The sequence below is a fragment of the Chiloscyllium punctatum genome, chromosome 8 (assembly GCF_047496795.1).
Source record: "Chiloscyllium punctatum isolate Juve2018m chromosome 8, sChiPun1.3, whole genome shotgun sequence".
Lineage (NCBI taxonomy): Eukaryota > Metazoa > Chordata > Chondrichthyes > Orectolobiformes > Hemiscylliidae > Chiloscyllium > Chiloscyllium punctatum.
The window spans coordinates 6,790,645-6,862,733 of NC_092746.1; the positions used below are offsets into that span (position 1 = coordinate 6,790,645).

At 41.1% G+C, this 72,089-nt stretch overlaps 1 protein-coding gene across 3 annotated transcripts; it reads left to right on the forward strand.

Moving 5' to 3' along the window:
- The first annotated feature begins 468 nt into the window (after positions 1 to 468).
- Positions 469 to 35,983, forward strand: gsdmeb (gasdermin Eb). 3 transcript variants are annotated; one of them, XM_072575114.1, is made up of 10 exons: positions 469 to 598; positions 3,438 to 3,669; positions 7,451 to 7,643; positions 11,001 to 11,169; positions 14,919 to 15,039; positions 19,353 to 19,520; positions 24,822 to 24,949; positions 31,053 to 31,251; positions 31,824 to 31,897; positions 34,366 to 35,983. In XM_072575114.1, exons 2-10 carry the CDS (start codon positions 3,459 to 3,461, stop codon positions 34,603 to 34,605), a joined length of 1,503 nt encoding a protein of 500 aa, XP_072431215.1. In that variant the 5' UTR covers positions 469 to 598; positions 3,438 to 3,458; the 3' UTR covers positions 34,606 to 35,983. The 3 variants fall into 3 exon arrangements, with proteins under 3 accessions (XP_072431215.1, XP_072431216.1, XP_072431214.1); XM_072575115.1 differs by having other exon boundaries at positions 520 to 744; XM_072575113.1 differs by having other exon boundaries at positions 521 to 819.
- The last annotated feature ends 36,106 nt before the right edge of the window (positions 35,984 to 72,089 follow it).

Consider the following 72,089-nt stretch of genomic DNA (forward strand, 5'->3'; position numbering starts at 1 on the left):
GAGTCAGTAGAAGATAACATGGAATTTGGGGAAGAAATGGTCTCTCTTCTGGCTGTCAGTGTAACCCTGATGTCAGGACGTGTACAATGCCCTGACCCAAATCTTCACTAGCGACCGGAGGTTTGAGTAGAGCACTTATCCAATGAAGTGTAATGCAATGCTTCATGTTGTGGTTTGTTCAGTTATCATACCCTCTCAGTACCTCAAATCAATGTATATATATTAATGTACAAGTAGCAAATGCTTTTGGTTTGTTCACTGAATACAGTCAAATTTCAATGTTTGTTTGCTCATATGATACTATACAGAACCGAGCTGCTTTAGTAACTATGTATGTAAATATGCTTGATTAATTTTTAAAAAGGGCTTTATATTGTGGTGAAGCAGTTTCAAGTGAGTAGACAAAGAGAGATGTAGGACTTTGAGAAGGACAGAGTGGTCAGAACCGACTGAGCTGCTGTCTTGCACAGCCAAAGAGGACACTCCCTTCCCAATTACCATGTCATGATTCTCTCTGGTCCGCCCAGTATCTTCAGGAAGCGGGCAAGTTCACAAAGCTGAGCTCTTTGTGTGTGTGAGTGTGGCGGCCTGAGAGCAGGTGGGTGTCAGTGCGACAAGCTGCTGTTGGTGACTCAGCCCCGGGAGATCCCCCTTTGTGCTCCTTACCGCTCTTGGCTTTTGTGAGGTGCGATAACATTTTGCCGTGGTCTTGTACATTCAGCTACACCCGGGGCAGTGTATACGGTGAGAGCGACTCTGCACAAAATTAACGTCTGGGAGAAGGTCGACTCTGCACTCGGGAGATTTCACTGGCATTTGGTGAATTTCCTCTTACAGATATGTATTTCGCTGTATTGTGTATCATTCCTTTTGTATCTGCTGAATTAGGATTTTATAACTAGCGCGCGGTTTATTTCTGGCTCCAAAACAGCAAACATCTGCTTACAGTTAGTTCTGAGAGAGCCCTGTAGAAATTTGCCGGGTTTCTGCTTAGCTTCATGATTGACTGAACCGCGCCCTGATTCTGGCGGATCTTGTCCTCAAAGGCATTGAACCTATGATTATGTTGATACAACATCGCAGATCCTTTAAAAAAAAATAGAGGGTAACGTGTAAATACAACGATCTGCAAATGAAACGAAACAAATTGTAGTAATTCAGAAGTAAAATTACGCTGATGCTGAAATCTAAAGTTAAGGTCGCCGACCTGAGCCCCTAACCTCTGTCCAGAGATCTCGTATGATCCGTTAAGTATCCAAGACTTTCCGCTTGTATTGTGGCAGCGACACTTCGACAGAACCACTTCATGTTCTGTATAGCACAATTCAGACCATTACAGTCTGGAAACAGGCCCTTCGGCCCAACAAGTCCACGCCTGACCCTCTGAAGAGTAACCCACTCAGACCCATTGCCCCTACCCCATATTTACCCCTGACTAATGCACCTGGCACTCTGGGCAATTTTAGTATGGCCAATTACACCTGACCCACACATCTTTGGCTGTGAGAGGAAACTGGAGCACCTGGAGGATGCCCACGCAGACACAGGCAGTTGCCTGAGGCGGTTATTAAGCTCTGGCCCCTGGTGCTGTGAGGCAGCAGTGTTCACCAGTGATGTCCCTAAGATACTGATGTACAAGGACAATTTAATACAGTAAAACATAGCAATGTCCTTGCCTTGCCTAATACATGTAAATCTTGCCCCTCCGAATCCCCTCCAACGCCTCACCTTGCACTAATGTCAGGCTCTCCAGTCTACAATTCCATGGCTTTCCCTCACCACCTTTCTAAAATAATGGCAACACATTACTCACCCTCCAGCCTTCCAGCACCTCACCCTTGACTATTGATACATATATCTAAGGAAGGGGCCCAACAATCACTTCCCTGATTTCCCACAAAGTTCTGGGCAACATCTGATCAGGTCCCAGGTTTTATCCACCTTTTATGCATTTTGACCATAAGACATAGGAATGGAAGTAAGGCCATTCGGCCCATCGAGTCCACTTCGCCATTCAATCATGGCTGTGCATTTCAACTCCACTTACCCGCATTCTCCCCGTAGCCCTTAATTCCTCCAGACAACAAGAATCTATCAATCTCGGCCTTGAAGACATTTAGCGTCCCGGCCTCCACTGCACTCTGCGGCAATGAATTCCACAGGCCCATCACTCTCTGGCTGAAGAAATGTCTCCGTGTTTCTGTTCTGAATTTACCGCCTCTAATTCTAAGGCTGTGTCCATGGGTCCTAGTCTCCTCACCTAATGGTGAGGGATCATCCGTGTGAATCTCTGCTGGACACGTTCCAGTGCCAGTATGTCCTTTCTGAGGTGTGAGGACCAAAACTGGACACAGTACTCCAAATGGGGCCTAACCAGAGCTTTATAAAGTTTCAGCGGCACAACGGTGCTTTTATATTCCAACCCTCTTGAGATAAATGACAACATTGCATTCGCTTTCTTAATCATGGATTCAACCTGCATGTTTACCTTTAGAGAATCCTGGACTAGCACTCCCAGATCCCTTTGTACTTTGCCTTTATGAATTTTCTCACCGTTTAGAAAGTAGTCCCTTCTCCACGGTAAATATTGATGCTAAATACTTCAGAGTATCTCATTCATCTTCTGCAGTTCCACACATGGATGGCCTTGTTGATCTTTTAAGGGCCCCTATTCTCTCCCTTATTACTAGTTTGTCCTTAATATATTTGTAAGATCTCTTAGTTTTGGCAAACAGGATTAAGGAGAATACAATCTCATGTCCCCTTTTTGCCCTCCTGATTTCCCTCTTCAATAGACTCCTGCTGCCCTTATACTGCTGCAGGGATTCACTTGATCCCAGCTGTCTGTACCTGACGCATGCCTCTTACTTTTTGTTGGCCAGCACGTCAATTTCTCCAGTCATCCAGCGTTCCCTACATTTCACACTAACAGGGACATAATGCTTCTGGAGTCATTATCTCATTTTTGAGGGCCTCCCACTCTCCAACTATCCCTTTACCTGCAAATAGCCTGTTCCGATCAATCTTTGAATGTTCTTGCCTGTTCTAATACTGTCAAAATTGAAATTACTCCAACTTAGATCTTTAAGTTTTAGATCAGGTCTATGTAGGATAGGAATTATCATTTAACCTAATGTATGGCTTATAATTTCATTTTGAAAGATGATTAATTTTCTACTTTTTGTTCAAGCATACACAAATACTACAAGAACACTGCGCACAGATGTGCAAAAGTAGGACTAGGTTTTGTTATAGGGCCCTTGCATTCAAATGGCCTGGGCCTGATTCTCTCTTTCTCGAGACAGAATACACATCAGGACTGCTTCGTGGCTTTGAACCACCCCAAGGTGTAACTTTTATGGGCCTGAGCACAGGTCCTCTGCTAAATGATTAAGTCTATGGCAACAAGAGTTTTAATTGTCTTTTTTTTGTTTTAGGCTTGTGGTTAGTTCCTGAAGATGTTTGCAAAAGCGACCAGCAGTTTTGTGAAACAGATTGAGAGCAGTGGTGACCTGATCCCTGTTCACAGCCTGAATGATTCTGACAAACTGCAGCTTCTGAATCTGGTAACAAAAAGGAAGAAGGGATGGTTCTGGCAAAAACCAAAATATTATCCATCCACGTTTACCCTTCAAGACATATTGATGGGTGACAGTTCCATCAAACCTGGTATGGATTTTTGGTTGATTTTCAAGTACTCAATGTCGAGACTTAGTAAAATGTTGGGCATGAGAGAAGTGATTCCTTTCTGTGGCCGTAGATTTTCTGATATGTGCAGAACAACTTGAGGCTTTAACTTCATTCACAGCAAAAAGAAGAATACATGCTGCATGAAGTTTTATTTAAAATGAGTTTCAGGAAGTAGAAAAGGTTGAAAAATAAATTGATCGAGTTTAGAAGTGGAAATTTCTTTGTACAGTTGAGGCAGTGCTGTGGAGCTTTGAAAATGGCAGGCAGAATCAGCTTTGGACGTTTTGCCCTCCTACCTGACAGATACAGAAGGAAAGGTGGACAGGGCGTGATTCATGTCTGAGTGAAACTAGAACTCAACTGGGCTGTTGTAAAATTCTGAAGCATCTATTCTAACACTCCTTTTGTACCTTCCTCTCACTTGTGTGTTATCAAACAATTATCTCTCATTATATTCTTCACTGCCATTTTAAAACAAGTAACACTCCAAATTTTCACCTTGGCTGAATTTCAGTCAAGCCATTCATCTGAAAACAGTACAAAGTACAAATATCTTCTTTGGGGACAATACACTGCTGTCCTCTTGGGAATCCTGTTCTAAAGCCAACGCTTCCTGAATTGATGTTTAATTGGTTGGAGAGGGCTGTGACAGCTCTTGAGACTGAGCAAGTAAGGTAGTTTGTGGCTTCTGCTTATTTATTTCAAACACTGTGACCAGAAATGTTTTTATGAGCTGAACACTGCTAACAGGAGCACAAATGTCACAGGAATTAATATGAACAATAGCTTTTCATTTGTTCATGGAATGTGGGTGTCACTGGCAAGGCCAATGTTTATTGCATATTCCTAATTACCTCGGAGTAGGTGGTGAGCTGCACGTGACCTGTAGTCCTTAAGAGTGTTGGGACACAGTGCTGTTTGGAAGACACTTTAAGGATTTTGAGCCAGTAGCGCTGAAGGAACAACGGTTATGTATTCCCTGCTGTTGTGCTTCTTGGTGGTAAAAAAATCATGAGTTTGAAAGGTGCTGCCAAAAGAGCCTTGATGAAATTCTGCAGTGCGCCTTGTAGATAGTACACACTGCTGCTACTGCGTGTCCGTGATGGATGAGTTTCCACTCAAGTGGTCTGCTTTGTTTTGTTGGTATCAGGCTATTGGAGGTGCACTGGTCCAGGTAAGTGGGATTATTTTTAACATTCCATTTGTGCCTTGCAGATGATGGACAGGCTTTAGGGAGTCAGCAGGTGAGTCACTTGCAGTTTTCTTAGCCTCTGTCCTGCTGTCATACAGTCTCATCTCTCCCCGGAACAACTTGTCACGGCATACGGCTTCTTCTGGAGCACATCTTCAGTACTATTGCTACTTCTATAATACTATTGTCATCAGGGCTCAGGATCTCTGCATTCAGCTATTTCATTCCAAGTGATACCAAGAATCCAATTCGTTAAAAACTCATCTGTATTGTTGGGAATCTCAGGAGGAGGTTGAGCTGACCATTCAGTTGGCCCTTCTGGAATATGGGTGCAAATACTTAAGCCTTGTTTTTTGCCTTGATGTGTTGGATGAGGATGGAGATATTTGGGGAGTCACCACCTCATCCTCTTGATTGTCCATTACATATAATTGTCCACCAACATTCACAATTGGAATGTGATAGGGCTTCAGAGCTTTGATCTAATCCAATGCTGTGGAATTGCTTAGTTTCTTCTATCATTTCCTGCAAATGCTATGGGGTATACAAGTATTCCTGTGTTGTAGCTTCACCAGGTTTTTAAGTATGCCTTGTGCTGCTCCTGGCATTCTTCATTGAAATAGCATTGATTTCCTGGTTTGATGGTAGAGTGGGGAATGTGCGAGACCAAGAGATTAGAGATTGCTGAATACAATTCTGCTCTTGCTGGCCCGAAGTGTATAGCGGAGCTGGTAGATCTGATTGAAGTCTTTCTCATTTAGCATGATGGTAGTGCCACATGAATTGAATTGAATTTATTGTCATGTGTACCAGGATACAGTGAAAAACTTTGTCTTGTGAGCAATACAAGCAGATCAGAGTTAAGTAGCATAGATAAGTAAATAATAGGTAAACAGTGGCAAAATCAAAAACCCAGGTAGAGGCGAATGTTAAGATTTTGTGAGTCTATTCAATATTCTAACACAGCAGGGTAGAAACTGGTTCGAAACTGGCTGGTGTTCAGGCTTCTGTACCTTCTCCCCGATGGTAGAGATTGTAGAAAAACATTGCCAGCGTGGAATGGATCTTTGAGAACGCTGGTGGCCTTTCCTTGACAGTGGGCCTGGTAGATGGATTCTTTAGATGGGAGGTTGGCCTTTGTGATTGTCCAGGCTGAGTTCACCACTCTCTGTAACAGTCTCTGATCGTGAATGGTATAGTTGCAATACCAGGTACTGATACATCCAGACAGAATGCTCTCGATGGCACACCTATAAAAGTTGACAAGGGTATTCGCCCTCATGTCAAATTTCCTCAGCTGCCTGAGGAAGAAGAGATGTTGTTGGTAACAAAATGAAGAATGTAACCAAATTCTTTATACTATAATAGGGTGATGTGAAGTTAAAAGAAAAAGTAAGATGGATCAAAAGGCTTGATTTAAAACAATTTATTATTAGGTTGTAAAGAATTTAAGATTGTATATTGCATACTTGATTAGGAATAAAGTACTGGGCCAAACCCCTTTTTAAAAATTGTATTGATCGTTACCTTTTTCAAAAATGTACTTCAACCAATCTTTGAACATTTTCTACGATCAAACTCAGAGTGTGAGGATTTCCTGACTATTTTTGCTCACCATCAAGTGGTAAGCTAGAAGATGACGTTTGAAGATAAGATGAGGATGTTTCCAGTAATGAGGGACTTTTTGTCAATAGAGGTGAGGAAGTTGGTATTGTTTACTTTGAAAAAGAGAAGTGTGAAAGCAGATTTGATAGCGGTATTCAAAATCATGGGGATCTGGGCAAAGTTAGTGGAAGGATTGAAAATGAGAAGACATTGATTTTGTGTAATTGGAAAAAGGAGCAATGGTAATTGGATTAAAGCTATTTTTAGTGCAGGGTGTGGTTACAATTTGGAATGCACTACCCAAGGTTGAGAGGAGTGCACATTAAATGAATAGTGGCATTCTAGATATTAGAGGATCATTATCTGAATAAAGAAGAAAGTGAAGGATCATGGGAGTGATTTTTATTGTTCATTCATGGTTTGTGGGTGTTTGTTTTACAAAGAAAGCATTTTTTTTTGTCAATTCCTAATTGCCCTTGAGAGGATGGTGGTGAGCCTCCTTCTTGAATTGTTGCAATGTTTCAGGTATAATTCAGTGTTATTAGCAAGAAAGCTTTTGATGGATGGATTTTGACACAATGACTATGAAGGAGCTAGGTACTGGTTGAATTGCTCCGGGAGGGCATGACAGACTAAATAGCCTCATTCTGTGCTGTGACTATTCTGTGATTCTATTATAAGGCCTAACAATTCTTATTTACTTTAACCTAAGATAGCAGACTCCCATTATGTCCCCTCTCCCTATAACAAAATGGATTTATTGAATTGATTTTTGTTTTGTATTTAATTGTCATATACTTTCATAAGCAAATAATGTCACCATAAATTCATGAGGCTTCACCAGAACAATTGGCTTATGTACGATTAATTGAAAGCATGCTGGGGACCAGTCATGTGTTAGCAACTGCTACAATGCTCACTTGTCCTTTCAGTAATTGAGCTGAAAAGGTCCTTGTTTTGCAGCTGTCACTGAATCAGACTTTCTCAAGTATGAAGGAAAATTTGGAGACAATGTGGAGGCAGGTACGGAAGCTGAGATTGCCAATTTAAGCTTCAGCCTGGACGGTCAGGACTCGGTGGCACTGGAATCTTCTTTTGGAAACCTGAAAAAGCAAGAAATTGACCTGAGTCAGCTTTTAAAAATTGCTGAGAAAAGGTAAATGACAACAGGTACATATATTGTTTTGTGGCAACACAAATAAGCTAAGACAAAACCAAGTCAATTTAACAGTTGTTGACAGTTATTAATAACATAAAACAAGAATTGAAGTGACTAGAAATCTGAAACACACAAAAACAGAAATTGCTAGAGAATCTCAGCAGGTCTTAAAGTATCTGTAGAGAGTAAACAGAGGTATTGTTTGAGTTCAGTGACCCTACAGAACATTTTAAAAAAAATTCATTTTTACTGAAATTGATACAACAATTTGTTAAGGCATGCCCTATTCCATAATAAAGTAACAGGTGTAAATTTCCAAATTTAACTTAATAGTTTGCATGATGCTGTACAGTAGTTTACACTGACATTAATTGTTCGATGACACGCAATCTTCATCATGGTTTCTTATACTTTGGGATTCTTCTGACGATGTTATCACATGAATTTGAATGAAACAGTAAAGAAAATGTTCCTCTCCATATCTATCTCTCCAGTATTACCACAGTGGATTTGTTCCTGGATAGTCAATTCAGGATCAGGAATTATTTTAATTTCATTCTTGGGTAATATTAGACTCCAGTGTTATTTAAATGTGATTGTCTACAAGTGTAGGTTGGTCTTCCATGGGCACATTTTCCGTATCATTGGTTGTAGTCACTCCCTTATGTTGTCTATATCCATATCTCCTTGTGAATTAGCATAACCTGAACTGAAGGGAAATCAGTCCTTGAGTTCTGGAATGTATGCTGTCTCAGGGTTTCCTCTTTAATTAGTTTAAAAGAGAACTGAACACCAAGATGATATGAAGTTTGGTTTCAATAATAAAATATACTGAGCAGGGTTTAAGATCCAATTTGTTAAGTTGCACAGCTTAAGTTTCTCTAATGGTATAAACTCACCAATTTTTCATGTTATTCCCATACCAGTGGGCGACCTTACTTGATTTAAATAAATCTCCTGCCTCTTATTCAATAGACTGAATAGAGATGCTCTCCCTACATCACCATGTTGATCATGCCTTGCAACAATGTGCCTGCCTGTACAGACTCTTATCCAGAAATCCAACAGTCCTGTTTCTAAAGCCTCTCAATTGGTGTCAGGGAACCCTGTCCCTGTCTCAGACCAATTGACATTGAATGGTTTTCTCATACAATGAAGGGTGTCTTTCTGAATACCCAGATATACTAGTGAATAACTTTATTGTTTTGTTTGTGGGGGAAATGTGCTGATAAACATACTCGCCATCTTCCATCTTAATAAATTGCGAACATAATTTTTAAAATCCAGCATTTTGTCACCAGAATTTCCAAAACTGGTCAAATATTTCAGAATTATCGGGTGGAATGGACTGGTTATTATGCTATCAATGTTGTAATTCCTCTAATTTTAAAAAAGGAAATTCAAACTTCCAGTTGACCCAAGATTTCCTGTTTCAAGATACCGATTGTAAGAAGCACACCAAAAGCAACAGGGACTCAACATTATTTTGTAAGCAGTCTTAATGTTAAACTTAAGAACAGCTTTCCCCTACTTTTAATATAACCAAAAATCCCACTTCACAATTGTACTTTGCAGTGGCCCTCAGGGAGACTTTTGATTTCTCAGACCCAGTTCAAAATGATATTTAGCTGTGATGGTTTACCCCCATTCTACTTTTTTTCCACCCTTGTAATTTTTACCCTAGCATTGTAGGTTCATGTTGAGGGTTTTCCTGAATATTCTCCCTCTCGTCTAAATTTAGCAAATCATTCAGCTGCCTTTCAAATCCCCTCAATTTTTCTCTGCTTTACAATCTAAATACAATAAATCTCTATGACTCTAAGTATCTGTTTACATTTCTGTGGTCTGTAGTAGCCATTTAAAGTCCCGCTAAGTCTACTATTAAAATGAAGTACAGTTTTTTGTTTTAAACAAGTTGTAATCTCTTTCATGTCTTGGTGGACATGATACAGCCAAGCTATTGTAAATATAGATGCTACTGTCATTGTCTCCTAATGTGAACACCTTGCACCTCAGTCCAGCAGTATAACCTTTAACAGCTACATTACTGAGGTCTCCGGTAGGCAAGTTTGGAACAAGTTACATGACTCCTTCAGTTTTATCCTACATTAAAGACAGAGTAGTGAAAACAATTCCATAAACCTCATTTGTAACAATGTTAGTCTTCTGATTTAGTGCATTGTAATGTTTTTAAAGTCTTTCATTTTCAAGATAAATTATTACATGACTAAAGGCAAAACATTAAGTTTTTCTAAAGTTCCATCAATTTTTGGCTGATCTACATACATAAGTTGAGCTCAGTAACTGTGCTCGCCCATTCCAGGTACTTGACCCCCCCCCGCCCCCCAAATTAGGTGAGCAGTGTAATGCTGTACTGAAAAAGCGCCATGCTGTTTGACATTTGGATGTGACATCAAAATGTCCCTTCTGCCATCTTGTGCAGGTATAAACAATCATTTGACACTCATCTAAAAAGAAGCTGGAGAGCTCTCCCAGTATCCAGGTCAATATTTATCACTCCAGCAATATTCAAATACATATGATCCGGTTATTTTATTTAGTTGCCTTTTTTGGGATCTTGCTGGGCGCAGATAGACTGCTGATAATACTACATTACATCAGTCACAACACGCCCAAAGTACTTCATTACATTGAGACACCCTAAGACTGTATAAAGTGCTTTTTCTCACTGCTGTTTGCTAGCCTCTTCCCTAACTATTACATTGGGCATTATGTAATATAGCATAAAGTATTCGAGACAATCTTTACAGTCAACTTTCCCCTGGTTTTTGGGGATAAAAGGGTTGCTAGCAAGAACTACATTTGTCCACCCCAATTGCACTTGATAAAATGCTGCAGAGTTGCCCTCTTGAATGCTGTGGTACTTTTGGTATTTACATCCACAGTGTTGTTAGGAAGCCAAGTTTTTGGCCCGCTAATAGTCAAGGAACAGTGCATTCTAATGAGACTGAGATTTTCTGTACTTCATCTTGGAGATATTTCACGCTGTGCATTGATGGAGGAGGGATTGAATGTTTAAAGTGTTGTGTGGGTGACTGATCATGTGTACTGCATTCCACTTGGATAATTTCAAGCTTCTTATGTTGTTGAAGCTGCACTGTCCAGGCAATGGAGAATGTTGCATCACACTCCTGACTTCTGCTTTATAGCTAAGGTCAGGGGGGTTTGAAGATGCATCATCCATTGCAGAATTTCCAGTGTCCGACTTACTTTTTTTAAACAGGCCTACTTTCCAGAATACTTTTGATACTTGCTCACATCTACATGTGACTAGTATAAAGGTTAGTGGCAACGAAAGAAAAAAAAAGTAATTTCCCCTACTTGCTTTTCCAGGTCTTTAAATTTGGATCACCCTTTTGTCCAGCAAACCAGTGAAAAAAGAGAAATTTTGTGTGTGGTAAATGAAAAGATTATCACCTCCCAAAAGTGCTCCATTTCCGAACATTTGCAAATTGAAGAAAAGTGTGGTGGAGCGCTGGGACTTAAAACAAAAATATTGAAGGTGTGTATGTTCCCTGAAATACAAGCTTGTATCTCACTGTAGTTGCCATAACATTTTAGCTACATATAGCATGGATCTCTGGAGCTTGTCCAATGACATTTTTCATCTGCATTGGTTTTTAAAACTCAGGAATTGGCTGAATTGAAAATGCATTTACAAATTTATATGTGAATAACTTGTATAAGCTGGATCAACAAGATGAAATTGCAAAATAATGTGAGCCTTTGCTACTTATTGTGTTGTGACAAGGGTACATTAATCATTTTTGTGTGACATAGTCTAAACCAGGGTAGTAAACATTTTAGGAGCACTTCCCATACTTTATTGCATCAATGTACAAAATTAGGTTTAGTGGCTCGAAAGGAAATTGCTTTGTAAAATTCACAAAAGGGAGTTTACTTCACATAAGTATAATTTAAACAAAAAAAATAAGCTGAAGGGAAAGGCAGACCTATGGAATGTGTTATTAATATTAACATGAAAAATCAGTGCAGATGGAATTTTTCTTTTCCAAGCAGATGCAACTTTAAAATATTTTATTATTACCATTTAGTACATGAATAATTGTTCTGTAATTTTGCAAATATTGTGACACTCTATATTTTATTTAAAAACAGTTATCTTGGAGTGACGGTTCCTTTTTAAGAAGGGGGGAGTGCGGGACAGTTAACAAACTGATCACTAGGTGGTATATTCTGGGGATGGTGATTGTGTTGCAGCAATTTGGTTTGAATTTAGAACAAGTTGTGGTGAACTAAACTTCTCTTTCAGCACAATTTGCTTGAAATTCTGGGTGTTAGCTAATAAGGTTAAAGCTCTCTTCTTAACTTAATTATTCTGATAACAGTGATTTGAACTTCTTCTACAGCCAACTGTTGAGAGAGCGTTTTAAATGCAAACCTCCAGAATTTAAGACTCTGAGAACCTAGAGTTCTGAACTGAGGTGGCCATGCTTCAGATACTGGTGGTGTTTCAGAACTTTAGGGAGGTTGCATGAGGTTTGAAGGGACAGACTTATGAGAAAGTGGCTCAGTGGATAGCATTGCAACTTCACAGTGCCAGGGACCCAGGTTCGATTCCAGCCTCAGGCAACTGTCTGTGTGGAGTTTGCACATTCTCCCTGTGTCCGTGTGGATTTCCTCCGGGTGTCCCGGTTTCCTCCCACAATCTAAAGATGTGCATGTTAAATTGCTCAGTGCTCAGGGATGTTTAGGTTAGGTGCAGTAGTCAGGGGTCAATGTAGTGTAACAGGGGAATGAGTCTGGATGGGATATTCAGCGGGTTGATGTAGACTTGCTTGGTCAAAGGGCCTGTTTCCACACTGTAGGGATTCTGTTCTATTTTATGAAAGGCCCAGGACACTAAGCAGTGAATCTTCCAGTTTTTGATAAATAAATCATGACCCTTCAGTCCAATTTGTTCATGCCAACCAGATATCCCAATCTAATCTAGTCCCAGATGGTACACTTGGTCCATATCCCTCTAAACCCTTCTATTCATATACCCATCCAGGTGCCTTTTAAATGTTGCAGTTGTACCAGCCTCCACTTCCTCTGACAGCTCATTTCATACATGCACCACTCTTTGAATGAAAATATTGCCCCTTAGGTCCGTTTTATATTTTTCCCCTCTTACCCTAAACCTATGCCCTCTAGTTCTGGACTCCCCCAACCCAGCAAAAAGCCTTTGTCTATTTATCTTATCTATGCTCCTCATGATTTTATAAACCTCTGAGGTTACCCCTCAGCCTTTGCTCCAGGGAAAACAGCCCCAGCCTGTTCAGCCTCTCCTCATAGCTCAAGTCCAACCCTGGCAACATCCTTGTATATCTTTTCTGAACCCTTGCAAGTTTCACAACATCCTCCTGATAGGAATTAGACCAGAATTGCATGCAATATTCCGAAAGTGGCCTAACCAATGTCCTTTACAGCCACAACATGACCTCCCAACTCCTATTCTCAATGCTCTGACCAATAAAGAAAAGCATACCAAACATCATTTTCACTATCCTATCTACCTGTGACTCTACTTTCAAGAAGCTATGAACCTGCAACCCAAAGTCTTTGTTCAATAACATTCCCCAGCACCTTACCATTAAGTGTATAAGTCCTGCTCTCATATGTTTTCCCAAAATGCTGCACCTCACATTTATCTGAATTAAACTCCATCTGCCACTTCTCAGCCCACTGGCCCATCTGATCAAGATACCATTGCAATCTGAGGTAACCCTCTTTGCTGTCCACTACAATTTTGGTGTCATCTGCAAACTTACTCACTTATACCTCCTATGTTCATATCCAAATCATTTATATAAATGATAAAAAGTAGTGGACCCAACGCTGATTCTTGTGGCACTCAACTGGACACAGGCCTCCAGTCTGAAAAACAACCCTCCACCAATACCCTCTGTCTTTTATCTTTGAGCCAATTCTGTACCTAAATGGCTAGTTCCCACTGTATGCTGTGAGATCTAACCTTGCTAACCAGTCTCCCATGGGGAACCTTGTCGAATGCCTTACTGAAGTCCATATAGATCACATCTACTGCTCTCCCCTCAACAATCCTCTTTGTTACTTTCTCAAAAAACTCAATCAAGCTTGTGAGACATGATTTCCCACACACAAAGCCATGTTGACTATCCCTAATCAGTCCTTGCCTCTCCAAGTACATGTACATCCTGTCCCTAAGGATTCCCTCAACAACTTGCCCACCACTGAGGTCAGGCTCACCAGTCGATAGTTCCCTGGCTTGTTCTTATCATCTTTCTTAAATAATGGTACCACGTTAGCCAACCTCCAGTCTTCTGGCACCTCACCTGTGACTATCGATGATACAAATATCTCAGCAAGGGGCCCAGCAATCATTAGCTTATAAGTAATTGCATTTTATGTGCTTTCAATATTTTAACATAGGTAAGTAAGATTCACATTCTTTGGTTTCTGTGTAATAAAACTCTTCCTTTGTTTTAAATCAGTATAACTTGCGATTTCATACTTTTAGTAAATGCCTGCTTCTCATCTCTATTGAGATCATACCGAGTTGCAGTATACCATTTTGCCCATATCCCTATCAAGGGACCAATCATGAAAGACATGAAGCAGTGGAGATGGGAATGTATTAGGTGTTACTTCCAGCTGTTCTCCCCTTCTGACCGACACCCCTGCACCCTGAAAGTTTTCATTTTGACTGTGGTTCTGCGGATTCTCACTGCCTTCTGACCCTGCACTTTGCATCCATCCTTTATGCATCAATAATGCAAATCCATGTTTTGCTTCCACACCTGAAATGTCATCCCATTTTATATCCTTTTCTCATGTAGATTCACTAGATAGGAGGAAAGATGCTTTCTCCTCTTCTCTCCTTCTGCCAAACTCAACCTGATGCTCTAAATACAATGAGGGAAATTGTTGAGCCATATTGCTGCCCTCAGCCAAACACCTTTCCAATGTAGCACACAACAAAGTTGAAGCTGATCCCATGGAGCCATGAGGAGACCTCAGAGGGGTCTGGTTAGTTGAGATCAGAGGGTGGTACCAGCAGATGTAAAATTATATCTTTGCTCCAAACATTAATCTGTAAAAGGAGGTTTGGCATAAAAGTGAAAGCAAGGCTCCAAAACGCATTTTAAAAAAAAAAACAGTTTACAGATTTATTGGTCATGAGTAGCAATAGTGGTTTTAAATGTTATCCTGTTGAAAAATGTTTCTTTGTGAATTGGAACAGATTTCTGAGCTGCTTGTGTTTTGTAGGTTACAGCAAATGATGATGGTACTATATCCAAAGATACAGAGGTTGTGTTGGAGATCCCACCTCGAACGGTTATTGCATACAGTGTCACTGAGCTTTTTATAAACCAGCATGGGCAGTTTGGTATGCATTGATCATAACAATTAAGCCAAGTAATATAATCGTGGATCTGGTGAATATGCTGCTAGTTCAGTCAGCCAATTGAGCTTCCAATTTCTGATGTTAGAAAGTATACTTGTGATAAGGTAGAAGTGTTTGCTTTTGTCAATGAAGTAACAGAGAAAACATGAATTAGAGTCATAGTCATAGAGATGTGCAGCATGGAAACAGACCCTTCGGTCCAACCCGTCCATGCCGACCAGATATCCCAACCCAATCTAGTCCCACCTGCCAGCACCCGGCCCATATCCCTCCAAACCCTTCCTATTCATATACCCATCCAAATGTCTCTTAAATGTTGAAATTATATCAGCCTCCACCACATCCTCTGGCAGCTCATTCCATACACGTACCACCTTGTGTGTGAAAATGTTGCCCCTTAGGTCTCTTTTATATCTTCCCCCTCTCACCCTAAACCTATACCCTCTAGTTCTGAACTCCCTGACCCCAGGGAAAAGATTTGTCTATTTATCCTGTCCATGCCCCTCATAATTTTGTAAACCTCTATAAGATCACCCCTCAGCCTCCGACGCTCCAGGGAAAACAGCCCCAGCCTGTTCAGCCGCCCCCTGTAGCTCAAATCCTCCAACCCTGGCAACATCCTTGTAAATCTTTTCTGAACCCTTTCAAATTTCACAACATCTTTCTGATAGGAAGGAGACCAGAATTGCATGCAATATTCCAACAGTGGCCTAATCAATATCCTGTACAGCCGCATCATGACCTCCCAACTCCTGTACTCAATACTCTGACCAATAAAGGAAAGCATACCCAACACCACCTTCACTATCCTATCGACCTGTGACTCCACTTTCAAGGAGCTATGAACCTGCACTTCAAGGTCTCTTTGTTCAGCAACACTCCCTAGGACCTTACCATTAAGTGTATAAGTCCTGCTAAGATTTGCTTTCCCAAAATGCAGCACCTTGAATTTATCTGAATTAAACTCCATCTGCCACTTCTCAGCCCATTGGCCCATCTGGTCCAGATCCTGTTGTAATCTGAGGTAACCCTCTTCGCTGTCCACTACACCTCCAATTTTGGTGTCAACTGCAAACTTACTAACTGTACCTCTCATGCTCGCATCCAAATCATTTATGTAAATGACAAAAAGTAGAGGACCTAGCACCGATCCTTGTGGCACTCCACTGGTCACAGGCCTCCAGTCTGAAAAACAACCTTCCACCACCAACACCCTCTGTCTTCTACCTTTTGAGCCACTTCTGTATCCAAATGGCAAGTTCTCCCTGTATTCCATGAGATCTAACCTGGCTAATCAGTCTTCCATGCGGAACCTTGTCGAACGCTTTACTGAAGTCCATGTAGATCATATCTACTGCTCTGCCCTCATCAATCATCTTTGTTACTTCTTCAAAAAACTCAATCAAGTTTGTGAGACATGATTTCCCACGCACAAAGCCATGTTGACTATCCCAAATCAGTCCTTGCCTTTCCAAATACATGTACATCCTGTCCCTCAGGAATCCCTCCAACAGCTTGCCTACCACCGAGGTCAGGCTCACCGGTCTATAGTTCCCTGGCTTGTCTTTACCGCCCTTCTTAAACAGTGGCACCACGTTTGCCAACCTCCAGTCTTCCGGCACCTCACCTGTGACTATCGATGATACAAATATCTCAGCAAGAGGCCCAGCAATCACTTCTCTAGCTTCCCACCGAGTTCTTGGGTACACCTGATCAGATCCTGGGGATTTATTCACCTTTAACCGTTTCAAAACATCCAGTACATCCTCCTCTGTAATCTGGATGTTTTGCAAGATGTCACCATCTATTTTCCCTATAGTCTATATCTTCCATATCCTTTTCCACAGTAAATACTGATGCAAAATATTCATTTACTATCTCTCCCATTTTCTGTGGCTCCACACAAAGGCCGCCTTGCTGATCTTTGAGGGGCCCTATTCTCTCCCTAGTTACCCTTTTGTCCTTAATGTTTGTAAAAACCTTTTAGGATTCTCCTTAATTCTATTTGCCAAAGCTGTCTCATGTCCCCGTTTTGCTCTCCTGATTTCCCTCTTAAGTATACTCCTACTTCCTTTATACTCTTCTAAGGATTCACTTGATCTATCCAGTCTATACCTGACATAAGCTTCCTTCTTTTTCTTAACCAAACCCTCAATTTCTTTAGTCATCCAGTATTTCCTATACCTATCAGTCTCCCCTTCCACCCTGACAGGAATATATTTTCTCTGGATTCTTGTTATCTCATTTCTGAAGGCTTCCCATTTTCCAGCTGTCCCTTTTACCTGCGAACATCTGCCTCCAATCAGCTTTCAAAAGTTCTTACCTAATACCGTCAAAATTGGTCTTTCTCCAATTTAGAGCTTCAACTTTTAGATCTGGTCTATCCTTTTCCATCACTATTTTAAAACAATAGAATTATGGTCGCTGGCCCCAAAATGCTCCCTCACTGACACCTTAGTCACCTGCCCTGCCTTGTACAATTCTTCTTCTGATAAATACTCTTGGGAAGTAAGTGTTTTGATTGGAAAAGATCCAAATAAAACTGTTTGAACCAATTTCATAAGATCTTTTAAAAAGGAATTGAGTGGTTTCTTGACAAAGAGAACATTGATGAATATAAGCAGGGATCTGGAGTAGAACTAGGTGAGGTGTAAAATACTGCAAAATGTAATGGCAAATGGCTTGTTTTGGTGCTGCAAAGTTCTCCAATATTGATGTCTAAAATTAATGTAATATCCAATATTATTTTAATACCCCTTTGCATATTTAATGTTTTCAGAAGTGTCAGAATGTGAGATGTGTTTTAAGAAAAGTTAGTTATGCAGTCATACAGTACGGAAACAAACCCTTCGTTCCAACTAGTCGATGTCGACCAAGTTCCCAAACTAAATCAGTCCTACCTGCCTGTGCTTCACCCATATTCCTCAAAACCTTTCTTATTCATGCACTTAAGCAAATGTCTTTTAAACATTGTAACTATATCCGCATACACCACTTCTTCTGGAAATTCATTCCATATGTAAACCACTTTTTAAAGAAAATGTTGCCCCCATGTCCTTTTTAAATTTTTCTCCTCTCACCTTCAAAATATGCCCTCTCTTCTTAAAATTCCCTACCATAGGGAAAAGACACCTGCCATTCACCTTATCAATACCCATCATTATTTTAGAAACCTCTATAAGGTTACCCCTCAATCTTCAATGCTCCACTGAAAAAAGTCCCAGTCTATCCAGCCTTTCATTTTAACTCAGAACTTCCATACCCAGCAATATTCTGGTAAACCTCTTCTGAACTCTCTCTCCTGCTTGATAATATCCTTCCTATAACAAGGTGACCAGATCTGGACACAGTACTCCAGAAGAAGCCTCACCAACGTCCTGTATTTCCTCATCATGACTTCCCAACTCTATACTCAAAGGTCTGAGCAATGAAGACAAGTGTGCTAAGTGCCTTTTTAACCACTACATGTGATGTAAACTTCAAAGAATTATGTACCTGTACCCCTAGGTCTCTGTTCTACAACATTACCCAAGGCTCTACTTTTAATTGTATAACATCTGTCCCAATTTTTTTTGCCAAAATGCAATATGTCACTAAATATCCAAATTGAACGCCATCTGCCACTCCTCAGTCCATTCATCCAAATGATCAAGATCTCTTTGTAATCTTAAATAACCTCCACTATACCACCAATTTTAGTGTCATCTGCAAACTTACTAACCATACTTCCTATATTCTCAACTAAATCATTTATATAAATGACAAACAAAAGTGGACCCAGCAATTATCACCGTGGAACACCACTTGTAACAGGCTCCAGTCCAAGAAATATCCATCCATCACCATACTCAACATTCAGGCTTGAACTGGCAAGTTGCAAGTAACATTCAAGCCATGCAAGTGACCGGCAAAGACCATCCCCAGCCCAAGAGTTTACTGTCTCTGCTGCTCAATGGAACATAATGGTTGAGAGATTTACTTTCTTTTTCAAAATCGAAATTTTGTGAAGACTTAGTAAGGATGCAATCAAAATTTAATTGAATAGGTTATAGGATAAGGGGAGAAATTATACACGTGTTTGTCTGTCTTCAATTAATTTGAAAGATTCAACTAATCTCCAAAATCAGAATGTAATTGACAAATATTGAATATGTTCTTATTGTCTTGTCTGATTTTAAATCATTTCCATTACTTTTAGTTGACTCTTTCACCATTTATAATATAGTTTTAGCTAACATGGTTCTGACATATTGTTCTGAAAAAGTTACTGATATTTTCACTTTTTTAAATGCCAGATCTCTGCCTACTTTCTGAAAAAAGTGGAGGATTTGATAAAGTCCTACTAGGCAAAAATAAAGAATTTTCAGTCTGCACTTCTTTAACATGTGTTGATGGAGAACATAAACATCAGCAATGTATGATGAATATCCCAAGTGAAACTTCGTTAAGTGTTTTAAAACCAGGTAAGTGAACTTCACAGCAATTTGAAATATTTGTCTAACTATGTGTTTTACCCCAGAGTTTTTGGCCATTGATGTCAAATTCTGTATCCATTTTAGTATTTCTTTGGGATAGTAGTGAATCTTCTATGGTGTTGAGTTTGTAATTTTTGCACAATTTTTGTTATTTCAACTAAGCAGGATTGAATGCAATCAATATGGTTTTATTGGTTTGGAAGATGGTGGTGAAGTCACAACGTTACTGAATGAGTAATCCAGACCCCATGTTAATGTTCTGGCGACACAGGTTTGAATCCGGCCACTGTAAATGGTGAAATTTGAATTTGATAATTTTCTGGAATAAAAAGCTAGTCTAGTAACAACTGTGTCAATTGTCATAGCTATCTGTTTCACTAATGCCTTTTAAGGATGGAAATCTGCCGTTCTTCTGGTCTGGCCTACATGTGACTCCAGATCCACAGCAATGTAATTGACTCCCTCGGACCTTACCATTAAATGTATAAGTCCTGCCCTGATTTGCCTTTCCAAAATGCAGCACTTCAAACTTAACTACATTAAACTCTATCTGCCGTTCCTCAGTCCAACAGCCCATCTGATCAAGATCCTGTTGTAACCTTTGATGTCCACTATGTCACCAATTTTGGTGTTATCTGTGAATTTATTAACCTTACCTCCTATATTAACATCCAAAGCATTTATAATACTGGCAAAAAGCAGTGGAGCCAGCACCGATCCTTACGGCACATCACTGGTGACAGATCTCTAGCCTGAAAAGCACCCTTCCACCGCCACCCTCTGTCTCCTACCTTCAAGCCAGTTCTGTATCCAGATGGCTAGTTCTTCCTGTACTCCATGTAATCTAACCCTGTTAACAAGTCTGCCATCTGGGACCTTGTTGAACGCTTTACTGAAGTCCATATAGACTATGTTCACCACTCTGCCTTCATCAATCTTTTTCATCACTTCTCCCTTATCTCTTTCCTCTACTGTTTCCCATTACTGATTTCATAATTTCCCCCAAACCTTTTCATATCTGTGATTTGAAATTATTTTCAGGTTTCAGACTTCAGTGCATAAGCAACTTTCAGCTGCAGTATTTGTGATCACCTTCATATTTTCAGATTTGTTTCTGAACTTGCCATTATCAAGTCAGATGTTTTTGTTAGTGTCACATGTCCGCTCCCTCTTCTTTTGTGATTTTCATTTATACTAACCCTTATTTAATATTACTGAATGAGATTAGCCATCCAGTCTGCAGATTGGAAAACGAAGATATCAGTTTAGTTTCGGTTTTGCCAAGGATCTGAAAGTTAAGGTCGTGAGACAACGTAATCCTTACAGTCGGACATGCCACATCCTTCAGTACTTTTTAACTTGCTATCTGATGCCATTGTTACTTACTCAATCCTCTGACAATCATCAGGTTTTGTTAAGGGGGCTAGCATAATGTCCTAGGAGAAAGTGAGGACTGCAGATGCTGGAACTCACAGGCAAAAAGTGTGGTGCTGGACAATCTCAGCCAGTCAGGCAGCATCCGATGAGCAGGAGAGTCGATGTTTCGAGCATAAGCTCTTCTTCAGGAATGTCCTGACTGGGTAAACTGCAGATCAGTTGACTTCCTAAAAGTAACTGGTTTGTTTTGTTCTCTCATTTGTGTTTTTGAATAGAATAGGTATCCCACTAAAATGACAATTCCATGAAACTTTTATTTTACTTATTTTACATGAAATTACAATTCCCAATAGTGACCACAGTTTTTTTTATCTTTGCCAACTCTGAGGCAAGTAGTATATTTATATAGTTTTTAAGTTTTATCTCCCTTCGCTACTTGGTCAATCAAGATGACATTTTATCCGGGCAGTTCCACAGACTGTTGATGTACAAGCTCTACTTAGCTTCACGTAATTAAAGGAGACGCTGACAATCTCACTCTCTCATACAAATCAAAAGGAGTTTTGTTTGTATAATAATGAATCTGAACAAATTATCTTCATCTTTGGTAGTACAGAACCTTAAATCTTGCTGAAAGGAGACTTTAAGTTGAAGGTTTTCCTTTTGCAGTCATCAGAACGAGGATGTAAGAAATAGACCTGAAGAAATGGAATTATATGGAGTGAGAAGAGGTGTGTGGGCTGTGCATTCTAACAACTGGTGGGCCCTATCAAGTAATATCTTCTGTTGACCATTCACAGCTGGCAGCTCAAGTAGCTCATGCTTGTAAACCTTAAATGCACAAGTACCATTTAGATGTGATCCTGTTATCATAAATCATTTATTTAATAATCTGGATTGTGCTAACATTTACACTGGAAAACCATTTTAGATAATCATCTAGGAGAAAGTGAGGACTGCAGGTGCTGGAGATCAGAGCTTGAAAATGTGTTGCTGGAAAAGTGCAGCAGGTCAGGCAGCATCCAAGGAGCAGGAGAATCAACATTTCGGGCATGAGCCCGAGAAGGGCTCATGCCCAAGACATCGATTCTCCTGCTCCTTGGATGCTGCCTGACCTGCTGCACTTTTCCAGCAACACATTTTCAGCATTTTAGATAATCAGCCAGGATCACAGTGTGATATATTTGCATAAGCCTGAAGCTTACATATGTAAGTACTCAGAACCCCTTTTTCATGTGGGCAAGTGTAATTAGTGCATACACTGCACCTTTGAAAAAAAGGGATGTGCATGGAGACAGGCCAGTAGCAGCAGTCTCTGACTAATCCAAATCCATCTGCCTGATCGGAGAAGAAAAATTGACAGTTAACTATCCTTGCTGCATCTCCATGCCAATAATGATCCAACCAACTCTTTAGTGGTATCTTTTTATTTCAGATTTGTTTCTGCATTATTGTTCTGAGTGTAAAATGAAAAGCTTCAAACTCTCGTCTCCATTTAGCAATATGTTGAAGAGTGTGAAGCTGGAAAAGCACAGCTGATCAGGCAATATCATCTTCCGCTTTCTAGGACATTTACAAACCTTGTATCATTTCCAAAGTCTTGGTGTTTTGAGTAGATATTGGCAGAATAATACTGTACTTATAATCGTACCGAAAGCACTGATCTTTTTTTTCTTGGAAAACTCTTGGATTAATTCAAGTATTATTGGTGGTTAAATTTTGTTTTCTGTAATGGCTAGATCCACTAAAGCTGTAGATGTTATCATACATCTCTGGAGTAGTTGGAACTTTAACCCATGCCTGCTTGCTCAGAGATATGGACACTACCAGTCTAGAACAAGATCCCACTAAATAAAACCGAACATTCCACACGAAAGAAAATACCAAAAGCATCTGAGCAAGAAGATTCTAGCATAGTTAAGCCAGGGGTTGAAAGATAATTGGGATAGGTGGGAATGTGGATTTGAGCTTTCAATCAGATTAGCCATGGTCACATTAAATGGTGTGGAGCAGGCTCAAGGGGCTGAGTGGCCAACCCCTGATTCAAATACTCAAGGGTAGAATAGAAGCCATTTTCAGAGGGAGATACACCAGCATTAACCTCTCAACCAGCCACCATAGTTTCTTCCTATTGATAACTATAGGAATGTTGTAAATCCCCTATTAATACTTGTGATATGCATGCAATTAATCCACATGTGGTGTGCTACATTATTACATAACTTTCAAATCTAATCTGGAACAATAAATGATTAGTATTTTTTTTCTGGGAGGATAATGTCAGTTTATACAGAAAATGTGCTTATGACTGAAAATAATATTTACTGATGTGAGTAACCAGCTGGTTTCTGGTAGTTTCCTGGGCAACATAGATATTAATAGCACATTATCTGACTGAAAGACGAATTGGATTCCAGATGGTAAAAAAAGACTTCCATATTGTGGATTTTTATCTGTATTACAGAGACCACAAACTGTGAAAACATTCCAAACACTGATGGTGTGGTTTGGAAATAACTTCCTGGCTTCACCTTTGGCATTTAAAAATATACATTTGAACCAGGAACAGGAGTAGGTCATTTAGCTATTTTAGTATGATCATGATTGATCTAATTGTAATCTCAAATCCACATTTCCAACTACCTTTTTTATTCCCTTATTTACCAAGAATCTATACAATCTCTGCAATCAAACATTCAAGACTCTGCTTCCACTGTATTTTCAGGAATTGAGTCCCAGAAGAATCATGCCGCTATAAAAAGAAAGAAAACTCGAGCCTTCTATTTTAAATTAACAACCCCTGATTTTGATAGTGACTTCTAGATCTGGATTCCTCTAGAACAGGAGACATCTTGTCTGCATCTAACGTGTAAACTCTCCTCAGAATCTTGTGTTTAAATCAAGTTGCCTCTTACTCTTCTAAACTCATGCAGACACAAACCTAGCCTGTCCTGGCCAGGATAAGTTAGGAATTCTATCTCCATGATAGTATTGAATAGCTCTGGCATTTCCAGGATGATTGTTCTCACTGGTATGAGGTGAAGTGAAGATTATCTCAAAAATGGATCAGTAACTGTACTTTCAAGTTGAAATTGAGTTTTAAATTTTACTTGGTACACCTTAATTCAACAAACCAATCCAATTGATGGATTCTTGAACAATGGTGTAAACCCTAATTCAGGTATTAATGTTTGTTCACAAATCTCATTCAAATCAAGCCGTAAATGCAGTTTAATTTATACATTATCTCCTGCTTTAATAGTTGCTTTCCCAGGTAGCTATACAATGGGGGTCAGTTAGTTTAATTTGCTGGATGACCGGTTTGCAATTCAGTGAGGTATGGTGACCTCAGGTTAAATCACCATCAGTCCTCCCTCTCTCTGAGGGAATTGCCCTATCATCTGGTAAGGCTGTGGTTACTTTACCTTTTAGTTATAAAATAGTGAGAGCTTAGATGGAATGGAGCAGTGTGATGACCAAGAGTTGGAGTTTATCAAAGCATTTAAAATTTTAAAGGTCTTGGATAGCACTTTCCTGGTGTAATGTGAATCATGTCTATTTGCTAAACATCAAATTTGTTTCATTGAAAATAGGAATTTGTGTTCTATTGCCTGTTTATGCTTTATGCCATTTGATTGAGAAGTTAATTTGCTTCTGCTTAGAATTCCTGTGATTAACTTTCAAGTAGTCTGATTATGAAAACTGGAGATTAATGACTGATCTTTGGGAAGTCTGTGCAGTTATTCGTTTAACGATAAGTTTGGTAAATATGTTCAAAGAAATAGTGGTACTGGATTTCACTATTGATATTAAGTGTTTTCTAGACAAGTTTAGGTAATTATGAATGGAATCTAAATATTGATGCAAATTGATTTAACATTGACGATGATCGTGACACCCATATCTTCACAGCTATTGAAGAGGCTCAGCAACAGCTGCAACCATTCTGTGAACTTTCTGAGGACAAATGTCAGCAATTATTTAAATATTACTGTGAGTTCTTATACCACGAAGACGTGATTACCCTTCTTGAAAATGTTGTAAGTATAATATTTTTTGGGTGACTGGCATCCTTATCTGCAGTGAAATACAGTAATCATTTTAGTCTATAGTTTGAAGTAGTGGGACATGACCCAGAAGCATATCTAAGAAATAACTAACACTAACAATTGTTTGTCAGTGATGGAAGTAAATTTTGTTTTGTTTTTGTTCATGTATTGGTCTTGCAAATTAGACGATCCCCTCTTTTCATTTCCATACTACGAGATGCAATGCCAGAACTAGTTCATAAGACCCCAAGTATTGAAGTAGCCAGCAATGGGATAGCATTTATTGTCTCATTTTCAATTGTCAAAGACTCATCCATTCTCAGAGCTGAAGATAAACAGAATGAGCCTATGACCATTCCAAATAAATACATTGAAGGGAACTGAAAACCTATCCCCTTATTTTGTCATTCCTCCAACCCAGCATGGCTTTCATACAGTTTTGTGTTTAGACCAATGTAGTATTGAGGAATTTCAATCTTCTCAGGAAATTATCATGAAATTAGATTGACCAGCACCATTGTCACTTTTTTAATGAAATAGTGATATCCAGTGAAGCAACCTTTGGTTATAAATGGGATGAATGAATTTCATCAATGTAAGATGTTGATTATTCCCTAGAATCTGTGTTGTGAGTGGATTAATTAGTGAGGCATCTCAACACCACGGCAATATAGAGTCAGGGTCACCTAGCAGAGCTAGAATTTACTATCATTGAGGAGTTGGTGAGATGGCTGGTTTGTAATGCCAAGAATGTGAGTGCCTGTCTCTCTCTCTCTCTGTCTCTCTCTCTCTGTCTCTCTCTCTCTGTCTCTCTTTCTTTCCCCCCCCACCCCCCACCCCCCCCTTATAATGAGGTAGACTATAGCAATTTTACTGTCATTGTATACTGGTCAAGCATTAGATCAACATAATGTGCAAGACAGTGGTCTAGAGTAATGTTCATTCTTATTGTTCAATCTTAGTAACTTTGAAGAACAGACAATCTCAAACCAGGCATGAAGAAGCAGGTCCTTGGTGTCACTACATTACTGTACCACTGTAATTTATATATAAAGTTGAAAGGATGTTAGACTACTTATTGAAGGCTTGGTCTTCTCTAATCAGTGGAAGCTAATGACAATAAATAGAAAATACGGGGGAAACTAATAGCATGAAATGTGGTCAAATGCTTTGCCTGTGATGACCCACAACCAGGGTTTGTCGTGGGGTTTATCTTCCAGAAATCTTTGGATTCTGGAAACCTTCCCAAGTATGTTGGAAGGTAGCAAACATAATCCCACTACTTGGTATTAAAAGAAAAGGAGGAACTTCTGGCCATTTAGTCAAACATTAGGGGGAGATAAAATGGTAGAATCTATTTTGGGATCACTGGGCATTTAAAAAGGATGACAAAGAAAGCTTTCTTCAACATTTCTTAAAATTATAAAAAAATCATCACCTGTTTGAACAAAGTTGATCTTTTTCTGAAAGAAAAATAGTGTAGCTCATTTTCATCAACCTAGACTCATAAACATGGAATGGTTGCAGCAGATCTGGAGGCCACTCCAGCTCATTGCTGTCCACATCAGTTCTGTGTGAAAGCAAATTCCCTTACCCCAATATCCACATTCTTTCCTAAAACTCTGCAAATGTGTAATTATCCTTTTGAAAGCCACTCTCAGGTAAGTGTATTCTAGATCATAATCCATCACTATGTTAAAAAAAACACTTTCCTCTTATCACCTCTTCATTTTGCCAGTCTCTTTAAATTAGGATCCTTTAGTTTTTAACCCTTCTACCAATGTGAAGAATTCTTTCCACCTACTCTTTATAAACCCTTCATGATTTCGAGCACCTCAAATAAATTTCCTCTAAACCTTCTCTTCTCCAAAGAGAACATCTCCAGCTTTGACAAAATATCCAGTTACTGAAGCCCCTTGTGCCCAAATCGTTACTGTAAATCTTGTCTGTACCCTCTCCTATGTCTTTACATTGTTTCAAAAGTACAGCAACCAGGCTTACACACAGCACTCTAATTGAGGCTTAACTAATATTTTGTAAAGGTTGACCATAATTTGCATGCAGTTGAAATCTGTTATTAATTTCAGGTTGTTCTGCTATAATGTGTGTTTTGTTAACACAAATTCGTTACAACACAATTGACAAATTGGAGACACTGTTCTAAAGCACCAAGTTTTAAAGTGTGTATTGGTTATAATGCAATTCCGCTCTTAAATGGTGCTGCTATAACGCGATTTTCGTATAACACTAGATTGCATGAGAATGGAACTACCATGTTATAGCAGAACTGACTGTAATTTCTCAACCTGCTATGCCAGCTTTAATGATTTATGTGTAGAAAACCCAGGTGCCCCTACTCATGCAAAGGGATTGCTACTTTATTGCCTTTCTCATCTCTTTTTTTCCCCCCCCCCCGCAAAAATGTATCACTTTATGTTTCTTCGTTTTAAATTTTGAGTTTTGCATGCCCACGCTTTCCACCAGCATGTCAAAGATGCCATTACTATCCTTCCAGTTTACTTTGCTGTTTAAATTTTTTGATAATGTAACTACTAAGGTGAATAAGGGGGATCCAATGGATGCAGGGTACTTTGGATTTTCAAGAAGCATTCGCAGGTATATCCCTGCATTTCTGACATAAATGCCATAACTTGGAACAATTGTTAACTCTGAGAATTGTAGTGATAAATTTCTGAAAGAATGTAGATTGGTGGAATTGCCAACATGTGCCAGATAAAATTTAATGCACAGAAGTCTGAGGTGACTTATTGCAACAGGAATAATATGGAGAAACAATATGAAATGAAGCAAACATTTTAAAGAGCTTGCAGGAGCAGAGGAAATTTGGAATATTTCTGCATAAATCATTGAAAGAGGTAGGACATGTTGTGAGCGCGGTTATGGAAGCATAACACATTTATAATGGTGCAAAGGACTTACGTCAAATCTGTTTTTTTTTTAACAAACAAAACACTTCAGCCTCCATTGGAGTATTGTATGTAGTTCTAGGCACTACACTTTGGGAAGGATCCAAAGACATTGGAGAGAGTACAGATAAGGTTTATGGAAATGACCTCACAGATGAAGAAATTGGAGGCTTTTGAAGAAGGGACGATTAAGGAGGTTTGGCAAAAATATTCAAAATCACGAGGAATCTGACAGCATAAATAGGGAAAAAAGTCTCATTAGTAGAAAGGTCAAGAATTAGAGGTTGCAGATTTAAGGTGATGAGCAAAAGAAGCCTTGGTGGAATGAGGAAAACCTCAATTTATGACATTAAGTAGCTAGGATCAGAATTCACTGCCTGAGAGTATGGCGCAGACAGATTCTGTTGGGGCTTTCAACAGGGAATGAGATCATCAGAAGAGAGGAAAATTTGCAGGTCTGTGGGGAAAAGCAGAGGAGTGGGATTGTAGGTAAATTACTCTTCCCATGCCAGCACAGTCAGGAGTCCACAGACATCCAGGTTGAGTAGATTGGCTGTGCTAAATTGCCCATTGTGTCCAGGGATGTGCAGGCTAGGTGGATTAGCCTGCATATCCCTGGAAATGTAGGGATAGCATAGGATAGTGGGTCTGGGTGGGATACTGTTTGGAAGGTCAGTGTGGACTTGATGGGCTGAATGGTCTGCTTCCACACTACAAGATCCTTTGATTCTATGGGGGGCCAAATGGATGTCTCCTGTGCTACCATATACTTTAATATACTGTGGGCTGGATTATATGCTGAGCACTGGCTCCCCACACCACAGTAAAAACTTCTGAATAGTTCCCCCACTTCAATTAAGGAGCCAATACCCTTTATTAGTATAAAATCTGAAGCCTGTCTTTAAGCTCCCAGTCAATTGGACACCAGCAGCTTGGTGTCACACAGGATTGATGGCTGATACCAGTTTTGCAAGAGCTCCATGAGAAAGAGAACCCATGGATGCTTCCATCTCTGATAACAGATGTTGCCAGGGGGCCAAGTTGATCAACAAATTGAGAGCAATGTGCTAAGGAGGCAAAACAAGAGAGGACCCCTGGTTGGCACAAGAGACCTGGGAAGGAATCACTTACCCCCTACTCCTTTGACCAGCAGTCCCAGGATTAAACCTCCTACTAACTTCTGGTTTAAGGGCTGTCCTGGCACCCAATAAATTGGAGCAGAGGTGGCATGGCACGTTTATCTACTTGCCTGCTTACCCCCATGAATGGCTCAACTTTCTTTTGGATTTTTCTATCTTAGTGAACTGTGGTTACTCAATCCTAAAATATATTTCAGGTAAAAGTGGATTAAGTATTAATGGAAGTTTCAGAATATGGGATGGTGCAGGAAGTTGGAGTTGAGGTACAAGATCAGCCATAATTGGTTATTGGTGCAGAATGGCCTATTCAAAACTCCTCTTTCTTTTTTATGTTCTTGGGATTTGAAAGGAGCTAAAATTCCTCCCATACTTGCTGGAACTTTTCCATCATTTCTATTTAAGTGCTTACTGCCTGAGAATTTATTTAATTATATAGATTCATTGAATTGTACTCCTTGAAGATTTTGGTAAAACATGGTACCCATTTGACACTGGTGTAGTCAAAAATACAGGGCTGAAGTTTCCTTTGAACATTGGGATGTGTTAACGCATCCCAGCTTAGACTATGTCTGGGTCTTTCCTGCCTACATGATGTTGGAGGCCCCTGGTAAGGCCTGTCCCACTCAGGACATTGTGCAGGCTGAAGTATCAATTGGAGGACCAGAGACTGTGAGTGAGTGGGTATGTCACTGCATGAGATGGATGGATGATATTGATAAGGCATGGAACATCAAAGGTACTGCAAGATGTAAATGGTCTCTGATTTCTAATATGCTTAAAATAAACTGTGTATACGGCTGGCAGGCCACTGTTGCAGAAATTAAGTATGTCTACAGGATGGTTGTGGTCTATTAATTCCATGACTCGGGGAGTGCAATGGAATTAAAGAGACTATTTGAGGTCCTGACCTTTTTTCAGGTTATCCTCCTCCTTGAAATTCTGCCTGTGGGAAATTTGTTTCTAAGTCAGGATTATGTTGTGCACTGGCATGCCCACATGCTTGCCTCCAAACCCATTTTCTGTCTCACTGGTAAACTGCAACCCATAGTCACCACAGAAGGTTGGAAATGATGATGATTTTCGGATGTTGGATGTAACCTGAGTTAGGGGCAAGAATGAAGTATATTGGTTATTGCGTGAATCACATTGCGGAGAAATCTCCATTTGCAAGTGGAAGGTTAATGCTTAATCCACTTTCACCTGAAATATATTTTAGGATTGAGTAACCACATCTCACTAAAATAGAAAAATCCAAAAGAATTGATGAGCCATTCATGGGGGTGAGCAGGCAAGTGCCATGCCATTGGCTCCCTTCCACTCATAATTTGCACCCAATTAAAGGCCCATCCCATCCTTGCTCCAGTTTATTGGGTGCCAGGACAGCCCTGAAACTGGAGCCTCACACGAGGTTTATTCCTGTGGGCTGCTGATCAGTCAAAGAAGGAGCAGGGGGTAAGTGATTCCTTCCCAGGTCTCTTGTGCCAACCAGGGGTCCTCTCTTGTTTTGTCTCCTTAGCACATTCCTCTTTCTCGTGGAGCTCTTGCAAAACTGACATCAGCCATCAATCCTGTGTGACAACATCCTACTCCTCTTGAGGCTTTAGTGGCCTGCCTGAACTCTGTCAAATAACACAAGTGGCAGGAGATCACATTGACTGCAAACTAACCAAGAACCATAACTTACAACAGCAAATATCTGAAGTGTTTTTAACGTGTTTATTTCTGAAGAATGGAGCCAGTGTACATATTTTACTGACCAGCGAGAACTGCATGAACAATGCTGAGGGTTGTAGAATATAATTAAGTTAGTCATTTTCTTTGATTTCGTAAAGTCTCCTCCTGAAAGTGCTGGATGTAAAGGCAAATTCTAGTCTGCCCATTTGATACAATGCTAACCGTCATTTAGCCAGGTGAGATGGTATGAGAGTAAGCAACTTTCAAACCATGAAAGTGATTGTACCTATCACTGGTCAGAAAGTTCTTGGCTTTATACCAGAATTTTTTTCTTGTTTGTTTGGTATTCTGTAGTTGGATAAGCTTTCTTCAGAGGAACATCCAAGTCTTACAGGACTGCAAGAGCTAGAGGCAACTGAGGCTCAAAATGTCAAGGATATGCTACACATTTTGGGTTATACTTGCCCAAATGAGGATGGCTCTTCAGAAAATAAAGATGCTGCAAGATCTGAGCTATTTACAGCTGCATTCTACCTTTTTAGTGCTTTAGATGGTAAGAAAGACATTTCATGCCTCAGAATATTTCTGAAATATTGACAAGTAAATAAAAACATCGTGGATATTTTTTGTAGATTATTGGTCTGGAATTGCTCTTGGTGTTTCCTGACTGGAAATTAGAAGAATTCCTGGAGAAACAATGTAATTTCCTTTTAACTGTTTCTCATGGAGTTTGAGGGATTGGGCGAACTACAGATTTTACAGGCAAATAAATAACTTTGTAAATAACAATTCTCACTCAGTAAGTTATCATAATTTATCTATTGGTTTCTGTCAAAACTAGTCAATCTTTGATCAAAGACTATAAGCTACTGAACGTGGGATTATGTTTAGACAGAATTAGTTTAAACTTTTGGCAGAAAATTCAAAGAATTACCTCAATTTTTTAAAATTAAGTTATTTTTGTATGGTATAATTACTAAAGTGAAGCTTTTATTGATGGGAACAACATTTCCTTAAAATAATCTTCAATTTTGTCAAATTTACCAAGCTTTGTTATTGATTACAAAGCTACAGTTCAAACTGTATTTGGATTACTTTGTGTCTAACATGCCTCTATTTGTTTAGCTTTGTCTGAAGAAAGTCTTGCAGTTTTGGGTATTTGCTGCGAAATTCAAATTCTTCCAACATTGCTTTATTTGGTAAGTTCATGTAATAATCAACAGCTTACAGTGGACTGTCTAATGTTTTATAATACTTTTCCCTCTGTGGACTGGATGACGTTATTATTTGCTGGAGCATCATAAGACATTCAGTCACTCTTGCCTTGATGCCTCGATGTCCATTTGTTTCAGTGACATTATTTATTCATTTTCAACTGTCAAACGTTGAATTTCTTGAACTTTGACTTTCACAGCCCTATATCTGCTTGTACAGTTGTGTCATTCAGAGTGGAACAGCGGCATCTTCTTGATCTGAATCCTTCCTTTGGCACAATGAAAGATTTAGTTAAAAGCAAAATCCTGCAGTTACTGGAAATTGGAGCAAGTCAGGTCAGGCAGCATTTGTGGAGTAAATAAGAGACCAAAGACTATTCTTCCTTGGAACTGAAGAAGAATCACTTTTGAACTCAAAATGTTAACTATTTGCTGAGCTATTTTCACGGTTTTTCTCAATCAGCACCTGTGCCAAAACTTATACACAGTGATTTGAAACTGCTTTAGATCTTTCTTTCTCGTGCTCTCCTCCCTCTCTCACTCTCCTCCTGTCTCGCATTCAAAAGTACAGACTGGTATCCTAAATGGGAATAATTATAATTTTTGCAGATACATTTGAGAGTTATCCCTATCTAGTCATTCAGTCAAAATTGAATGTAATCAAAATTGTAGGACATTGAGTTTACAACTGGATATGACTTAGTAATTATCTGGAAAAACATATGATCTTGTCAAGTAACCTGTACCCTGGTCCAGACGAGATAGAAAGGGTGGTCACTCAACAGCGTGCTGTTCTTTCACTTCTCTTCTCAGTGCCCAAGTCCTCTCAAACCCAAGAGTGTTTACTGGAGTCCTCATTGAGTGATTTTCCACTTCTTACTGTACTGAGCTCTCTCAATGTCTCTTATTTTATATCCTTTCTTCCCCAAGGATAAATACTTTGTTGAATTGTTGATAGTTAGTGTCTGATAAATGTTCATTTCAAAACACCTTGTAAAGCATCAGTTTTTTAAATTTCAATCTTGGGTTGAAATTCCCCACCTGCCAGTATCATTTGCCTTTGTTAACTTGTTGAGCTTCGATCAGGGCCAAACTTTGCGTGCAATCATTCTTCCTTCACCTTTACCCTTGCATACCTCAAGCTTTCTCCCTGCTAGCAACTGCCCACTTTTGCTACCAGATTTAATTCTCAGAAGTTTGGTTATTTGTATTGATTTCACCATCACATCTTTATGTCTAAGCAGTTATTTTTGGGACTTGTTAACAAGTTATTCACAATATTCATTTCCTGTTTTATTCTTTATCAGCTGTTGAACCATGGTGTTATTTGATGAAACAGCATCTATTCTGATGCACACTGAACTTTCGTAATTCTGCAGGCATCCAGACTGAGGGCTTATGCTCAAAATGTCAATTCTCCTGCTCCTTGGATGCTGCCTTTCCAGCACAACACTCTTCAACTCTGATCTCCAGCATCTGCAGTCCTCACTTTCTCCTAGGCTAGCACATCTTTGTAGAACTGCTGTTTGTTTTGGATATCGGAGTTACACTCTGACCTCCTCTGTCCATTAGTTTCTTCCAAGGCTAGGCACCATTATCCCATCCAAGCATTGTCATTCCAATAGTTTTGTTTTGAGGGTATTAAAGCTTGAGTTAATTTCTAATATATCTTTATTACTTGACTATTCTAATCTTCATTTGGTCGGCTTTTGTCATTCTGTAAACTTGACCTCATCCAACCTTTCACCCATGTTCACTGATCTGCAATGGCTTGTGGTCAAGCATTGGTTACATCCTTGACTTTAAACTTCTCTGCTTGTTTTCTCTCTAGTCTTGCCATTTCATATTTCTATAATCTCCTCAAGCTCCACAAAACATATCTGTGCTTTCTGATTATGATTTCTTTAGCATCTCTGATTTAAATTGCAGTGATTGGTAGCTGTGGCTGTGCCTTCAATTGCCTTGACCCTAGAGTTTTGAATGCCTTCACTAAATTTCTCAGCCTCCCTACGTTTTCCCATCTATTAAAACCACTGTTTAAAACCAATCTCTTTCGCCAAAACTTTGGTCATGGGCCCCAATATCTATCTCCTTCGGGGGTTTACCGTTGCATTCTGGTTCGTAACACTCCAGTGAAGTAGGTTGGGTTGTTATATTACATTAAGGGACACCATATAAATACAAATTATTGTAGAAGCATTGAGAACTTGGCTTGGTACTTCCTTCAATGCCACAATGCGCATCTCTTTTCATTATTTTTTATTTATTTATTTTTCATTAATTGACCATTACTATCTGAAATGCTTTGTCCAGAGAGGTTAAAGGATTATAATTGTTGTGTTATGCAAATTGAGATGTAGAGGATCAGACTGCCAGTTGTGTTTTCAGTCTGTCCCCTGGACAAAGGCACACAGGCTTATACCACTCTTTCATTGTCTCTTTCCTGCTTTCAGATTAACAACATCCCTGATGATGGAATGCTTCCTGCTGATAATCCAGATCTGCTGCTCTTAAAAGAAGAGGATCATTTTTATGTAACTCAGCGACTATTTGCTTTATCAAATATCTGCCTGGAAAAGAAAGAATCATTCATCCATGTTGTGACTGGCAGTCAACCTGGTATGCTTCCAGTGTGCCTTTGCATAGTTCTGCAGGGATTTGCCATTCTTAGTGGGATCAGAAGAGATGCGTAAACAGTTCAAATCTTCAGGCTTGAATGTGTTTCAAAGTCTTTTTTTTTAATGACTTTAATATTTCATTACGTTCAATATAGTTGTCTTGTAAAGATTTCTGGAATGTGATTAATATTTTGCAAAGGAACAAGATGGAAAATTTAATTGTGAATTCCAGTCAATGGAAAAATGAATCACAGGATTTCAGAATTATTACAGTGCAGAAGGAGGTCATTTGGCCCATCATGCTGGCACATGATGTACATCATGTTCCATTAGCTTATTGAATATATTCCATCTTGCAGAAAATTACAATGTATGAAATTTGTAGTGTCAGAAATTATAGATTGTCAGTGGAATTGTTCCCTTGGAGAGATTGAAAGTTGTCAGCAAAACATCAGTATTATCAGTTAGTTAGTTTAATTAAGCAAAACAAAAAAGCCTTGATTGAATAAGACTAACATTATCAGGAAGAAGAAAAACATTTTAATCGTCATGACACTGTAGTTGAATTATGATAAGGAGTTGATAGTTTAGTGGTGTCAATATCCCCTGTGCCATTAGTTCCATATTCAAAATCTGGAACACTGATCTATATCTTTCATTTCCAAGTTAAACTAAAATTAATAAGACCTTCAGCTGAAAACACTAATGGTTAATTACCAGAATAGTCCATGTTTGCATTTGCTGAGTATTGATATGAATTTCTGACTAATTTTAAAGGAGTATAATTCCACTAAGCCTAAACACTGTTCTGTCGAAAAGTAATTTTATATTTCTGAAAGAAGAATATATTACAAATTTAACATTCAATAGTTTGAAAAACTAATAGCAATTTATACCAAATCTGTAACGTTACAGATATTTGTAAACATGAAGTTTGTTTTTCAGTTTTTACATGTATCTTTTTTGAAGTAGCTTTAATAATATTATTAGCATCTGACAAACAAATAACGATTGTCGACGTCGCTAACTTTGACATGTTAAAATTAGTACTGAAGTACTGTACCTTGTGCAGTTAGTTCTCGGGTTAGTCGCATCAATTTAATGACCCATCGCACATGGAATCTACAGTTTGGAGGACAGTTCTTGATGTTTACTAAAGAATGCCCACTGAGTGGAAGTAGACATTTCAGCAAAAGTGATTGAAAAATAATTTGTAACAGTATTTTTCTTCACTAATCATTCTGTGCTTGGTACTGCAACCTCTATATATTTAGGCTGATTTATCTTGTAACAATAATATTTTCAATAGTTTACATGTACATGTCTAAATGTGGAGACATTGCTTAAAATCAGTCATATTTGATAGCTGTTGTCATTGATGCTTAATAAAATACTTGCTGCTGTAGTGTATGTATTTCTTCTTTAAATAAATATAAATTTGGGTTCTTAAGAATATTGTGAATTTGAAAAAGATTATTTTAAAATTTTTGCTACATGCCCACCTGATTCCTATTATATGGTCGCCTGATTTTTCCATACAGAGGAGATGTGTTGATCAACTTCGCAAATTGATTTTTGAATGGTCTGATAATTCAGATTACACGGGGTGAAAAGCTGTTTTTGTGCCATAAAAGGACAGGGAGCACCCTCCTGCACATGCAGCATGTTACAACATGGAGACAGATTGCAGAACTGAATCAGTCTTTCTATCTCTGTATTTGCAACACATTAAAATTAAAACCTTTAAAGACTCTCAAGATTGACAACCAATGATGTCCAACCAGCCTTTTTAAATAACCAGTCCCAGACTCTGCATAATCAATTGTAGATGCCTGTTTGTATCTTAAAGCAAGGACTGCAAATCTATTAACAATACAGTAAATTTAGCAGGTAAAATTAAACCACAAAGTAATCTAACTGGGCTATGCTTTACCCTAAAAAGCTTTTGCTTTTAGCTATGCAGGAGTTCCTCAGGCTAGTGGCCTAGCCCAAACGATCTTCAGCTCTTTATCAATGACCTTCTCTCCATCGTAAGGTCAGGATTGGGGATGTTTTCCGATTGATTGATTGTGCAGTGTTCCACACCATTTGTGACTCCTCAAATACCGAAGCAGTCTATGTTCAAATACACGAAGATCTGGGACATTATCCAAGCTTGGGATGACAGGTGACAAGCAACATTCACATTACTCAAATGCTGAAAAATGACACCTTCCATAATAGACAATCTAATTACCCCTCCTTGATATACAATGTTAATGCCCTCCCTGATAACTCCCAGGATGTTGATAGTGGGGCTAATCATTAACAAATTCAACTGGGGGACTTGCCACATCGGCTACAAGGGCAGGACAGAGGCTCGCAATACTGCATTAAGTAACTCACCTGCTTTCCCAAAGCTTGCCTGGCAGTTATAAGGCACACATCAGAAAATATGATGAAATACTCCCCTATTTCCTGGATAGGGGTGGCTCCAATAAAAATTACACTTGACACCATCCAGAACAAAACAGCCCCCTGATTGGTATCATGTTCACAAGCATCCACTCTCTCCACACTGACACTCCGAGAAGGAACAGCTTGTACTACTGACGAGATGTATTCACCATAAAGAGCCTGAGACTGCACATTCTAAACTCAAGATCACTTCCATCCAGAAGAATGAGAGCATGGGAACACCACGACCTGCAAGTTTCCCTCCAAGCCCCCCACTCACCATCCTGATTTGGAAATGTATTGCTGTGCCTTTAGTCAAAATCCTGGAAGGCTCTTTCTAAGGACATTGTGGGCCAACCCACAGCAGCTCGAGAAGGCAGCTCACCAACACCTCCTTGAGGGCAACTGGGCTTGGAGAATAAATGCTGAATCAGCCATTGATGCTCATATCCCACAAGAGAAATTAAAGAAAAGGGTTTACATGCTATAATAGACCTAGTATTGTGCAATAAGATAGGATTAATTAATGATCTCTCAGTGAATGCACCCCTAGGTAGCAGTAACGATAATATAATTGCAAAATGCAATCAGTTTTACAGAAAGAGGGATTCCAAAACTGTTCTGTAAGTTTATAGTTATGGATTAAGTGTGAAAGTGCTGAATTTGAGAAAGGCTAATTACAACGTTATTTGCAGGAACTAGAGAAATTAGGTTGGGTGTGGCTGTTTGAGGGTAAAACTACCTCTGATATGCGAGTCTTTTAAAGGCCATCAGAGTTCAGGACCAACATGTTCCTGTCATAATGAAAGATAAGGATGGCAAGATTCAGGAACCCTGGGTGACTAGAGATCTTGACTGTTTAGTCAAAAAGAAAAAAGGAGGCAAGTTGAAGCTTTAGGAAACTGAAATTAGACAAGACCCATGAGGAATATAAAGGAAGTAGGAAAGAAGTTAAGCAAAGAGTGCTAAAAGGGGCTTGAAATGTCCTTGGCAAGTAAGATTAAGGAGAATCCCAAGGCATTTTATATGTACATTAGGAGCAAGAGGGTAGCTAGGGAAAGACTAGGTCCGTCAAGGACAAAGAAGGAATTTATGCATGGAAGCAGAGGAAGTAGATGAGGTCCTTAATAAAGCATTTGCATCAGGGTTCACAAAGGAAGAGAATATTGATGGCAAGATTAGGAAGGGGTACGTTGATATTGTGGGATATGTTGATGTTAAAAAGGTAGAAGGTGTTGGGTATCTTGCAAAACATTCAGGTCGATAATTCCCCAGGGCCTGATTGGGTCTATCCCAGGATACTGAGGCAAAGGAGTAGATTGTTTGAGATCTTCATATCTTCTTTAGCCACAAACAAGGTTCCAGAAGACTGGGGGAAGGGCAAGGGGGATAATCCAGGAAACTATAGGTTTGTGAGTTTTACATCAGTGGTAGGGGAATTACTGGAGAAGATTTTTTGGTGCAGGATTTATTCACATTTGGAAAAGAATGAATTTACAAGGGATAATCAGCAAGGCTTTATGTAGGAGAAGTCCTAGCTCACCAATTTTATTGAGTTTTTTGAGGAAATGATGAAAATGATTGATGAGGGTAGGGTAGGGCAGTGGATGCTGCTGTCTACATTAACTTTTTAAAAAATTTACTCAAGACAAGGTCCCTTCATGGTAGGCATGTGCAGAAGATTAAATCAAATGGGATCCATGGTGAGTTGGTAATTTGGATACAAAATTGGCAAAATTGTGGGGGGGTAACCAAAAAAGAGAAAATGCTGGAAAATCTCAGCAAGTCTGGCAGCATCTGTAAGGAGAGAAAAGAGCTGACGTTTCGAGTCTAACCGACCCTTTGTCAAAGGCTTTGACAAAGGGTCAGTTAGACTCGAAATGTCAATCTTTTCTATCCTTACGATGCTGCCAGACTTGCTGAGATTTTCCAGCATTTTCTCTTTTTTTGGTTTCAGATTCCAACATCCGCAGTAATTTGCTTTTATCCAGTAGTGGAGGGGTGTTATTCTGACTGGAGGTCTGTGAGCAGTGATGTTCTGTAGGGACCTCTGTTGTTTGCAATATATATATAAATGATTTGGGTGAAAAGGTAGGTGGTTCTGATTAGTCAGTGTACAAATGATATGAGAATTGGTGGAGTTGTGCATCGTCAAAGGATACAGCAGGATATAGACTCATTGAAAAGTTGGGCAGAGAAATGACAAATGGAGTTTAGTCTGGACAAGTATGAGGTGATCCATTTTGGAATGTCAAGAGGAAATTACACAGTTAATGGTAGTCCCTGAAGGAGCCTTGATATACAGAAGGTCCTTGGGGTTCAAGTCCATTGTTCCCTGAAGGTGGCAACACAAATGGATCAGGAAGTAAGGAAGGTGTACGGCATGCTTGCCTTCATCAGTTGTGGCAGTTACTACAAAAGTTGACAAGTTATGTTGCAGCTATATAAAACATATGTTATGGAATATTGTGTACAGTTGTGGTCGTCACACTATAGGAAGGATGTGAAAGCTTTGGAAAGGTTGCAAAAGAGGTTTACCAAGATGTTACCTGCAATGGAGTGTAACAGCTATTAAGGAGAGGTTGGACAAACTTGGATTGTTTTCGCTAGAAGATCGGGGGGGGGGGTCGCAGGGGGTGACGTGATAGAATTATATAAAATTATAAGTGGCACGGATAGGGTGGATTGTCGAATCTTCTTCTTATGGCGGAAATGTGTCATACAAGGGTGCATTGGTTTAAAGTGAGATGAGGAAATTATAAAGGAGGTGTTCAAGGCAAGTTATACACAGAGCGTGGTAGGTATCTGGAACATACAGCCAGGGAAAGCGGTAGAAGCAGATACAATAGCAATGTTTAAGAGACATTTAAACAGGCACATGAACAAGCAGGGAACAGATTTGATTTGATTTGGTTTGATTTATTATTGTCATGTGTACCAAGGCATACTGAAAAGTGTTGCCTTATGTGCTTTGCTGGCAGATTGTACTATACCTGATATCTGATTCCTGATGAAGGGCTTTTGCCCGAAACGTCAATTTTACTGTTCCTTGTATGCTGCCTGAACTGCTGTGCTTTTCCAGCACCACTCTGGTTTCCAGCATCTGCAGTCATTGTTTTTACCCCGTACTATACAAGTGCATCAGGGTAACAGAACAGAGTGTGGGATACAATGTTACAGCTGCAAAGAAGAGAGATATGGACCGTGGGAAAGCAAATGGGAATAGCATGGGTTTCCTTCGGGTGCTCCGGTTTCCTCCCACAGTCCAAAGATGTGCGGGTCAGATAAATTGGCCATGCTTAAATTGCCCATAGTGTTACGTGCATTAGTCAGAGGGAAATGGGTCTGGGTGGGTTACTCTTCGGTGGGTCAGTGTGGACGAGTTGGGCTGAAAGGCCTGTTTCCACACTGTAGGGTATCTAATCTAATCTAATCACCGGAATGTTGTCAGGCTCATTGCCTTTGCAGTATCCAGTGACTTCAACCGTGTCTTGACATTATGTAGAGTGAATCAAATTGGCTGAAGACTGTTAGCTATGATGCTGGAGACAATTGGAGGAGGCCAACATGGATCATCCACTTGGCACTGCTGGCTGAAGATTGCTGCGAATGCTTCAGCATTGTCCTTTGCACTGTTGTGTTTGGCTCTTTCATCATTGAGGATAGGGATTTTTCAAAGTGCCCTCCTCCAGTGATTTGTTTAAATGTCCATCACTATTCGTAACGAGATATGGCAAGGCTGCAGAGTTTAGATCTGATTCAGTGGTTATGGAATTGCTCAGCTCTATCTATTACTTGCTGCTATGCTGTTTGGCATGCACGTCATCTTGTTTGGGAGATTCATCATGTTGATACCTCATTTTTACATATGCCCAGTGCTGCTCCTGGCATGCCCTCCTTCACTGTTCATTGAACCAGGATTGATCCCCAGCTTGATGGTAATAGTTGATTTGGGGATATGCCAGATCCTGAGATTGCAAATTTTTTGTAGCATGACTGCTGCTTTGATGGCCCACTCTTTCTCCAAGGACCAATAATAGTGACCATGACAGCAAACCATGTCAACCTGGTCCAAGGTTGCCACCTGGATCAGTTCAGTCTCAGCTGGCGGGAGAAACATGTTGCATGTCAGAAGGACATCAATGATCATCTCCATTCTGCAGTGTAAGTGCCTTCATCCTCTCTCCAATCCCTCACATATTGAGTACTAAACCCACTTCCCACCAACACTTACTCTATGACTCTCACTATTACCTGCAACATCTTTCCTCACCCACTCTCATCCACCCTGAACTTCTGACAGCACCAACTCTGCACACCCTCTACAATGCTTCCTCACTCACTCACTCATTAAACTTCTCACTTACACCAAAAATAATATATTTCTTAATACTAGCCTCTCTCTCATTGCAGGAGAAAAGCAGCCCCAGTAGGATGGAAAGACTTAAGATGGATGGTGGGCACCCTGACATTTGGGTCCTCAACCCCTTTTGAGGAGAGGATACTGACTCTGACCATTCTGCACAGCTAACTGGCCAAGTCCAAGCTTCTGGCCTTTTTTTGAAGGGTGCTCTTAATGATGCAGCTTGGTCCAATCCATTAGCTGGGCATGTGCCCCTGAATCACAGTGTACTTTCTGGGGCATGGCAATGATAGTTACCGTTCAGCCTCAAAGTGCAGCTTTGACGTACACGGATCTGAGCGGTGCCATGTGGGTTCTTAGAAGCTGATATTTGTCAGATGCCAATGCCTATGTTCGGTGCATGTGACCATACCTACGGAGTATGTCCTGAGATGTTGGGGTCCAGTATCCAATGTGGGTAGTCCTTTAATAAAAATTGGAGCTGAAAGCATGATGTACCACTTCTATGTCTCAATATCCAGTTTACTCATGATGGGTGGTACAATAGAAAGCTGCATGTTGTGGTTCTTCGCCGAGCTGGGAATTTCTGTTGCAGATGTTTCATCCCCTGTCTCGGTGACATCCTCAGTGCTTGGGAGCCTTCTGTGAAGCGCTTCTGTGCTGTTTCCTCCGGCATTTATAGTGGCCTGTCTCTGCCGCTTCCGGTTGTCAGTTCCAGCTGTTCTGAACTGACAGCCAGACTACTACGACCACTAGGACTCATAACAGCACACAAACCAACAGCCACTCTCAGACAACATCTCACCAGGACAAAGGACCCGATACCCAGCATGAGCAAAACTAATGTAGTGTACAAACTCCCATGCAAGGACTGCACAAAACACTACATAGGACAAACAGGAAGACAGCTAACGATCCGTATCCATGAACACTAACGAGCCATGAAACGACCCGACCAGCTATCCTTAGTGGCCACACACGCAGATGACAAGCAACATGAGTTTGACTGGGACAACACTACTATTATAGGACAAGTCAAACAGAGAACAGCCAGGGAATTCCTAGAGGCATGGCACTCACCCACAGATTCAATTAATAAGCACATTGACCTGGACCCAATATACCGACCACTGCAGTGGACAGCTGGAACTGACAACCGGAAGCGGCAGAGACAAACCACTATAAATGCCGGAGGAAAGATCACAGAAGCGCTTCACAGGAGGCTCCCAAACACTGAGGATGTCACCGAGACAGGGGACGAAACGTCTGCAACACAAATTCCCAGCTCGGCGAACAGAACCACAACAACGAGCACCCGAGCTACAAATCTTCTCACAAACTTAGAAAGCTGCATATTAATGATCAAGACATGCAGTTAATAAGGTTGTTACCATGCATAATTCCCCTAAATAGACAACTTCCTGCGACCTAATGAGAGTTTCCACTGTTCAGAATAGTCACTGGATTTTTCGCACTATCCTGCCACATTTCTTGCCATAGTGCACACCATTCAGGAGCCTATAAGAAGACCATCACAGCAGGCCAAATAAGATACATATTATATACTGCAACTCAATCCAAAATAATAGTAACCAATTATTTCACAAGTATTTTAAGATTTGGAGATGAATCAACAATTGTTTTGACAATTCTGAATGAATTTGACCTCTCATAAAGAACAAAAAAAATCATTGGATTGTAACAATTTCTGTTGTTTCAAAAGAGAACAAGTAGTAAAGTGATTGATTTCAGCAGAGATAAATGTGTTCCCAATGTCCTCTGGAGAACAAAAAATTATTTATGCACAAGGAAAACTATAAGAACAGACACATATAATTACTGCCAACAAAATGATAAAGATCTCATTCCTCAGCAATATTTTTCTTTGCAATTGAGTCCATGGTCACAAACTGCATCGGTGATAAACCATGGTCATTCATAAGAATCTGGAAACCAGGGCTCAATTCAGGTGTAATGGCTCAAATATTATAAAGTTTTGGATGGTGCCTTATCAGTGCGTGAACATCTTTGCACAGTTGCATGTCAACCGAAGGAGGAATCACATTAGAACAAATGACAAGAATATCCATGAAATAACTCTTCAAAGGCCAGCATCTCATCACCAATCACCATTTATTTACAGAAGCATAGCCTTTGACTGTAGCACTGCCTCTTATTGAATCAGATATTCCAACTCAATATCCTTGACATTCAACCTTTTATATACAGGCAGGAGGCTGGGAGAACACAGCAAACCAAGTAGCATCAGCAGGTAGAGGAGCCGACATTTCAAATGTAACCCTTCTTCAGGACTGGGGGTGTTCCCTGGTTGGACCAGATTAACAGCCCAATCAGGGAGATTGTATTCTATGAGGTCTAGCTGGCTGACCTTGTTACAATCATGATATCCCTCCCCTTCTAGGTCCACAGACACAAGGTGATCCAATTCCTTAGAGAGCCTCCTGGGTCAGTGGGTCAGGTTCCTCCAACTCAGAATCCAACACAGGAGGCATATGATGAACGGAAGCACATTTCATGCATTTGGAGTGCTTCGGTAGAATTTCACTCCCTTCTTTCGGAAGTAGAAGCATCAAGGCAGCTACTTCCATCATGTCCATCTCTGATTCAGAGGGCTCAACAATGTTTGATGGAGAGGGTGAATCAATGGGTCCTTGAAGTATTTCTGAAAGTTCTGAGGCGCAGGGCAAGATTTGCTCCCATACATCTGTGAATTTTCAGTTTTCAAATGGCCTACATACTTATTCAGGACCATTGCACATACCCAAACTTTATAAGTCACTGGTCCTGATCTCATGTCGATTATGACTCTTACCCATGCAAGGCCAAACTTGCACTAAACCTTGTCCCCTGTATCGAACAGTTGGTGGAACCTTGGGTTTGGCATTGGATTTCCTGATGCTGTTTCAAATCCTGCTCCTCCACAACAGTCTGGAAAGATCAGATTTAATCTGGTGTGGAGACTTCTACCCATGAGCAACACTGCTGGAGCGATATCTGTAGATGCATGTGGGATGGTCTGATAATCAAACAAGCTTGGTATCATATTCACTCCCCATAACAATATGCCATCTTCTACTGTGAACTGATTTCCCAGGGTCCAAAATGGTTTTAATTCTATCCATGATGGCCATTTGGTTTCCCCCATTAATACCAATTGTTTCAAGGTTGGAAAGGACTGGATCTTTTTGTGTTCAATGCCTGATATTGTTAGCTGTGACCAGTAGTGAGTCCCGAAATTACAATGTCATAACTGACTCTTCCATTGGGGCTACCACAGATGATGTATCTGCTAACTAAAGGCAGCTTGATGCAACTTGGCCTTCCAGATGATGATCCGATTTGCAATTATAAACCTAATATTAGAGGCAACTGCTGAATGCAGCCTGAAGCTATGGGTGATACTGCCTTGACCTCTTTAAGCAGACCTTGTAGGGGTTTGGAGTCCATAATTATCACAAATTTGTGCCAATAATGGTACTGATGGAACTTTCTGACTCCAAACATGATCACCATCCTTCTTTTTCTATTTGAGCATAGTTGTGTTCTGCATTAGCCAAAGTCCTGGATGCATAAGCTATTGGACTTTCCACTCCAGTGGCCACCTACAAGCTAATACCACCTAATGCCATATGGGCAGGTGTTTCCAGTGTTCTGAGTTCTGCCTCTATTTTGGCCTGTAAGGCAAATGGCACTGGATGAGTCTTGCAGAATCACGGATTGCTTTCTGGCCAACATGCAAAATCACTTTGGCTCTTCTGATAGTCCCCAGACCTTCCTGGAAAACCTCCGGATATTCAAGTAGAACTTCACTCTGGCAGCTATTTTCTAATCAAAAAATGCTTAACTAATCTACATAAATCTCTCGCAACCAATTTTGCCCCAACAAGTTTTGGCTGAGACTTCTACTACAATCACCAGTAAACAAACCAGCTGCCATTTATAAGAGACTGGAACAGAGGTTGTAGCCTTAATCTGCAAAGATTCCACGGTATAGATTCTCAACTTAGTTGACGTCTTGTGCAAATTTAAGGACTGGAGTCCAAAGCGGATTTTATTAAAAACTGGTAATCGGATCACTGATATGGTCACACTGGGCATATGAACTAGATGGCCATTTAACCAGACATTTGTCACGATTAGTTCTGATTTGGATGTTGCTAAGCAATTTACCTGTTCCAAATCAGATACAGATGGAGCTTCCAGGGTCTGAACTCTCCATGATACCCTGTGAGTTAACTTACTCCATTTAAGTCTACGAGGGCAGTTTTGCTCTCCTGAATCCACATATCAAAAACAATTATAATGACTTACCGGGCAGGTTCCTGAAGAAAGTTGTAACTTTTTGGTCGAAACTTGGTTTTGTTTTGAGGTTTTACCGTGGGCTGGCCTAGAGTATTTCCGTAGTATTTCTGGGTATTTCCGGAGTGAGACTACGCAGTTATCTGCACTGAAGTGGTGTTCCCCAAGCTCAGGTGAACTGGCAAGGATGCTTATTTCACTTGGTATACCTTGCAACTCAATTGCTCCACTTGCCACATTTTCCAATGACAGTTCAGTTGAGCTTCAATCAGTTGATGATTTTGCGTAGTCACAGCATTAATCCTGTATACCAGATGGTCTCTAAACATCTCATTAAGGGTTAAACCTAATGTTCATGTTTCTACCAGTCATCTTAACTGTAGTTAAAAACCCTTATTTGGATTCCGCTGGTTCTCGAATTGCTGAATAAGAATGATAGAATCTCAGAATTGGAGTTGGGGATTGAAATCATAATATTCCTTAGCTATATCAATCAATTCTTGATTGATATAGTGTCTAGTGCCGCAGGAAAAGTTAGGCTGCTAATGACAGAAAAAGCTGCAACTCAACAGGCTTTCAGGAGAATTATGTTTTTTCATTTGCCACAATATCATTTGTCCAAATATATAATGTAATCTTTCCACAGACTGAGTCCTATCCTTGATAGAATGAGTCAAGCCCCCTAAACAGAGGCACAATGTAAGAAAATGCTTGCCCTCAACTTCAATATGACTGCTGAAGTGAGAATCTTCAGGATTGTATTTTATCCCTGAAATAAATCTTCAGAGGCCGGCATCCTCTCATCAATCACCTCTATTTATAAGTGCTTAGCCTGTGACAACAGTACAGCCTCTCACTGAGTCAGGAATTCCAGCTCAACATCTCTATTAGTTACACTCCTATGTCACCCAGGGCTCTCTGATTGGACCAGATGAACAGCCCCAATCGGGGAACTCATATTCTATGCGGTTGAGCTGGCTGACCTCATTACAATCACTACAATCTGATTTCAAAATGTCTACCCTGGCCCAGTGATGCACCTTAGAACCAGAATTTGTGTTGTTATTGGGGTCTCTTGAGTTCAGATACAAATGTCATTTTGGAAGTGTCTTTCACACCCACATATTCTGTGCTCTGCACCTGGTTATTCACACTGGCTTTGGAGGAGATGGAGAATAGTTAACTGCTCCAACACTGGTCCAACTGGTTTCTGAGCAAAGGTTTAATCAATAAATTGGCTTGTTTTTGTGTTTTACTTAAAGTTAAATGGCAAGCATTTGGCCAGTAAAAAGAGGGCTGACGGTAAATCAGGAACTGCTAGAAATTATGAAGTCTCTAACCTCACCCTCCTTTGAGTACTTGCTGCCTCCTCGGCATCTCTGTTGCTGCTGTTTCTTGATTTTCCACCAAATCCTTTCTGAGATGTTCAAATCATGTGTAAGTCATCCTGAGGCAAAGAGCCACAAACTGATTCTCAACAGCTTTTATAGCACTGAGCTTGGAAGGGCTTTGCATTATTTAAGCAGGTATGGTTGCCAGTTACCACATAAGTAACCTATCTGCTTCAAAGATCTTAATCAGTTGATTAAATTTAAAACTAGACATTGTTACAAAAGAGGAATTTAATAAAAGTTTAAAGCCTACATTTAGAGTTGAGCTCCTAGGTGGCCATTAAGTGATCACTGAGAAGCATTAATTGGTGACAAGTTGTGATGGGCCCTCATGTACTTTTTCATTCAGCAATTAATTGCTGAGGAGAAAGAGTTATCATTCCAAGCCAACTCTCCTAATTATTTCCCCTTTTCATCACCTCATCCATCATCTCCTAGGAGGGGATTTCAGATCCCCAGCTCTAAAGTTTCCTTTTCAATTTTTAAAACAGTTTTGCACAACTGATGTCACATCAATGTTAAAGCTGTTCCTTGGTGTTTTCAGCAGGTGGAGCTCAACTACAGAAATACAAGAGCAGAAATGTTTTAACAAGGTAATCTCTGTCATCCGAACTCAACTTTGCAGTTCTTTCTCCTCGCCCTAACAGGATGTTTGGATGTTTCTGATTTACACTCTTAGATTTTGCAAAGAACTAAATAAAAGATGAATTCCAATGAAATTCCAGCTAAGTCTGCCAACTGTTTGCTCTCTCACTTGTATAATCTATCTTGTATTATCTGATACTCAGTTTCAGAGCAGTTAATGGAGTTGATAAAAACAAAAACAAGCGAAAGAACAAAGAAAATTTACAGCCCAGGAACAGGCCCTTCGGCCCTCCAAGCCTGAGCCAATCCAAATCTACTGTTTAAACCTGTCGCCCAATTCCTAAGCATCTGTCTCTCTCTGCTCCCCACCTATTCATGCATCTGTCCAGAAGCATCTTCAATGAATCTGCCGTGCCTGCCTCTACTATCTCTGCTGGCAACATGTTCCAAACGCCCACCACCCTTTGTGTAAAGTACTTGCCGCGTGTATCCCCCTTAAACTTTTCACCTCTCACCTTGAAAGCATGACCTCTCGCTATTGAGGTATCCACTGGTGATCAAATAAGCTTCCATTTCACTGACACTTCATCTAATTTGCTTCATTCAAATCTTCTGCTTGGAAATGAAAAAAAAAAGTTGAAGCCAATGGTGTTGGTGGGAGAATAATGGAAGTGAGTCCTCCAGCAAGATTTTTTGTTTCATCAGATCACCATTTGATGGCTCCGATCATACATTACTTGTCTGCCCTCTCAAAAACAGCCTTGTCAGAAAAGCCCAAATCATTGGGATCAATTCTCTTTTTATTTTCAGAAAGCAGCTGAAATCTGAAGTAATTGGTCATTTTTTAAAATTGTGATACACTCTAAGAAAAACTGCAAACCAGGAAGAGAACCTAAGAAAGGCGGCTGACCTTTTCAGTTTTGATGGAAACCAAGACTGAAATCGAGATTAAAAATCAAAACTTCTGGAGACACTGCAACTAGTGAAATATATAAAAAAGATCAGAGAGCCTTCTGAGCTCCATTGATGATGATATTTCCAGTGGTGCAGCACAGACAGGCAAAAGAAGCAGAGGTTTAACCCAGAAGCTGAAAGGAAGCACAGATATAATTGTTGATGCTATTCTATATATTTGTCGATAAAACTGGTGAATATCCACAATCTAGACTGTCATAATTAAGGTGATGGAGGTGCTGCAAACAATACCAGTTTTAGGGAAGATTGTGCCCATGGAACTTGGGTTGACTGCACACTGCTGTTAGAGGGAATTGGGCTGAATTCGAAAAGAAGAGGAGGTGAAAAGGCATTAAGACCAAGATTGATAACACGCACACTTCGAGTCACTATGCAAGATCTGCACAGTCTGTAATATCCAGAACGCATCTGACAAGGGACAACTGACACCTGACTTTGTTGATACAAACCTGCAGGCACTGATGGATAGGGTGGAGTGAAAGCAGATTGATAGAGGAAGGCAATCTTCCTCCCCCAGGACTCGCAAAGGAGACCACAGCAACAGACCCTCCAAACCTGGTCCAATGTTCACAGTCAAGATGGGGAGAGCATGCTAGCTCAGTGGTTAGCACTGCTGCTTCACAGTGCCAGGAACAGCTTAAATTTGATTCATATGGGTATGATTACAGCCTTGGGTGACTGAGTGGAGTTTGCATGTTCTCCCCTTGTCAGTATGGATTTCCACCAGGTGCTCCGGTATCCTCCCGCAGTCTGAAGATGTGCAGGTTAGGTGGATTCAACATCCTAAATTGCCCCATTGTGCCTAGGGATGTGTAGGCTAGGTGGATTAGCCAGGGTAAATGCAGGGTTACGTGGATAAGGTAGGGGGCTGCATCAGGGCAGGATGCTGTTCAGAGAGTTGCTGCAGACTCGATGGGACAAATGATCTTTTTCCTGTTGTGGTTCTGTTCGCCGAGCTGGGAATTTGTCTTGCAAACATTTCGTCCCCTGTCTAGGTGACATCCTCAGTGCTTGGGAGCCTCCTGTGAAGCGCTTCTGTGATGTTTCCTCCGGCATTTATAGTGGCCTGTCTCTGCTGCTTCCGGTTGTCTGTTCGAGCTGTCCGCTGTAGTGGCCGGTATATTGGGTCCAGGTCGATGTGTTTGTTGATAGAGTCTGTGGATGAGTGCCATGCCTCTAGGAATTCCCTGGCTGTTCTCTGTTTGGCTTGCCCTATAATGGTAGCGTTGTCCCAGTCGAATTCATGTTGCTTGTCATCTGTGTGTGTGGCTAACAAGGATAGCTGGTCGTGACGTTTCGTGACTAGTTGTTGTTCGTGGATACGGATCGTTAGCTGTCTTCCTGTTTGTCCTATGTAGTGTTTTGTGCAGTCCTTCCATGGGATTTTGTACACTACATTGGTTTTGCTCATGTTGGGTATCGGGTCCTTTGTTCTGGTGAGTTGTTGTCTGAGAGTGGCTGTTGGTTTGTGTGCTGTTATGAGACCTAGTGGTCGCAGTAGTCTGGCTGTCAGTTCTAAAATGCTCTTGATGTATGGTAGTGTGGCTAGTCCTTTGGGTTGTGGCATGTCCTCGTTCCGTTGTCTCTCCCTTAGGCATCTGTTGATGAAATTGCGAGGGTATCCGTTTTTGGCGAATACCTTGTATAGGTGTTCCTCTTCCTCTTTTTGCAGTTCTGGTGTGCTGCAGTGTGTTGTGGCCCTTTTGAATAGTGTCTTGATGCAACTTCGTTTGTGAGTGTTGGGGTGGTTGCTTTCATAGTTTAGGACTTGGTCTGTGTGTGTGGCTTTCCTGTAAACCTTTGTGGTGAATTCTCCGTTCGGTGTTCTCTGAACCATCACGTCTAGGAATGGGAGTTGGTTGTCCTTTTCTTCCTCTCTAGTGAATCGGATTCCTGTGAGTGTGGCGTTGATGATCTGGTGTGTGTTCTCTATTTCTGTGTTTTTAATTATTACAAAGGTGTCATCAACATATCTGACCCAGAGTTTGGGTTGAATTTGCGGTAAGACTGTTTGTTCTAACTTTTGCATTACTGCTTCTGCAATGAGTCCAGAGATGGGTGAGCCCATGGGTGTTCCGTTGATTTGTTCATATATCTGGTTGTTGAATGTGAAGTGTGTTGTGAGGCACAAGTCCAGTAGTTTAAGTATGCTGTCTTTGTTGATAGGTTCGACGTCTTGTTGTCTATTATGTATATCCAGCAGGTTGGCTATTGTTTCTCTGGCTAGGGTTTGGTCGATCGAGGTGAACAGTGCCGTTACATCGAATGAGACCATAGTTTCTTCCTTGTCTGTGTGTATATTTCTGATGATGTCCAAGAATTCCTGTGTCGATTGTATAGAGTGTCTGGATCCACTGATCAGGTGTTTCAGTTTCTGCTGTAGTTCTTTGGCCAGTTTGTGTGATGGTGTCCCTGGTAGTGATACTATGGGTCTGAATGGGATGTCTGGTTTGTGCACTTTGGGTAGTCCATAGAATCTAGGGGTGTTGTTGCTTTCAGGTTTCATTCTTTGTAGGTCAGACCTGGTTATCTGTCCGTTTCTTTGTAGATTCCTCAGTGTGTTGTTTGTCCTATTGGTGAGCTGTGGGGTGGGGTCAAACTCCCTCTTTTGGTAGGTGGAGGCAGTTTGACCCCACCCCACAGCTCACAGGGCCACTATTCAAAAGGGCCACAACACACTGCAGCACACCAGAACTGCAAAAAGAGGAAGAGGAACACCTATACAAGGTATTCGCCAAAAACGGATACCCTCGCAATTTCATCAACAGATGCCTAAGAGAAAGACAACGGAACAAGGACATGCCACAACCCAAAGGACTAGCCACACTACCATACATCAGGAGCATTTCAGAACTGACAGCCAGACTACTGCGACCACTAGGACTAATAACAGCACACAAACCAACAGCCACTCTCAGACAACAACTCACCAGAACGAAGGACCCGATACCCAACATGAGCAAAACCAATGTAGTGTACAAAAGCCCATGCAAGGACTGCACAAAACACTACATAGGACAAACAGGAAGACAGCTAACGATCCGTATCCATGAACACCAACTAGTCACGAAATGACACGACCAGCTGTCCTTGGTAGCCACACAACCAGATGACAAGCAACATGAATTCGACTGGGACAACACTACCATTATAGGGCAAGCCAAACAGAGAACAGCCAGGGAATTCCTAGAGACACGGCACTCATCCTCAGACTCTATCAACAAACACATCGACCTGGACCCAATATACTGGCCACTACAGTGGACAGCTGGAACTGACAACCGGAAGCGGCAGAGACAGGCCACTATAAATGCCGGAGGAAACATCACAGAAACACTTCACAGGAGGACCCCAAGCACTGAGGATATCACTTAGACAGGGGACGAAACGTTTGCAAGACAAATTCCCAGCTCAACGAACAGAACCACAACAACGAGCACCCGAGCTACAAATCTTCTCCCAAACTTTGAACACCTACGGGCGAGAGACGCTAAGACAAGCCAGGAAATGGGAATCCTGTGCCAACCACCTAAGCGCCACATATGAACAACTCCGGTTCCTGCATGAATGCCAAAAGAATCGAATCCTTCCACCATGTGTCAGATACAGACCACCAGTCAACAACCCACAAGCCAGGGACACAGCCAGGCAGAACGGATTCAGGATGATCCAGGTAATGATTACAGACGCTCACAATACAGACAAGAAATTGAGAGCCAAAAATCGTTAATTTCAAAAACCACCAATCAGGAATGGACCCGGACCATAGAACAGACCGTCACCATAGGACAGAAAAGGACCACACACCGCAAAAAAACGGCACTAAAAGAAAAAAATGGCCAAACTAACACACAAAGAAGAGGGCACCACAACACACACCTGGGTTAAAAACCTCTCCCACAGACAGCTCACAGACACGGAAAGAACAATACTGGCCAAGGGACTCAACTACAACCACAGGGACACCAAGACAGCAGACTTCCTAGCAGCACTAGACTGCACACTCAGGAACAATGGACTGACAGAAGAGACACAACAAACAGAGAGACAAAGTATCGTACACCTGATAACAAGGAACAGACAAACACATAACCTCAACTCCAAGGAGAGGGAAGCACTAAAATCACTAAGAAACGATAAGAACATAATCATACTACCAGCAGACGAAGGCAGAATGACGGTCATCCTGGACAAAGCAGACTACATCCAAAAAGCACAACAACTACTTGCAGATACCAACACCTACCAAAAGAGGGAGTTTGACCCCACCCCACAGCTCACCAATAGGACAAACAACACACTGAGGAATCTACAAAGAAACGGACAGATAACCAGGTTTGACCTACAAAGAATGAAACCTGAAAGCAACAACACCCCTAGATTCTATGGACTACCCAAAGTGCACAAACCATACATCCCACTCAGACCCATAGTATCACTACCAGGGACACCATCACACAAACTGGCCAAAGAACTACAGCAGAAACTGAAACACCTGATCAGCGGATCCAGACACTCTATACAATCGACACAGGAATTCTTGGACATCATCAGAAATATACACATTGACAAGGAAGAAACTATGGTCTCATTCGATGTAATGGCACTGTTCACCTCGATCGACCAAACCCTAGCCAGAGAAACAATAGCCAACCTGCTGGACAGACATAACAGACAACAGGACGTTGAACCTATCAACAAAGACGGCATACTTAAACTACTGGACTTGTGCCTCACAACACACTTCACATTCAACAACCAGATATACGAACAAATCAACGGAACACCCATGGGCTCACCCATCTCTGGACTCATTGCAGAAGCAGTAATGCAAAAGTTAGAACAAACAGTCTTACCGTAAATTCAACCCAAACTCTGGGTCAGATATGTTGATGACACCTTTGTAATAATTAAAAACACAGAAATAGAGAACACACACCAGATCATCAATGCCACACTCACAGGAATCCGATTCACTAGAGAGGAAGAAAAGGACAACCAACTCCCATTCCTAGACGTGATGGTACAGAGAACACCGAACGGAGAATTCACCACAAAGGTTTACAGGAAAGCCACACACACAGACCAAGTCCTAAACTATGAAAGCAACCACCCCAACACACACAAACAAAGTTGCATCAAGACACTATTCAAAAGGGCCACAACACACTGCAGCACACCAGAACTGCAAAAAGAGGAAGAGGAACACCTATACAAGGTATTCGCCAAAAACGGATACCCTCGCAATTTCATCAACTGATGCCTAAGGGAGAGACAACGGAACGAGGACATGCCGCAACCCAAAGGACTAGCCACACTACCATACATCAGGAGCATTTCAGAACTGACAGCCAGACTACTGCGACCACTAGGACTAATAACAGCACACAAACCAACAGCCACTTTCAGACAACAACTCACCAGAACGAAGGACCCGATACCCAACATGAGCAAAACCAATGTAGTGTATAAAATCCCATGGAAGGACTGCACAAAACACTACATAGGACAAACAGGAAGACAGTTAACGATCCGTATCCACGAACACCAACTAGTCACGAAACGACACGACCAGCTATCCTTGGTAGCCACACACGCAGATGACAAGCAACATGAATTCGACTGGGACAACACTACCATTATAGGGCAAGCCAAACAGAGAACAGCCAGGGAATTCCTAGAGGCATGGCACTCATCCACAGACTCTATCAACAAACACATCGACCTGGACCCAATATACCGGCCACTACAACGGACAGCTGGAACGGACAACCGGAAGCGGCAGAGACAAGCCACTATAAATGCCGGAGGAAACAGCACAGAAGCGCTTCACAGGAGGCTCCCAAGGACTGAGTATATCACTTAGACAGGGGATGAAACGTTTGCAAGACCAATTTACAGCTCGGCGAACAGAACCACAACAACGAGCACCCGAGCTAAAAATCTTCTCCCAAACTTTGATCTTTTTCCTTCCACAAGAAGGTCAAGGCCTTCTCCACTCCATAAGCAGTGAGTATATAAATCAGGAAGGCAGCTAAACCCGAGACTCTCCAACTGTAGTGTCTCCCACCCGCCCTCCTCCTCTAACCTAGTTAATAAGGAGTCTGGTTTGTTAAGGTAAGTATTTTCTATTTCTTTATCAGTGACTGGTTAAAAATTTACTTTTTTTGGTTTACCTATTGATTGGTTTTTAAGAAAAAGACTATAGCAGAGAGGTATCAGAAAGTATTTAAACTCAAACCTATACAAAGTATTAAAATAATTAACTAAGCAGAGATGGCTGGGCAGGTGATGTGCTGTAGCTGTATGATGTGGGAGCTGGCTGATCCCATTGTGAATGGCAGTGACCACATCTGCAGCAAGTGTTGGTTGCTGGAAGAACTCCGGCTCAGAGTTGATGATCTGGAATCTGAGCTTCAAACACTGCGGCACAACCGGGAGGGGGAGAGTTACCCGGATGCTTTGTTTCAGGAGGCAGTCACACCTGGGAGATTAAGTAATTTATATTCAGTTAGTGATCAGGCTCATCAGAGTGTGACTGTAAGTGAGGCAGGTAGGGGGAACCTGAGTTCAGGAGTGCAGGAGCCTCAGCCCTTGACCTTGTCCAACAGGTATGAGATTCTGGCTCCCTGTTTGGATGAGGAAAAGGGCTCTGGACAGGATGAGCCAACTGACCAAGGCACCATGGTGCAGAAGGCCATTCAAGAGGGGGGAGCAAAAAGACAAGTAGCTGTTATAGGGGATTCTATAATTAGGGGGACAGATAGTATCCTTTGCAAGCTGGATCGGGAGTCTCGCATGGTGTGTTGCCTGCCCGGTGCCAGGGTGCGAGACATCTCCGACCGGCTTAAAAGGATATTGGAGCGGGAGGGGGAGGATCCAGTTGTTGTGGTCCACGTTGGGACTAACAACATAGGCAAAGCTAGAGTTGAGGACCTATTTGGGGATTATCAAGCACTAGGAAGGAAATTGAAGTACAGGTCCTCAAGGGTCATAGTCTCCGGATTACTGCCTGAGCCACGTGCCAATTGGCATAGGGATAAGAAAATTAGGGAAGTAAACACGTGGCTGAGGGATTAGTGTGGGAAAGAGGGATTCCACTTCATAGGGCATTGGCATCAATTTTGGAACCGGGGGGATCTGTACCATTGGGACGGTCTCCACCTGAACCGATCAGGTACCAATGTTCTAGCGATCCTCCCCCTCCCCCTACCTTAGCAGGGACAATGGCGGATATTTCTGTGTATAATGCAGAAGTTGCAGGATCAGTTCATTCCAAAAAGGAAGAAAGATCCTAGGAGGAGGCATGGGTGGCCGTGGCTGACGAGAGAAGTTAAGAAACATATAAAGTTAAAAGAGAAAAAGTATAACATAGCAAAGATAAGTGGGAAAATGGAGGACTGGGAAGCTTTTAAAGAACAACAGAGGATTACTAAGAAGGAAATACGCAGAGAAAAAATGAGGTACGAAGGTAAACTGGCCAATAATATAAAGGAGGATAGTAAAAGCTTTTTTAGGCATGTGAAAGGAAAAAAAAATGGTTAAGACTAAAATTGGGCCCTTGAAGACAGACACAGGGGAATATGTTATGGGGAATAAAGAAACGGCAGAAGAATTGAATTGATACTTCAGATCTGTGTTCACTGGGGAAGACACAAGCAATCTCCCTGAGGTAACAGTGGCTGAAGGACCTGAACTTAAGAGAATTTATATTTGCCAGGAATTGGTGTTGGAGAGACTGTTAGGTCTAAAGGTTGATAAGTCCCCGGGGCCTGATGGTCTACATCCCAGGGTATTGAAGGAGGTGGCTCGAGAAATCGTGGATGCGTTGGTGATTATTTTCCAGAGTTCAATAGATTCGGGATCAGTTCCTGCGGATTGGAGGGTGGCTAATGTTATACCACTTTTTAAGAAAGGTGGGAGAGAGAAAGCAGGAAATTATAGACCAGTTAGTCTGACCTCAGTGGTGGGAAAGATGCTGGAGTCTATTATAAAGGATGAAATTACCACACATCTGGATAGTAGTAACAGGATTGGTCAGAGTCAGCATGGATTTATGAAGGGGAAATCATGCTTGACTAATCTTCTGGAATTTTTTGAGGATGTAACTCTGAAGATGGATGAGGGAGATCCAGTAAATGTAGTGCACCTGGACTTTCAGAAAGCTTTTGATAAAGTCCCATATAGGAGGTTAGTGAGCAAAATTAGGGCACATGGTATTGGGGGCAAAATACTAACTTGGATTGAAAGTTGGTTGGCTGATAGGAAACAAAGAGTAGTGATAAACAGCTCCATTTTGGAATGGCAGGCAGTGATCAGTGGGGTACTGCAGGGATCAGTAATGGGACCGCACCTTTTTACAATATATGTTAATGATATAGAAGATGGTATTAGTAATAACATTAGCAAATCTGCTGATGATACTAAGCTGGGTGGCAGGGTGAAATGTGATTAGGATGTTAGGAGATTACAGGGTGACCTGGACAAGTTAGGTGAGTGGTCAGATGCATGGCAGATGCAGTTTAATGTGGATAAATGTATGGTTATCCACTTTGGTGGCAAGAACAGGAAGGCAGATTACTACCTAAATGGAATTAATTTAGGTAAAGGGGCAGTACAGAGAGATCTTGTACACCAGTCAATGAAGGTAAGCATGCAGGTACAGCAGGTAGTGAAGAAGGCTAATAGCATGCTGGCCTTCATAACAAGACGGATTGAGTATAGAAGCAAAGAGGTTCTTCTGCAGCTGTACAGGGCCCTGGTGAGACCACACCTGGAGTAGTGTGTGCAGTTCTGGTCTCCAAATTTGAGGAAAGACATTCTGGCTATTGAGGGAGTGCAGCGTAGGTTCACAAGGTCAATTCCTGGAATGGCAGGATGACCTTACACTGAAAGACTGGAGCGACTGGGCTTGTATACCCTTGAGTTTAGAAGACTGAGAGGGAATCTGATTGAGACATATAAGATTATTAAAGGATTGGACACTCCGGAGGCAGGAAATATGTTTCCGCTGATGGGTGAGTGCTGAATCAGAGGACACAGCTTAAAAATACGGGGTAGACCATTTAGGACAGAGATGAGGAGAAACTTCTTCACCCAGAGAGTGGTGGCTGTGTGGAATGCTCTGCCCCAGAGGGCAGTGGAGGCCCAGTCTCTGGATTAATTTAAGAAAGAGTTGGATAGAGCTCTCACGGATTGTGGAATCAAGGGTTATGGAGATAAGGCAGGAACAGGATACTGATTAAGGATGATCATCCATGATCATATTGAATGGTGGTGCAGGCTCGAAGGGCAGAATGGCCTACTCCTGCACCTATTGTCTATTGTCTATTGAAGAGGATAAATAGGGTGGTCAGTAGGACTTTAAACCTCTGAGTTGGGGGGAAGGGAAAGTGAAAACGACAGGTAATATGGAATTAAATGGAAAGATAAGCAGCAGGATAGCATGGGTGCAGGCGGATTTAAACTTGAGACAGACTGGGAATGCAGCAAAAAGGAAGGATAACTTAGGACATCTTATGACTTCCAATATCTCTAATGATAAGAAAGTTAACATTAAGGCACTTTACCTGAATGCTCGTAGCATTCGTAACAAAGCAGATGAACTAACGGCACAGATCATCGTGAATGATTATGATGTGGTAGGCATCACAGAGACGTGGTTGCAGGGGGGTCAGGACTGGCAGTTAAAAATCCAAGGATTTTCAACTTATCGAAAAGACAGGGAGGCGGGCAGGGGGGCGGGGTTGCCTTGTTAGTTAAGAACAAAATTAAATCTATGGCACTGAGTGACATAGCGTCAGATGATGTGGAGTCTGTGTGGGTGGAATTTAGGAACCAGAAAGGCAAAAAAACCATAATGGGAGTTATGTACAGACCTCCTAACAGTGGTCAGGACCAGAGGCACAACATGTACCGGGAAATAGAAAAGGCATGTCAGAAAGGCAAGGTGACGGTGATCATGGCAGACTTCAATATACTGGGTAAATAATGTTGCCAGTGGATCCAAAGAAAGGGAATTCATGGAATGCTTACAGGATGGCTTTTTGGAACAGCTTGTCCTGGAGCCCACAAGGGAGCAGGCTATTCTGGACCTAGTGCTGTGTAATGAACCAGACTTTATAAAAAAATCTTAAAGTAAGGGAACACTTAGGAAGCAGCTCTCATAATATGGTAGCGTTCAGTCTGCAGTTTGAAAGAGAGAAGGCAAAATCAAATGTAATGATGTTACAGTTAAATAAAGGCAATTTTGAGGGCATAAGAAACAAACGACAGGCAAAAGTAGACATTGGGCCACTTCAAACTGATGCAGGAAGCCTAGTGATGGGAGATAAGGAAATAGCAGGAGAACTTAACAAGTACTTTGCGTCAGTTTTCACAGTGGAAGACATGAGTAATGTCCCAAAAACTAAAGGGTGTCACGGGGCTGAGTTGAGTATGGTTGCCATTACGAAAGAGATAGTGCTAGAAAAGTTAAAAAGTCTTAAAATTGATAAATCTCCTGGCCCCGATGGGATACACCCTAGAGTTCTGAGAGAGGTGGCTGAGGAAATAGCAGAGGCATTGGTTGAGATCTTTCAAGAGTCACTGGAGTCAGGAAAGGTCCCAGATGATTGGAAGATGGCTGTTGTAACCCCCTTGTTCAAGAAAGAATCAAGGCAAAAGATGGAAAATTATAGGCCAATCAGCTTAACCTCGGTTGTTGGTAAAATTCTAGAATCCATCATTAAGGATGAGGTTTCTAAATTCTTGGAAGAGCAGGGTCGGATTAGAACAAGTCAACATGGATTTAGTAAAGGGAGGTCATGCCTGACAAACCTGTTGGAATTTTTTGAAGAGGTGACAAGTAGGTTAGACCAGGGAAACCCAGTGGATGTGGTCTATCTAGACTTTCAAAAGGCCTTTGATAAGGTGCCACACGGGAGGCTGCTGAGCAAGGTGAGGGCCCATGGTGTTCGAGGTGAGCTGCTGGGATGGATTGAGGATTGGCTGTCTAACAGAAGGCAGAGAGTTGGGATAAAAGGTTCTTTTTCAGAATGGCAGCCGGTGACGAGCGGTGTCCCGCAGGGTTCGGTGCTGGGCCACAGCTGTTCGCATTATATATTAATGATTTGGATGAGGGAACTGGGGGCATTCTAGCAAAGTTTGCCGATGATACGAAGTTAGGTGGACAAGCAGGTAGTACTGAGGAAGTGGGGAGGCTACAGAAGGATCTAGACAGTTTGGGAGAGTGGTCCAGGAAATGGCTGATGGAATTTAACGTGAGCAAGTGCGAGGTCTTGCACTTTGGCAAAAAGGATAAAAGCATGGACTACTTTCTAAATGGTAAGAAAATTAATAAAGCCAAAGCACAAAGGGATCTGGGAGTGCTAGTCGAGGATTCTCTAAAGGTAAACATGCAGGTTGAGTCTGTGATTAAGAAAGCGAATGCAATGTTGTCTCTTATCTCAAGAGGGTTGGAATATAAAAGCAGAGATGTACTCCTAAGACTTTATAAAGCTCTGGTTAGGCCCCATTTGGAGTACTGTGTCCAGTTTTGGTCCCCACACCTCAGGAAGGACATACTGGCACTGGAACGTGTCCAGCGGAGATTCACACAGATGATCCCTGGAATGACAGGTCTAGCATATGAGGAACGGCTGAGGATACTGGGATTGTATTCATTGGAGTTTAGAAGATTAAGGGGAGACTTAATAGAGACGTACAAAATAATACATGGCTTAGAAAAGGTGGATGCTAGGAAATTGTTTCCGTTAGGCGAGGAGACTAGGACCCGTGGACACAGCCTTAGAATTAGAGGGGGTCATTTCAGAACAGAAATGCGGAGACATTTCTTCAGCCAGAGAGTGGTGGGCCTGTGGAATTCATTGCCACGGAGTGCAGTGGAAGCCGGGACGCTAAATGTCTTCAAGGCCGCGATTGATAGATTCTTGTTGTCTAGAGGAATTAAGGGCTACAGGGAGAACGCTGGTAAGTGGAGCTGAAATGCGCATCAGCCATGATTGAATGGCGGAGTGGACTCGATGGGCTGAATGGCCTTACTTCCACTCCTATGTCTTATGGTCTTATAAGAAAGGAACTGACGAAAATCGACTGGAAGCAGAACCTAGCAGGGAAGACAGTAGAGCAAAAATGGCAGGAGTTTGTGGGTATAATTGAGGACACTGTACAGAGGTTCATCCCCAAGAAAAGAAAGATTATCCAGGGAGGGATTAGACAGTCGTGGCTGACAAAGGAAGTCAGGAAATGTTTTAAAGAAAAAGAGAGATCCTATAAAGTGGCCAAGAGCACTGGGAAATCAGAAGATTGGGAAGGCTACAAAAACAAACAGAAGATAACAAAGAGAGAAATAAGGAAGGAGAGGATCAAATATGAAGGTAGGCTAGCCAGTAATATTAGAAATGATAGTAAAAGTTTCTTTCAATACATAAGAAACAAACGACAGGCAAAAGTAGACAGTGGGTCACTTCAAATTGATGCTGGAAGGCTAGTGATGGGAGATAAGGAAATAGCTGGAGAACTTAATAAGTACTTTGCGTCAGTCTTCACAGTGGAAGACATGAGTAATATCCCAACAATTAAAGGGAGTCAGGGGGCTGAGTTGAGTATGGTTGCCATTACAAAAAAGAAAGTGCTAGAAAAACTAAAAGGTCTTAAAATTGATAAATCTCCTGGCCCCGATGGGCTACATCCTAGAGTTCTGAGGGAGCTGGCTGAGGAAATAGCGGAGGTGTTGGTTGAGATCTTTCAAAAGTCACTGGAGTCAGGGAAAGTCCCAGATGATTGGAATATCACTGTTGTAACCCTATTGTTCAAGAAAGGATCAAGACAAAAGATGGAAAATGATAGGCCAATTAGCCTAACCTCGGTTGTTGGTAAAATTCTAGAATCCATCATTAAGGATAAGGTTTCTAAATTCTTGAAAGAGCAGGGTCGGATTAGAACAAGTCAACATGGATTTAGTAAGGGGAGGTCATGCCTGACAAACTTGTTGGCATTCTTTGAAGAGGTGACAAGTAGGTTAGACCAGGGAAACCCAGTGGATGTGGTTTATCTAGACTTCCAAAAGGCCTTTGATAAGGTACCACATGGGAGGCTGCTGAGCAAGGTGAGGGCCCATGGTTTTCGAGGTGAGCTACTGGTATGGATTGAGGATTGGCTGTCTGACAGAAGGCAGAGAGTTGGGATAAAAGGTTCTTTTTCGGAATGGCAGCTGGTGACAAGCGGTGTCCTGCAGGGTTCAGTGTTGGGGCTGCAGCTGTTCACGTTATATATTAATGATCTGGATGAAGGGACTGGGGGCATTCTAGCGAAGTTTGCTGATGCTACAAAGTTAGGTGGACAGGCAGGTAGTACTGAGGAAGTGGGGAGGCTGCAGAAGGATCTAGACAGTTTGGGAGAGTGGTCCAGGAAATGGCTAATGGAATTCAATGTATGCAAATGCGAGGTCTTGCACTTTGGAAAAAAGAATACAAGCATAGACTACTTTCTAAACCGTGAGAAAATTCATAAAGCTAAAGTACAAAGGGATCTGGGAGTGCTAGTCGAGGATTCTCTAAAGGTAAACATGCAGGTTGAGTCCGTGATTAAGAAAGCGAATTCAATGTTGTCATTTATCTCAAGAGGGTTGGAATATAAAAGCACTGTTGTGCTACTGAGACTTTATAAAGCTCTGGTTAGGCCCCATTTAGAGTGCTGTGTCCAGTTTTGGTCCCCACACCTCAGGAAGGACATACTGGCACTGGAGCGTGTCCAGCGGAGATTCTCATGGATGATCCCTGGAATGGTAGGTCTAACATATGTGGAACGGCTGAGGATCCTGGGATTGTATTCATTTGAGTTTAGAAGATTAAGGGGAGATCTAATAGAAACTTACAAGATAATACATGGCTTGGAAAGGGTGGACGCTAGGAAATTGTTTCCGTTAGGCGAGGAGACTAGGACCCGTGGACACAGCCTTAAAATTAGAGGGGGTAAATTCAGAACAGAAATGCGGAGACATTTCTTCAGCCAGAGAGTGGTGGGCCTGTGGAATTCATTGCCGCAGAGTGCAGTGGAGGCCGGGACGCTAAATGTCTTCAAGGCAGTGATTGATAAATTCTTGATGTCACAAGGAATTAAGGGCTACGGGGAGAATGTGGGGAAGTGGAGTTGAAATGCCCATCAGCCATGATTGAATGGCGGAGTGGACTCGATGGGCCGAATGGCCTTACTTTCACTCCTATGTCTTATGGTCTTATAGTCTTATAATACACCACCATCCTCTCGCTTCTATGTCATACTAATTCTATCTTTGTTATTACAGCCACCTCCCACAAAGGCTCTTGCTCTACCACTCTCACTATTGCATTTAACATTTTCCCTCACTTGCTCTCAGTCACCAAATCCTATACACGATTAACCCCTACATGGACTCTGCCTGCTTATGCACTCATTTGGAATTCCTCACCATATAAAGGGGTCTTTTTCAAGATGGCAGCCGACTCTTGATGAGTATGGGGATCAAAGGTTACGAGGAGAAGGCAGGAGAATTGTGCCTACACCACCTTGTTAAATGAGTATCATTAAGTAGTGCCAATCTCCAGCTTTTTTCCCCAAATGTTGTGAGTAGCATGGTGACTCACTGCCATCTCACAGCACCAAGAACCTGGATTCAATTCCACCCACAGGTGACTGGCTGATGGAGTTTGCACATTCTCCCTGTGTGTGTGGCCATGCTAAGTTGCCCATAGTATCCACGGATGTGCAGGCTCGGTCATAGTAAACGTGGGTTTACAAGAATAGGGCAGGGGTCTGGGTCTGGGTGAGATGCTCTTTGGAGGGTTGGTGTTGAGTCGAGGGGCCGAATGGCCTGCTTCCACACTGCAGGGATTCAATGTTTTGAACCTTATTTTCACCTAACCATCCAATGCCCTCTTGAATGTGTCACTTTAACCTGCATCCTGGCAAAGTTCCAGGGAATGCAGTCCATACCCTAACTCCTCACTAAAACCTTGTTAAAGGCAAGACTTCTGAACTAACCTTGCTACAGTGGTGCAGAAGCTGAGTTCAGTGGCATTTAAATTATGAGTGCAGCTGGCAATATAATAAAACTGACCGAACAGTTAAATTTGACAGAAAACAAATGAACCAGCTGGAAGCAGGAAGTCAAAAAAGCTAGAACTTAAAGAGATAATAACAATGCTTCACAAGTCAATGGAACATCAGGGCAATTCCAGGACTCAAGAGTGGGGGTTGGAGGGAGCAGGGGGGCTGTGAGGGTGGAAGATCTAACAGTTATGATGATGAATCAGAACCCCAAAGTATTTATTGACACTATTTGAATATAATTATTACTATTATACCATATTGTTTACTTTTAATTTAAAATGGTTGCTTTTTAAAAGAAGGACTGAACCACAGAGGTGTCATGGCATAGAAGAGGTCCATTCAGGCCATCATACATGTACTGTCTCTCATAAGAACTGTGTCGATACTATGACTTCAGGAGGTCTTTTTCATCCTTCTTTAACAGAAAGACTTCAGCAGAAAGGTGCCAAGATGTCTACTGAAAACTCATACACAGCTTGTGAGGCCTCCAATATTTTTTGAAAACAGAAGCAAACTGAATGGTTGTGGTTGAACTCTCACAGAATCAGGATTTTTAGTTTCTTAGTTTTTCAGTAGCAGTTGTTGCTGCAGTATATCTCTCCCTGCTACATTCTCATAGAGGTCTCTTGATGTTTTTCCTCCTGAGCTGCTGCAGTTGCACATGAGACAATCAGTTTCATGAACTTGCCTTTTGCCTGAGGTGTGTTCATGGAATAATAACTGAAAGAACTGTGGATGCTGTAAATCAGAAACAAAACCAGAAATTACTGGAAAAGCTCAGCAGGTCTGACAGCAGCTGCAGACAGAAATCAGTGTGAAGGTTTCATCAGAACTGATGGTGTCCAGGAAATATCAGTATGTATGCAGAAGATAGGGTGGAGGTCAATATGGGTGGGTGGGGCCAGGAGTAAACACTAGATTGGGGTAGAGCCTGAAGAGAAGGAAGAACAGTTGGATAGACAAAGGAGGGGATAATGATCTGGCTAGGAGTGTGAATAGCTATTAGTGGCTAACAACAGGTTGTGTATGTTAGCAGACCATGTGATAGCAAGGCCTGGTGTGTGGGGGTTGGGGTAAGGGAGAGTTCCAGCCCTAAAACTATAGAACTCAATATTGAATCCAGAAGGTTGCAGTGTCATCAATCAGAAAATGAGATGCTATTCTTCCAGCTTGTGCTGGGATTCGCTGCCGCATTGCAGCAAGCCTGAGACAGAGATGTTGGCCAGGAAACAGGATGTTATGTTAAAGTGGCAGGCAACTGGAGGCTTAGGATCTTTTTTTTGTGGACAGAAAGTAGATGTTCTGCAAAGCGGTCACCCAATCTATGCTTTGTTTCCCCAACGTAGAGGAGACCATATTGTGAGCAGCAAATGCAATAGACTGGATTATGTGAAATGCAGGTTAAAGCATTGCTTCACCTGGAAGATGGGTTTGAGCCCTTGGACACTGAGGAGGGAGGAAATAAATGGACAGGTGTTACACCTTCTGCGGTTGCAGGAAAAGGTGCAGTAATGCTGTGGGATGGGTGTTGGAAGTGAAGGAAGAATTGACAAGGGTGTCCTGAAGTGACAAGAGAGAGGGAGTGGGTGTTTGGTTGTGGTATCTTGCTGTGTAGATCTCAACCCCTGGGAGAGGGGTCTCTCGGCTCTGCGATCGGTCAAATAATCATGGTCTGTGTCTGCTTGTGGTCTGCTTTAGCAAATTTGAACAATTTATTACGATGCCTGGCATAGATTATCCAGCAACACAGAGATTAAACTCCCCTGTGTATTCTGGAAAAGCAGTGCACATTCACTTAGAATAAGGCAATTTTTTATATGTTTCTTAAGAAATAGTACAGCCATAATTACAGAATAAATCCAATAAAATGTAACAAATGACATAATGGACAGCAGATTAACCCAATGGTCTTTTCTGGAAAACAAAGTTGTTTACTACACATTTATCTCTTCCCACCTGCATTTCAAGGTTAATTAAAATAGTTAGTAATGTCCTATCTAGCTTAGTTAATTTCATGCTGTGAAGGGTCCATCGTTCTGCTTTATCTTTAATTCAGTTAGCTCAGCAATGCAGGAATGCAGCCTTGAGAAACCATTTTAATACAGCATTAATTTGCATGGTTAAGCCATTTTGTTATGTTACTTTGTATTAAGAAGCTATTTTGTGGTTAATAAAAGCATGCATAAAAATGATTATTCCTGACAACGGTCTAACTCCAGATTTTAGATCTTCTTCTGAAGGTGGCAGAAATGGTGTTTACTGATCTTCTGGATGTGGGTGCCAGTGGATAGTAATTAAGGACAAGGGGGATCTCTGCTGTTGCGAGAAGTTAGAGAGAGGGTGAGGATTGATGTGTAGGAGATTGTTTGCACCCGGCTAAGGGCCCTGTCAACAACAGTGCTGAAGAAGATGGTGGACATTTTAGAGGGTCCCTTAATTTCCCAGGTTCAGTGAGGTTTGGTCAGGGGTGCCCACATGGGCCCCAGTTATGTCTGTCTTTTTGTGAGATGTGTGAAATATTTCCTGTTCCAGTCCTATTCCGGCCCCCACACACGACTCTTACTCCGGTATATCAATGATACATTGATGGTGCCTTCTGCTCTCGTCAGAATTGGAAAAGTTAATCGATTTTGCTTCAAATTTCCACCCTGCTCTCACCTTCATCTGGTCCAGAGATGTCTGTTTCCATTTGTGAGGATAGACTGGTCACCAATATCCATGATAAACCCACTGACTACCACAGTTACCTTGAGTACACATCCTCACACCCTGCTTTCTATAAAGCCTCTATTCCATTCTCCTGGTTCCTCCATCTGGGTTCCATCTGTTCCAATAATGCCAACTTCAACAAGGAAGCCTCTAAAATGTCCACCTGTCCAAGCCAGAAGAACAGCACCTCATTTTCCACTTGGCAACCCTGCAGCCTTCTGGACCAATATCGAATTCAACAATTTTAGGACTTGAGCTCTCCTATGTCCTCTCCAACTTCCACACACACCAGGCCTTGTTATCACATCAGCAGAAAGTGAGGACTGCAGATGCTGGAGATCAGAGTCGAAAGCATGGTGTGGGAAAAGCACAGCAGATCAGGCAGCATCCAAGGAGCAGGTGAATCAACATTTCGGGAATAAGCCCTTCAACAGTTGTTGTCACATTGTCTGTTTCTACATATAGCCCATTGTTAGCCACAAACAATCTCATTAATAGTCTATTCACCTTCCCAGCCAGATTATTATCCACTCCTTTGTCAGTCCAACTGTTCTCTCTCTTTGTGCTCTATCCCCACCTATCATTTATGCCTTACCTTCCCACCCAATATGTCTGCATATATACTGACATTTTCCTACATATCATCAGTTCTGAGGAAAGGCCAATCAACCCAAATGTTAAGTCTGATTTCTCTCCACAGATGCTGCCAGAACTGCTGAGCTTTTCCTGCAACTTCTGTTTTTTTATGTGTGTTTATGGAACAGTTAATTATTTATAATTGCTGCATCAATTATTTTGTTAAGCATTTGAATAGAGTTACAGCGCAACCAATTCTTTTCTTTTTCTTTTGTTGTATTTTAACTACAGTGTATGAATAAATTGTGTTTTGCATAACATCGATTAGGCTGACTAATCAAATTGCAGCTGGAAAGTGGCACCTTATACTTACCTTTAAAATAAGAAAACTTAGAGGTAGACTATCTTCTTAATATATTTTGAGAGGGTCTGGTCTAGTCAATAACAGAACATAGGAAGACGACAACAGGAGTTGGCTATTCAGCCCTTTGAGTCTGTTCCACCACTCGATGACATCATGGTTGATATGTGGCCTAACTCCATATCCTTGCCTTTGGGCCATATCAATCAATATTTTTGCTTAACAAAATTTATCTATCTCATTTTTGAAATGAACAACGATCTACAGCATCAACTGCCATTGTGGAAAATCTAATCTCTCCCAACCTTTGTATGTAGAAGTGCATCTTAGCATCTCTCCAAAATGGTCCATCCTTAAGTTTTAAACTATCCTCCTTAATTCTAAAATCCCCAAGCTGTGGAAAAAAGACTTTGGATTTACCTGTCTTTCCTGTTCTCTCCAAATGAATTACGATTCATAATCATCTCAAATCTTTCTTGTTCTTGATTCTTTTAGATGTGGGAACGGTTTCTCCCTATCTGTGCAGCCTTATCGTGAAAAGCTGTGGAGTTAAATTCAGTGACTGTCCAGCATGAAGTCCATGGAATATCACACATATCAATTAACACAGATACTTCAAACAGGGAGGTGGGGATTATCTGTCCCCTCTCAGCAGAAAGCCACCACTTGTATATACTCTCCAGGACAATATAAAATGGAGATTAAATTTTTAAAATCTTTAACTCTATTGGAATAGGCTAGTGGGAGTGAATACTCTCATGTGTACCAGACTGCATTTAAGTGTCAGTACACTATGAACGCCACAGTTAATGAATTCTCTCTAGTCCCCTGATGTTCCAGGTAAACAATCTCACATGTTATTTCTAATCTGTTGTATTTGTATGACATAACTAATTCTTCTTAAATTTTTTGATTAATAGATTCACTCCCTTTAATCAAGAAGGTTGAGTTAAATTGGTACCATTTTAAATAATAAATTCATTTGGATCTGGGAGAATATTGTCCAGAAGAGAAGATATCCTTTCTAAATTACCTTACTACAAGCAACTAAGCTTAACAGTTTGGGGTATCCCATCTGGAACCATAAACCATTGGGGAACCTCACCTCGGTTCTGGTGATAACACAAAAACATCAAAAATGGGAAGAGCTAATCTGGGTTCTCCTCTTTTCAGCAGACTTCTAGCAGGTCAGGAATTCAGCCTGCCCTAGTCCCCAAACCCTGACACATTGCCCTAACTCAGGAGACACAAACCTCATATTATTAAAGATAGCAAGCTGGACTGATGTTTTAATATACTCTGCCTACATTTTACACTTTAGAAAGTAACAAGTGAGGTTACGTGTGCTGATGTCACAGAGCATGGGCGCTGTTCTATGTAAATACACCCTTGCACATAAACAAATTTGGGAACAGTTTAAGTAAGGAAGACATTGATCTTGTTGGGGGAGAGAACCAGAGTGGCCAGAGGTGGGGTGGGGGATTGGTTGGTGGTGGGAGGTGGACGAGAGGGTGGTTCCCAGGTAGTGGAAAAATGGTAGAACCTCCGTTCTAACCCCATCCATTCATCTAGTCTATTAGATGGTGTGGCAGCATGTGTGGGCACATTTCTGAGTAAGCGTGCATTTGCAGTTGCCCCACAATGTCAGTGTTGGGAGACACTACCTTTTTACATCAGTCTTCACTAGCCAGGATACAAGTAGCACTCTGGAAAAAGCTGTAAATCAGGAACTAAAAGAGACAGAGGAACGCAAGATTGCGGAAAGCTATTGACTTGTACTAAAAATCAATTGAATAGTGAGGACATTGGAGAGTTTATTGTGATTTTGAACAGGTTGTTCATGTATTGTAATTTGCAGAGAGAGAATTTCAGGATAGATCTGTGTGTGATTTAAAGCGTGAAATAATTCATAGTAAGCTATTTATATTGCCTAGGTTACTTTTGACATAGTTTGCCAAACTTAATTTGCCAAGATATGGCAGAACTTGACTTAAAAGAAGTCATAACAGCCACCAGTCATCTTGTGAAGATAATAAGCTGGAAGTGAGTTAGCTGCAGTTAGCAGCTATAGAACTACTAAACCCTGTTACCAGGACTTAGACCAATATTGGATGATAAAATTCTGTTCTACAGCTCTGATGAAGAATCACTGGACTTGAAACATTAACTCTGTTTTCTTCCCACAGATGCTGCCAGACCTACTGAGGTTCTCCAACAACTTCTGTTGTTTTTGGGGATAGAATTGTGAATTTGGGGAAAGAAGGAAGAATACTGTGGCAGCAAGATAAAGGTTATTTTGCTAAGACACATCAAAAAAATGTAAACAAAGAAAATGCTGGCTGAAGGGAATACAAACATGGCATACAGTTGTGAAAGAGCACTGGGTTGTTGCAGCCCAGAAATGCAGTTGGATCCAGTCCATGAGCTGAGTGCATGCCCCTGAGCTTGCAGCAGCATTACAATGATAGTTGCCCATGCAGCTTCATGTGTAGTGTTTGAATGCAGAAGCAATCTATTGGAGATGTGTCATGAGGGTTCTCAGAGGCCGATATATATTGAATACTAATGTGGATGTGGGGTGCATGTTGCAGGTGCCCAGGGAGTATGCTCTGAAATATCAGTGCCCAGTGTTCAACATGGAAGTCATTCAGAGCATTTTATCTCACCATCCCCTCGGCTCACAACCTCATTCCTGGTGAAGGCCTTTTTCCTGAAACATCAATTCTTCTGCTCCTAGGATGCTGCCTGACCTGCTGTGCTTTTCCAGCATCACACTCTCAATTCTAATCTCCAGCACCTGCAGTCCTCAGTTTTGCCTATTTAGAACATGTGCCAAGCTGAACTTGCCAGGTACTCACTTTGGTTTCTTTGTTGAGTTTTCCCAACATCAAGCTTCTTTGGCAAGTTCGGCTAGATGGGAGGCTGCACACTAAAGAGACAAGTTGGGCTTTCAACATGGTGTTTAATTTCTGATAACCACCATCGACTGCCAACTCAATGCTATCTAGTGAGAACTCCACCATGTCACCTGTGAAAAGGAAATTGATGGCGTGAGTCGTTCCTGACATGGAGATAAGGATTATCACACTTGTTGCCCAATTCTGTCACACATCTCACCATGGTCCGTGTTGTTCAGACCCCAATAAGATTCTACCCATTATGTCTAAAGTATAAAAGAGGAGATACAGGTAGCTCTCCTATAACGCCGTCGTTCTCCTATAACCTTGCTTACTAGAACATTGCTTAATAGAAATAATAGGGTTCATGCTCATGCTCAGACCGAAGTGTGTTAAATGATCGCTGCTGGAATAATGCTGTTGTGAACAGAGGCATGCATTCTTAAAAATACTGTTCACTAATTCTTCAGCGACGTTATAGCAAAATTGTACTGCCGAATCACGCTTTATATGAGAACTACCAGTAATCCCATAGTGTAGCACCACATTCAGCTGGTAGTGCAGGAATTATATAGGGATTATAAGGAAAAAAAAACTCAGGTCCTAGAATATAGTCAATCTGATACTTTGTCAAATATGGAATATCTCCTCACAATGTCGTCAGGAGACCAGGTTTTGTCAATCTTAGGTATGAAAGATGTCTATCTGCAGCTTAGTGATGAGTCAAGGTCATAGTTGACCATTAATACATACATACATCTTTAATTTTTACAATCCATATTTTTAAACTCTGTAGTTGGGTCATAGGTTAGGTAAGAATGGATTGCATTCTACCAGGAGTAAGTAAGTATTAAGCAATTAAAAATGTTTTTTAGCCTCAGATTATCTCTGAGTTCAGATCTTTTTTAGGGTTTAATGAACTGGTATAGGAAATTCATCCAAAATTTTAAAAAATTATTGTATTCGTTGAATGAACTTTTGAAGAAGGATGGTCTATGAAATTGAACAAGGTCATGTAACAAAGCATTCCGGTTGCATGCATTAGTAGATGGTACAACGTTTCTACATTATGGTGTGTCCTAAAAGAAATGTTTAGCACATGATGCCTCTCCAAATGGTGTCGGTGCTGTGTTCTTTCATGTGAATATTGGTGAGAAGAGATGGATTGCATTTGGTGCATGCACCCTTAGCACCAATGAGTAAAATGATGCCTGATACACAGTGAAGCCTTCTTTTTGACTTCATTAGAATAAGAAGTCTACTTGTGTAGTCATAATTATTTTAAATCAATTATTTTAAACCTGTTCATAGATGTTATTTCACACTTCTGGTGCAGCCTCCTGGCTTAGAGACTTATCCAGTCATAGTCTTACATTAGAAACTGATCTGAAGTCACTGAAAGTTATTTTGACTCCAAACTCTATGAACTCACTTTCGTTGCGAATTAAATGTGGAGACGGGCTTTGATTTTTGTCTGTTGATCAGTACAACATTACATACAGATGATCAGGAGAAAAAGATTACTGTAATGCAAATGCTATATTTAGATTACCAAGTCTATAAGAGATAGAGCCCAATCAGGAGGATGTTCAACTATCTCATAAATGATGGTCAACACAGATAATGGTTTTAGAAATCCATCCATATTTTATGTGTAAGAATGAGCCATCTTAATGGGAGCCAAAGTTTAAACTCCTAAAGAATATAGAATCTTGTTACTATATGATTTATATGATGAACACTTAGGGATGAGCTTGACAAAGAGTCTAGCAAGAAGCTATTTTTGATGGCCAGACTAAGATAAAGACATAGAAGACACAGTGAAAAAGTGTAGATACCTCAGACAGTAGGAAAGA

Excerpts from the sequence above, each read along its gene's own strand:
- gsdmeb (XM_072575114.1), top strand. The coding sequence starts at position 3,459 with ATGTTTGCAAAAGCGACCAGCAGTTTTGTGAAACAGATTGAGAGCAGT. Across the intron at positions 24,950-31,052 it reads TTACCCTTCTTGAAAATGTT|TTGGATAAGCTTTCTTCAGA; the intron begins GTAAGTATAATA and ends GGTATTCTGTAG. Across the intron at positions 31,252-31,823 it reads CCTTTTTAGTGCTTTAGATG|CTTTGTCTGAAGAAAGTCTT; the intron begins GTAAGAAAGACA and ends CTATTTGTTTAG.